We start from the raw sequence: 72,089 nt of genomic DNA on the forward strand, positions 1-72,089 counted from the left end.
TTCGTTCAAAAACTATTATGATGCAAAAGCAAATTCTCAGTTTGTATCTAAGTGCAGTTTGCGTCTAAGCGCAGATTGCGTTTAAGCGCAGTTTTGCGTCTAAGCGCAGTTTTGCGTCTAAACTCAGATTTACGTCTAAATGCAGATTTACGTCTAAACGCAGATTTACGTCTAAACGCAGATTTACGTCTAAACGCAGATTTACGTCTAAACGCAGTTTTACGTCTAAACGCAGTTTTACGTCTAAACGCAGATTTACGTCTAAACGCAGATTTACGTCTAAACGTAGTTTTACGTCTAGACGCAGATTTACGTCTAAACTTTGAAACTCGTTTGTATACTCGCAGAAGGCAGTATGCAGTTGAAATCAAGACGTAAACGTGAACTGAAATCTGATGATTGAGCGAGGAAAGCCGATTTACGTCTGAATGCAGTTTTACGTCTAAATGTTGAAACTCGTTCGTAAAATCGTAGAGGACAGATTGCAGTTATTAATAGGATTAAAATGTAAGCGTAAACTGCAAAGAAGCTCGTTCGTAAAGGCACGGAAAACAGTTCTGCAGAATCAAACGTAAACGTAAACTGTAATGTATGAAAATACGAATTTACGTCTGAATGCAGATTTGGAAGAACAGCACTTAGAACTTGTTCGTGAAAGCGCAGAGAGCAGTAGTGATGAGGGAGGTTTGCAGTAATGATAAAGTGCTCGAAAATAAACGCAAACCAGAGATTTAGAGTGGTTCGGTCAGCCTTGACCTACTCCACTTTTGGCTTCCTCCACCAATGAGGTTGCCGACGTCAACTAGGTGCCTTCCTTCAATGGGCGAAGGCCAAACTTCCCTCTTACAATTTCTCTCCTTTTGACAGGCTCAGGAGACAACCTTTACAGACCTTTCTCTCCTCACTTTACAATTGAAAACTTGAAGAACAGAAGGAGGAGACTTAAAGGCTTTACAACACTTTTGAGCTCTTAGAATCACAGAAAAGATCACGATTTCGGTATAGGTCTGTATCTTTTCAGTGCTGAATGGGTGGGGTATTTATAGGCCCCAACCCAATTCAAAATTCGAGCTCAAAACGATCAAATCAATCAAATCCCAGAATTCTGGGATCAGGCGGTTGCACCTCTCGACTGGAGAGGTGGCACCGCCTGGCAGAGCTCGAAGACTGAGCTCTGCCGATTGCTTCTCTCTGCCAGAGCTCGAAGACTGAGCTCGATGGTTGCATCACCTGGCAGAGCTCGAAGACTGAGCTTGGTGATTGCATCACCTGGCAGAGCTCGAAACTGAGCTCGGTGGTTGCATCACCTGGCAGAGCTCCAAGCTGAGCTCAGGCTGATCCACCTCTCTGCCAGAGCTCGAAGACTGAGCTCGGTGATTGCATCACCTGGCAGAGCTCGAGACTGAGCTCAGGCTGATGCACTTCTCTGCCAGAGCTCGAAGACTGAGCTCGGTGGTTGCATCGCCTGGCAGAGCTCGAAACTTGAGCTCTGGCGGTGCTACCTCTTGGCAGAGGAGGTTGCACCGCCCAGTCTAGCTCGAAGACTGAGCTCTAGGCGGTTGCACCTCTCGGCTGGGGCGGTTGCACCTCCCAGCCTCGCAGCCCTGGCGGTTGCACCTCCTGGCTGGGGCGGTTGCACCTCCCAACCCCACAGCCCAGGCGGTTGCACCTCCTGGCTGGGGCGGTTGCACCTCCTAGTGCAATCAGGGTCCGAATGGTTCACTCCATTCGGCCCACTCTGAATCTTTTCAGGGGCCCAATTGCCCCAAGATTAAGCTAATGGGATCACCTCCCATTTTCATGCTTAATCATCATGCTAACTACGATTAACTCTAAGACAACTTCTGCAGCTTTGCTCCGATGCGTCAATCGCTTCTTCCGGCGAGTTTCCTGCCAACTTCCGTCGATCAACCGATAACCCTCGGTGATCCTTCTGCGGACATCCGGCATACTCCTGGACTTTGCGACGATCCACTTGGCGAGTTCCGACGAGCTTCGCTTGGCAAGCTTCTGGACTTCTCGGATCTGTTCTCTCTGAACCTCCGACGACCGTCCGAACTTCCGTCGAACTCTCGAACTCCCAACGTGATCATGATCTTGACTCCGGCGCAACACCTGCTGCTTGTCTTACTCTCATCGTAGTTAATCCTGCACACTTAAAACAAAACTTCAATCGAGACAATTAATCCTAAGCAATTAACCAAGTTGTCCGACATGTCATTGGTCCCTCGACGCTTCGTCCGATTCTTCGGCGCATCGTCCTCTCGTGCAGCCTATTGCCCAATCGGCCAGTTGACTCCGCAACTCCGATATCCTTGGCACAATACCCACTCTTCTTGGCCCGATGCCCGAGTCCACGGCCCGAAGCCTTCTGTCGATACGTCGACCGATCCACTGGCCCGACGTCCAATCTTCTGACATGTTCCTTCGGCACAATATGATTTTCCTGCTTTAATTGTCTCATCCTGATCGAAGCATCCTGCGTCACTCAAAACGCATATATCAAGTAGTTTCATCATCAAAATACGAGATTCAACAGGTGCAACCTCTTCTGTCAAGAGGTAGCACCGCCAGAGCTCAAGTTTCGAGCTCTGCCAAGAGGTGCAACCACCGAGCTCGGTCTTCGAGCTCTGGCAGAGAGGTGCAACCTCTTTGGATAGGAGATGCATCGCCTGAGCTCGGTCTTCGAGCTCTGGCAGAGAGGTGCAACCACCTCTGGTAGAGAGGTGCATCAGCCTGAGCTCAGTTTCGAGCTCTACCAGGTGATGCAACCACCGAGCTCAAGTTTCGAGCTCTGCCAGGCGGTGCAACCACCGAGCTCAGTCTTCGAGCTCTGGCAGAGTGGTGCAATCGCCTGAGCTCAGTCTACGAGCTCTGCCAGGCGGTGCCACCTCTCCAGTTAAGAGGTGCAACCGCCTGATCCCAGAATTCTGGGATTTGATCGATTTGATCGTTTTGAGCTCCAAATTTGAATTGGGTTGGGGCCTATAAATACCCCACCCATTTAGCACTGAAAAGCAACAGATCCACACCGAATTCTTGATCTTTTCAGTGATTCTAAGAGCTCAAATTTGTGTAAAGTCCTAAAGTTCTCCTCCTTCTGTTCTTCAAGTCTTGAGTTGTAAAGTGAGGAGAGAAAGGATCTGTAAAGGTTGTCTCCTGAGCCTGTCAAAAGGAGAGAAACTGTAAAAGGGCAGTTAGCCTTCGCCCATTGAAGGAAGGCAGCTAGTTGACGTCGGTGACCTCGTCGGAGGAGGAAGCCAAAAGTGGAGTAGGTCAAGACTGACCGAACCACTCTAAATCTCTGGTTTGCTTTTACCTTGAGCACTTTATCATTACTGCAAACCTCCTACATTGCTACTGCCCTCTGCGCCTTTACAAACGAGTTTCTAAGCTCTGATCTTTCAGAATCTGCATTCAAACGTAAATCGTGTTTTCGTACGATCTTCACACTGCAGTTTACGCTTACATTCGGATTCCATTTATAACTGCAAATTGCTTTCTACGTAAAACGCTTTTCAAGGTTCAAAACTGCTTTTAGACGCAAAACTACATTTAGACGTAAAATTACGTTTAGACGTAAAACTGCGTTTAGACGCAAAACTGCGTTTAGACGTAAAACTACGTTTAGACGTAAAACTGCGTTTAGACGTAAAACTGCGTTTAGACGTAAAACTGCGTTTAGACGTAAAACTGCGTTTGGACGTAAAACTGAGTTTAGACACAAACTGTGATTAGACGCAAACTGTGCTTAGACGCAAACTGTGTTTAGACACAAACTGCGCTTAGACGCAAAACTGCGCTTAGACGCAAACTGCACTGTGATTCTGCTTTTATATCGAAATCGTTTTTTATCGGACGAACTCAGCTTTCGTTTTTAAATTACTGTAAGATTTCCGCTGCACTAATTCACCCCCCCCCCTCTTAGTGCTCTCGATCCTAACAATTGGTATCAGAGCAGGGTATTTCTCATTTCGGATTTACACCCGAGAGAAATGACTTTTCAAGAGGGCTGTTCGGTCTTTCGTCCACCGTTCTTTAACGGATTGGACTACACTTATTGGAAAACTCGAATGAGAGTTTTCTTAATTTCTCTAAATCTGGATTTATAGAATATAGTTGAAAACGGTTTTCAATTTCCCTCTAAACCGATGAACGAATGGTCGGTTTTAGAGAAGAAGTATTTTTCTTTAAACGCAAAGGCTATGAATGCCTTATTTTGCGCTTTGGACAAAAATGAGTTCAATCGGGTTTCTTTGTGCGAAACGGCTTTCGATATTTGGCGCACTCTTGAAATCACACACGAGGGAACTAGTAGAGTCAAAGACTCGAAAGTTAATATTTTACTGCATGATTTCGAGCTTTTTCATATGAAACCAAGCGAAACCGTTGTCGACATGTTCACCCGTTTTACGGATGTCGTCAATGGTTTAAAATCACTTGGTAAAAGCTTTTCGGATTTTGAACTCATTAACAAAGTTTTGCGCTCACTTTCTAAAACTTGGGATTCAAAAGTAACTGCTATTCAAGAATCAAAAAACCTAAACAACTTACCACTTGAAGAACTAATTGGTTCATTGATGACATATGAAATGGTGCACAATGCACATGATGAACATGTTGAACACAATCACCTTCCAAAGAACAGGAAGGATTTGGAACTCTGGACAAATGAATGCCACTTGAGCGATGACTCAAGTGATGAGGACAATGATGAACAAACCAACCTTCCAAAGAACAGGAAGGATTTGAGACATAGAACATTTGAAGACCACTCGAGCATAAGCTCAAGTGATGGTGAACATAAACTACAAATGAAACGAAAATTAAAAAGCAATCGAACTACTTGCTTTAAACACAAGAAGAAGAACAAAAATTGGGATGAATCGAGCTCCTCCGAAGAAGAGAAAGTCAACAAAAGCAAGGCGGCAAACTACGCCTTACTAGCCTACGACATTGAGGTAATTAAAATGCCTTTGGTTTATTTTGAAATTACTTGATGCTTTCATGATATATTTTTTTTTTTAGTTTAGAATTAATTTTCTTGAAAATTACATGTTTAAAAATAAAAATACAAAAATTATGATCATTTCGAAAATAATATTGCATATTTTATGATAATCAAACAAAATGATTTTGATCATGGTTAAGAAGTAATAATGTGTATCATAACATTGTTGAATGAAATCACGTTTGATTTAAAGTAATGCATAAAGATGTAATATGAAATGGTTATTAACAATTTTATGCATGTGATTTTAAGTTATCCATGATCATGAGCTTGTTTGATCTTCTTGACTTAATTTCAAGATCTATAGCAAAAATCATGTTTGAATATATGAAAGTGTTAATTTCATTTTCGGATTCACTTAACAATTGGTATTCTAACAATCGGATTTTCTCATACACTTATGAAAAATATTTTTCTAAAATGGATTTGATGAAATGATTCATGCTTATAAACTCCATCTTGAAATATGAATGATAGTGTTTTTGCTTGCAAAGATTTGTTTCACATTCATATCTCCTATGATTCGTGTGCAGACAAAGAATTTATAAATCATAACACAATGTGATTTCTTATGCAAAAATAAAGTGCTTTTGTGATTCTTTGCTAAAGAGAATAATTATTAAAATCATGATCTTGATAACATGAAGCTCTTTATAAATCAAGATCGTTCATTATGCTCCCTACATTTATCAAAAAGGAGTTCTTCAAATGAAATGCAATTCAATGAAGTGTCATATTGATATCTTGAAACTTGGAATATTTTAAAATGTGATCTTGATAAGAATGTTTCAAGTTGCTCTTTGTACTATATCTTTTCGAATGAATCATGAGCCTTGATATCATATATTTCATAATACAAGATTTCTTTGCCTTATGTCTTGAACTTTCATGCTTATCTTAATTTGGCATATAAAGACTAAGGCATGCTTAGATGAAAAGGAATCTCTTAAAAAATGCTTTTCCCATTTGATCGAGATTAATGATTTCATGATATTTTGTGAATCTCGAAATTAATTTTAATGACTAGATTATGAATTTCAAATTAATAATTTGATTTGAATAAGTTTTATCTAAATCATAATCTTGATCTTGCAAAATTGAAGTCACAAATAATATCTTGTGGTATTCATGAATTGATACTCACAATATGAAAGCATTGATATTCATGACTTGAATTGGATTGAAACATTGTATGCTTAATTTAATCATTCTCCTATGTTTCAAAAATTCCTTAAATGCCTTATGTGATGATTGAAAACTAATCTGCTTTATGATGAATTATGAATCATGACTTGATCTATGATATAAATGCCTTGAAATGATTGAAATATTTAACACTTTTATGCTCTATCCCCCTACTTTCTTCTTGTTTTCAATGATAAAATGGGGAGAAGTTTTGATCATGTATGGTAGGATATAATTTGACAAAATTGATACCATCATGATATGAAACATTTATGATGTACAATTATGCATGCAATACTTGTGCTTTCTAATTATGATGTGATGTATTGCATATGATGTAAATCATGATTTAAAATGCTATGAGTGCCAAGTTACACATTTTGAGAAGAAATTGTTATATTGAAATATTAATGTAATTATGAATGGTGATATGATATCATGCATGTAATACTTCAATTTATGATAATGATGCATGCAATGATAAAATATTCATGATGAAAAATTATCTTGACATTCATAACTTGATTATTCATCATTTGTCATGATTTTGAAATCGTTGTAAAAGGAAAAGAGAACTACAAAACTGTATTCTCTCTTTCTTTTTTTTTCAATGACAAAGGGGGAGATAGCTAGCTTGTACAAGTCAAGAAGATGCAAAAACTTGATTGCTAGCTTACCTATTTTAAGAAGCAAAGATTGCTAACTTGCTTATTTCAAGAAGAAAAATTGTCTTCTTGAACATCACTATCTTGAATATCTCAAGAAGCAAAACTTGCAATTTGCACATTGCAATAGGAAGCAAGAATCATGAGCTTACACAAGAAATTTATCTTGCATTTGCTTTCGAAATTTTTGCTAGCTTATATATTGTGAAACTTGTATATCATAAAAATTGCTAGCTTGTTGGTCTAAAGAGAAGCAAAAAGTTGCTATCTCAAAAGAAGCAAATGTGCTATCTTGCCTATCTCAAGAGGCAAAAATGCTAACTTGCGCATCTAGCAAAGTGAGCAAAATTTTCAAGAAGCAAGAGTTGCCTTCTTGAACATCTCTAATTTGCTAGCTTGCATGATATAGAACTTGCTATCTTGAACATTACCAAAAGTGCTATCTTATATGTTATAAAACTTGAATATCTAAAACTTGATAGCATGAATGTTCTAAGCATGATATAACACCTGCTAAATCTTCTAGCTCCAAGATTGCATGATGATAAAACTTGATATTATGATTTTCATGCAATAAGTTGAATCAATATCACAAACACTTGATTGTGATACTTCTCCTTTTTGTTGATGACAAAGGGGGAGAAGTATGTTGATGAAAGTATGTTGATGACATGACATGTGATGCATAAGTTTATGCATATGTTCATGTTGACGTGTTGCAAGTATTCATGATGAATATTGCAATGACTTGAATTCAGTTTGAATTCAAGGTTCTATCAATATGGCATATTGATAGGGGGAGTTTGTTTAAACTCCGGGAGTTAAGTTTAACTCCGTCATCAAGTGGTTGTCATCATCAAAAAGGGGGAGATTGTTGAATCTCGTATTTTGATGATGAAACTACTTGATATATGTTTATGATTTAATCTGCGTTTTGAGTGACGCAGGATGCTTCGATCAGGATGAGACAATTAAAGCAGGAAAATCATGTTGTGCCGAAGGAACATGTCAGAAGATTGGACGTCGGGCCGGTGGATCGGTCGGCGTATCGACAGAAGGCTTCGGGCCGTGGACTCGGGCATCGGGCCAAGAAGAGCGGGTATTGTGCCAAGGATATCGGAGTTGCGGAGTCAACTGGCCGATTGGGCAATAGGCTGCACGAGAGGACGATGCGCCGAAGAATCGGACGAAGCGTCGAGGGACCAATGACATGTCGGACAACTTGGTTAATTGCTTAGGATTAATTGTCTCGATTGAAGTTTTGTTTTGTTGTGCAGGATTAACTATGATAACAATGAAGACATAAAGCGAAACAAAGTGTCGGAGTCAAGCGCGAAGGATTTGTTGCGAGTTCGAGAGTTCGACGGAAGTCCGAAGGTTCGTCGGGAATGCTACCGGAACTAGCCGAGAATGAGTTGGGAGCTTGCCGAAGGCTTTTTCGGAAGCTCGCCGGAAGGTTCGTTGGAAGTTCGCGGAGCTCGCCGAGAAAGATCGGAGCTTGCCGACGAAGCTCGTTGAAACTCGCTAAGATCAAATCGTGAAGTCTAGGAGCTTGCCGGGAGTCCGCAGAATGGTTTCCGAGAATTCATCGGAAGACCGCCGGAAGTTTGCCGGAAGCTCGCCAGAAGAAGTCTTGACTTGCGGACTTTGTAATAACTTAGAAAATGTCTTTAAATTCATAGTTAGCACGTTAATTAGGGTTAGGATTAGGTGTTAATCCTATAACCCAAGTATGGGCCAATTAGGCCCAAGTTCGGACTGGTTTGGACCAAGTTTGGAGCCAAACCAAGTGAGCTGGAATAGTGAAAGAGGTGCCACCGCCAGGGTTGGAGGTAGCACCGCCCAGGCTATGTCTTCCAGCGAAGACTGGGCGGTGCAACCGCCCCAGCCAAGAGGTGCAACCGCCCAGGATATGTCTCCCAGCGAGACTGGGCGGTGCAACCGCCCCAGCCAAGAGGTGCAACCGCCCAGGGCTCAGTCTCCAAGCGAGACTGGGCGGTGCAACCTCCTCTGTCAAGAGGTAGCACCGCCAGAGCTCAAGTTTCGAGCTCTGCCAAGAGGTGCAACCACCGAGCTCGGTCTTCGAGCTCTGGCAGAGAGGTGCAACCTCTTTGGACAGGAGATGCATCGCCTGAGCTCGGTCTTCGAGCTCTGGCAGAGAGGTGCAACCACCTCTGGTAGAGAGGTGCATCAGCCTGAGCTCAGTTTCGAGCTCTACCAGGTGATGCAACCACCGAGCTCAAGTTTTGAGCTCTGCCAAGCGGTGCAACCACCGAGCTCAGTCTTCGAGCTCTGGCAGAGTGGTGCAATCGCCTGAGCTCAGTCTACGAGCTCTGCCAGGCGGTGCCACCTCTCCAGTCAAGAGGTGCAACCGCCTGATCCCAGAATTCTGGGATTTGATCGATTTGATCGTTTTGAGCTCCAAATTTGAATTGGGTTGGGGCCTATAAATACCCCACCCATTCAGCACTGAAAAGCAACAGATCCACACCGAATTCTTGATCTTTTCAGTGATTCTAAGAGCTCAAATTTGTGTAAAGTCCTAAAGTTCTCCTCCTTCTGTTCTTCAAGTCTTGAGTTGTAAAGTGAGGAGAGAAAGGATCTGTAAAGGTTGTCTCCTGAGCCTGTCAAAAGGAGAGAAACTGTAAAAGGGCAGTTAGCCTTCGCCCATTGAAGGAAGGCAGCTAGTTGACGTCGGTGACCTCGTCGGAGGAGGAAGCCAAAAGTGGAGTAGGTCAAGACTGACCGAACCACTCTAAATCTCTGGTTTGCTTTTACCTTGAGCACTTTATCATTACTGCAAACCTCCTACATTGCTACTGCCCTCTGCGCCTTTACAAACGAGTTTCTAAGCTCTGATCTTTCAGAATCTGCATTCAAACGTAAATCGTGTTTTCGTACGATCTTCACACTGCAGTTTACGCTTACATTCGGATTCCATTTATAACTGCAAATTGCTTTCTACGTAAAACGCTTTTCAAGGTTCAAAACTGCTTTTAGACGCAAAACTACATTTAGACGTAAAATTACGTTTAGACGTAAAACTGCGTTTAGACGCAAAACTGCGTTTAGACGTAAAACTACGTTTAGACGTAAAACTGCGTTTAGACGTAAAACTGCGTTTAGACGTAAAACTGCGTTTAGACGTAAAACTGCGTTTAGACGCAAAACTGCGTTTAGACGTAAAACTGCGTTTAGACGTAAAACTGCGTTTAGACGTAAAACTGCGTTTGGACGTAAAACTGAGTTTAGACGCAAACTGCGCTTAGACGCAAACTGTGCTTAGACGCAAACTGTGTTTAGACACAAACTGCGCTTAGACACAAAACTGCGCTTAGACGCAAACTGCACTATGATTCTGCTTTTATATCGAAATCGTTTTTTATCGGACGAACGCAGCTTTCGTTTTTAAATTACTGTAAGATTTCCGCTGCACTAATTCACCCCCCCCCCTCTTAGTGCTCTCGATCCTAACAGTCACTATATATAATATACAAATTCTCCCCAAGTATTCACAGTAAGAATCTACTGTAGATCTAATCTAACCTGAGATGAGAACACTACATAGATGATTGAGAACAATCTCTCTATGTTGTTCTTATCTTCTTCCCTTTCCTTCTCTTGTTTTTCTGTCATTTTCTCCTCTTTTTTTGAATCAAGTTGCTATTACAATTCTCTGCCCCTGCTACTATAGTTTTCTCTCTATTTTCACAACCACGACACCCCCCTTATTAGATCTAGGATTAGGGGAAAAGGGGGGTGGCTATGGGTTGAACTCATGAGCTGTTAACGCAACACCAACTTGGTTTCTCTCTCATGTCTCCGTGAAGGGATCACAACCCACTCAAAATTGCCTAAATCTAAAATTTGTTCCCTTAATTATGCACTTTTATTGTTTCGATAAAATTAACCGATGAACCAGATGTCATATCCAAGTTTTCAGGAACTAGAACATTATCGTATGAGAGAGAGAGAGAGAGAGAGAGAGAGAGCAACATGGTTTTACTTTCATCCACCCACTCTTGAGTCACACCTAGATGAAGCACCACTCTAGGATAGTCCATCGCCTAGTATCTCCAAAGTCCACCGACTTCACTGAAAATGGTGCACATTGTCTGGGTCCTAGGCCTCTGCCCCTACCAGTACAATCTCCGCTGCTCACCGCTTCCTGCCTAGCAACTTGACTGGCAACACTGTGGCATATTCTTCAAGAGTACCCGCCTCTGCGTCGTCTTACCCCATGCTAAGGCCTTCTGAACCCAACTTCGCCTTTGCAAGTTGAGTCACCTTAGTTCCTCCATCAAATGCTTCTCCGAGATAATGTGCATGTGCCCAGAAGCTCCCTCCATCTTTGGCACCATACAAGATGAGTCCGCTCCATCAGAATGAAGGACTCATGGGACAACATGATCCTGCTCGTACCTCTCCAAGAGTTCATGTCCTTGACCTCTGTCCAAGGAGAGCACTGTGCTTACGCTCCATGTTCCATCTTCTATGCTAGCTCCCTTCATGCGGCTTAGGTACTTCGTTAAGTTACACCTAAGTTGCTCCACTCCTCGTTTTGCATTGAGTTGATGGTGGCCCTCACGCCCACCATTCCATGGGTCAGCCGTCCCATTGAGTCTGATCTCCATATTGACTCCAAGTGTGTCTTTATTTGTGTTGCCTTAGGTCACTCCCCCATTTGATCTTACAATGCATCCACCATTGCATTCTCTCAAGCGAAATCATGCAACGACTCCTCGCCACTCACTCGATCCATTGAGCTTCGTGGAGTTGTTGTTTGTTGAGGTACTCCTCCTCAACATGTGCGGTCTGTTGCATATGATTCTCTCTCTGGAGTACCGAGACTTATCCCTCCTGGATATCTATCCCGTTGGAGCAACATCTCTCTTCGTTTCGGAGACCACTATCCCCTTCGGACTACTCCGATTTGCTGAACAAACTATGCATTGTTTTACCTCCTGTAAATGCACTTGTTAGATTATGACTCTATGTCAATACAGCCCCCGCTGCACCACTCAAGGCCTAGCAACATGCTAAACTTGCTGCACACTTCAGCCTCCTACGGACGTATCCTTCACATGCTGAAGATAAAGTTTCAATGCTCCATGGCGCCGAGTTTCAGTCACCTTGGGATGGCCGCGAACATTCTATCGTCCACATACAAGCCCGTGCATGAGCATCGAATTCTTCGAGTTAGCAATTCCCCTCACCTCTGTGAGCTTTGCACAACTCTTTTGGTCACTGAGCAACTCATTCCACCTTGCATGGTCTCATTCTTTACCAAGCACCTTGCTTGCCTTAAGCACCATCAAGTATAGTTGTCAACGTTAAGTCATAGCTCAAACTCAGCCATCCCAACCTATGTGCGCTCCACATTCTTCCAAGCTTGCCTGTTCTAATGGTGCCTCTTGCACGAAGGGTTGACCATTTCTCTGAATGTCAATCTCAGATGTCCGCTCCTCCGAGCGACTCCTTTTTCCTACATCTCCATGCCCGTTTTCCCCCAAACAATCGCGAGTGTGGTGACTGCCCTCAACGCAGCCCCACTAGGTCCCCCACGTTTGCATGCTAAGTGTTTCTATGAGTGCTTGTCCTGCTCTGATACCATCTGTCACAGATTTAGCTGGTTTTGCCTATGTCGTGCGGCACCCTTACGTGTTCGTCCGCAAAGGTTAGCCTCCCCGAAGCCTCCCATGGTCCCTTAGGACCCACAAAAGAGAAAATAGGTTAGAGAAAATGCCTCACTCGGGATCCACAAGCAAAATTTCTGAAAACACTTCATAGACAATGCAAATTACAAACAGACTTTACAAGCTCTGAATAGTTGCACAACAAAGGGTCAAAATGGTCCATTACAGACCAAAAATCTCTCACAAGTGTCCACATGACATAACCTTTATTTACAAGCCTAAAGTGGCCACCAAACCCAACTAAAATGGGACTATTAACCCTTCGGTTGTCCCTCTACATGCTGTGCAAAGCATGAACATACCAAAAGACACAGACATACATAAGCATTACGTCAAACATCCTGTTTAGAAGTTTTTCTGTGACAAATAGTTGCTGCCCTCTCTCGCCTTTTGTGTCAACGATTTTGACGTCAAAGGATTTTACTAAAATACAACACACATAGTTCAAAACCAATCTTTTGCATGAACAACCTGGCTTTGATACCACTGTTGAGAAATCTAGGGGCGACATCACATGCGTAGCGGAAGAACATTAAAACAAAATCCCCAATTTCCCAAATATATTTTTGTCATCATGTGAAGATTAATGCGTAAAAAATCTGGAAACTTAAAACTGCATATAAGATAGATTGTGTTACCTATGGAGATCGTATATCCCTGAATCCCTACAGATCTCTATGAGAGGGTGAAGGAGGTAAAGCGCTCTCCTCTCTAGCAGTGATCTACACGGTAGGGCTACAACGATGCTCCTCAAAACTCCAGGCTTGCTCTGAGGAGAAGAGGAGGAGAATAGAAGAGGCTACCAAAAAGCTCTAGCCTATGAACCATTGGTTCCCTCATATTTATATAGGTCCCCTATCAACATAACTATAATGGATCCAGCCTTATTGGGTATTGGATCTCCATTCAACTACCCAAGCCTCTTAGGTTAGTTGATATCTATCCAATAATCACTCATTGACTCTTATTGGATCTCATCCATAGGATCCAATAATTCAAGGACTTATTAGATATCCAATAAGATAAGGGCTCCAACGGATATCTTATATCTGAATCTCTACTCACGCAATGCCTACCATATATGTGTGACCCTCTAGGCTCAATATTGAGCTAACCGTGAGTCAGACCTATTAGAACTCCTTCTGACTCAATGAATTATTATCTCTGTAATAATTCACTCGGCTCATCGACTATGAACATACTAGACCTCTATGCTATAGTCCCCAAACGATACAGGGGAATCCAATTAATTGGACTTGTCTGTCCTCAATTATCGTGTACCTATAGTCCCTCATCCATATAATATCCCAAAGACCATATACCAGGCATTGTACTATCAGACCTATATGGTTTCTAATCGAGTCTTGCTCTAATCGGATTCTCCTAGATAACTCTTTCTCTCTCAATCCGAATGACCTTGACCATGGATTTGTCTGAGCAAGAAGATATGAGATATTTCTCTCATGACACCGAGAGTGGATGATCCTCTATCAACACTCAATAGTCCTTATAAGGTTGGCTACCACTCCTAGTGACCAACTGTGCTAGATCTGATACCTCCAAACCTATAAGTCCGGTATCAAATAGTGGAGTACTCATATAGGACATCCTTAATATCTCAAGTCTAAGGACCAAATACACCACTAGGACTACGAAATCGCTATCTGACAATAAAGCATCATTAATCATCTAGTATTCCATAAGCGGATCAATCAGTAAACTCATTCTCTAATGAGCACGTGCATTGTATCCCTAGTGTCTCCACACGAGTAGTTATGAGACCAGCTGCATCCATCATATAGATAGATATATAGTATACTAGTCTATCCAGTTATCTCGATGTCCCTCTCGAGTAACCTATGACCGGGATTATTTAGGGTCTATGTTTAAAGGTAAATCGATCTCATTATCATGATTTCATCACGATCCGATTCTCATTGCACAGATCCATGGACATCACAATATATTCAAGCAATAAATAATATAAAATGATAAAATTCTAAATAATAATAATAAGTAAAAAAGATTGTGTATCAAGTCACATGTGTCATCACTTACGTGATTGACTTGTAGGGCACCTATGACTAGCACTAAGTGTCATGTCCTTTCTATTTTTTAGAAGGTTGTTCTCAAGTTCATCATATGCTATATACGTCATTTCATAGGTCATCAAGGACTCGATAAGTCTTTCAAGCGAAAATTTATTTAGATCCTTTACTTCTTGTATTGTCGTTACTTTAGAATCTCAACTTTTTGGAACGGATTTTAATATCTTGTTGATAAGTTCAAAATTAGAAAAACATTTATTATGTGTTTTTAAACTATTAATGATATCTGTAAAATAGGTATACATGTCTCCAATGGTCTTGTTTGGTTTCATGTGAAACACCTCATAGCTATAAACTAAAAGATTATTTATTGACTCTTTAACCCTACTTGTGCCTTCGTGTGTGACTTTGTGCCAAATATCATGTGTAGTTTCACATATAGAAACCCGATTAAATTCGTCTTCTTTTCTAAATCATTTCATTCGTTCATTGGTTCGGAAGACTTCATAAAATCACTTTTAACAATGTTTCATAACTCGAAATTTATAGAAAGCAAGTTCTAGTTTTCCAATACATGTAATTTGTCCTATTGAACATAGGAGGACGAGTGATAGAAAAACCCTCTTGATTATCGGTAAAAATTATTTCTCTTGGTTGTTAAACCAAATGAGAAAAACTTGACTTTGATACCAATTGTTATGGTCAAAATTGACACTAAGGAGGGTGGGGGGGATGAATTAATGCTTACAATAAAAATTATGTTGATTCGAAAAACTTTAATGATTTGAAAAGCTTGATTTGATGAAATCCGTATCAGAAATGATATCGAAAGTGTGCTTCAATTGAAGTAAATGTAATAAGCAATTAAAATAGAAAATAATAGTAATAAAGAGCAGAAAGAGAGTATACACCAAATTTATAGTGGTTCAGTCATCGTGACCTACATCGACTCCCGATTCCTAGGCCACTAACATCTATGGATCTTCCTTCAATAGGTGAATATTAACTATCCATTTACAACTCTTTCTCCTTTTTACAAGTTTAGGACACAACCTTTACAAACCTCAGACCCCTCTTAGAATGGTCACAAAGTTAAAGGAGGGGGAGGACACTTAGTACTTTTTTAAAATTTTACAACTCAAAATCTCAAGATTTTTGTTCACACTTTCAGTATCTTTCATGCAAGAAAAAGTGGGGTATTTATAGGCCCTAATAAGTTCAAAAATGGAGTCAAAAAGTATCTTATCCCTGATTTCTAGGATACTAACGATACTATCATCATTATTGGGTGGTACCACTACTTGTAGACTAACATTAAATAGAACCACCGCTCAGTCTGGGTAGTATGATCGCCTAACAAAGCTTCGGAAACTAAGTTCTAGTGGTACTATCGCTTGATAGCATTAACTACCGACGGTACCACCTTTCAGACCACTTGGGAGGCCAAGCCTTAAGCGGTTCCATTGCCCAGTCTAAACGGTGCCATCGCCTAATGTGGCTTCAAGTGGCTGAATGGGCCATCCAACCAGCCCAATTCAATCCTGTTTTGGGCCTAGTTAGCCCCTAATTGAGTTAGTAGGATTTCTCCCAAAACTAACTCAAATTAAAGTCCTAGTTATGATAGTTAAATCTAAAACAATTATGATATAAGCAATTTAAGTTGTTCGACACATAAATTGTTCAACCAAACTCTCAGTGAATTTTCGATGAACTCTTGGTGATCTTTTGGCAAACTCTTAATAAATTTTCGACAAGCTTTCGGTGAACTCTCAATGAGCTTTCATTGCATCATCTGATCCTTTGGTGTATCCCCCGATTCATCCAGCCCGATGCCCGATCATTGACTCTGACCCAACATTCGATTCTTCTTTAATTATTTTACCTTTCTCACAATCGTAATTAGTCCTACATCACTTGTCTCAATACATGGATTAGATCATTAATTTATCAATTGATTTCATTATCAAAATCCGAGATTCAACGATTGTTATGAAATTATATACAATTAGTCATTTTGTGGAAACTATAGTTTATTTGGACTTAAGCCAATTATTGAAAATCAAATAGGTTATTTGGACTAAAGCCAATTATTGTTATTAAGAGATTAAAAAATAATTTTAACACGCTATCAATAATATTATATGATAATTTAGAAGAATATGAGTATATGGCTTGTAGCTATAGTATATCGTAGTCTTCCAATCATTGATGAAATTAATAAGGCACACATAGACATAAAAATCATGTCTAATATCATTCAATGATATTATATCATGCTTTTGATTAATGGTTCATGATATTCAAAGAAATTGATACCGATTGTGTTTATCTTTTTGTCTCTTTCAATATACGTATCAACCATATTTTAAAGCTGAACATCTTTATAGATTCATTATGTGTGTATTCAACAAAAGAAATCTACTATTAGAGTTGTGGAAAAAGTCTATACACATGAAATTCTTAGAAAATTTATGCATAGAAAAATGTAATTGTAGATTTTTATTCTTATGTTGAAAATTTAGATCCGGCAAGAATACATTTGAGAACTAGAAATGTATTTATATAAGTTTGAAACACAATTAAAAGCAAAGCATGCATTTATAGTTGGTGTTATGGAGTATTTATGATAAGGCTTGTGAAGATCTATGTAAGAAATTAGAACTACAAATTTCATAACAAAGTTAGTATTATTGTTGTTATTGTATGTGTAGCAAGTCATTTCATTGAACACAAGAAGAGTTTAATAATTCTTGGAAATCAAATGGTACATTTGGGTCTAAGCCTATTAAATCATGTCTAATATCATTCAACGGTATTATATTATGTTTCTTTATTAAGGGTTGATGAGTTTCATATAAAATTTAGTGTTATTGCTGCTAATATATAAGTAGCTAGTCAAAATATGCAACTTTTAACAATAATTGAAAATAAAAATGATAATAGGGACCTAAGCAAGTAATAAAGAATCCATTTGTCTATATGAATGATATATAGTTACCATAATCCATTTGCATTGTACAAGTATTTAACAAAGTTAAAAGCAAAGCATGATTTTATAGTTAATGGTATGGAGTAGATGTGATAAAGCTTGCAAAGATTTATTTAAGAAATCAATACTACAATGTCCATATCAAATTTAGTATAATAGATGTTAATTTATAAATAAGTAGTTACTTTATGTTACTCGACAAGATCTTTAATAATAATTAAAAATCAAACAAATTATTTAGACCTAAGACAACTATTGGTGTTAGGACATTTGAAAAATATTTTAAATTATCAATAATATTATATGATACTCTAGGAGAATATAAGTGCATGGTTTACAACTACATCAAAGTTTTCACATCATTGATGAAAATAATAAGTCATAGAAAGACATGAAAATCATGTCTAATATCATTCAATCATATTATTTTTTGCTTTTGATTAAGGATTCATCAGTTTCATACAGAATTTATTGTTATTACTGTCAATTAATTTATAAGTAGTTAATCATTTTATGCAACCCAAGAAAACTATTAACAATAATTGGAAATCAAATGTACATTGGCAGCCTAAGCATGTATAAAAGAATCCATTCACCAATATGAATAATATATATCTACAGGAATCCATTTGCATGTAACAAATTTAAAGCAAAGATCCATTTGCATTCGTCTATTTGTGATATTGTTTGTCAAGATTCATACAAGAAATTAGAACTATAAAGTTTGGTGTTATTGTTGTTAATTTATAAATAGCTATCATTTTATGCAACCCGAGAAAACCTTTAATAATCATTAGAAATCAAATGAATCATTTTGGCCTATGCCAATCATTGGTATTAAGACATCAAAATAATATTTTTGATAAGCTATCAATCTTTTTATAGTTTATGCTAGGGAATATTTTTTATAAAACATGTCCAGAACTATCTAAGAAATTTACTACAAATATCATATCAAATTTAGGGTTATTGGTGTTAATTTATAAGTAGTTAGCCATTTTAGGCAACCTAATCAGACCTTTAATAGTCATTGGAAATCAAATAGATCATTTGGATTTAAAGATATATCTAAAAAATATTTTAGATAAGCTATCAATTGCTAAAGGAGAATAGAAGTATATGGTTTATAACTATAGTACCTCGTAGTCTTTATATCTTTATTAAAGAATAATATGTCACCTATATACATGAATATCATATCTAATATGAATCAATCAATGATATCATATCTATCTGTTGTAGTATCATTATCATATTTATATATAGTAAGATTTATATACAATTATTTACAACCTTTTCTTTATAATAATATATTAGTATCCTTATGTTCAAAATTGATATTTATGTATATGAATGATATATAATTACAATGATCCAATTGAGTATGTAGCAAACTTAAAAACAAAGGATGATTTTATAGTTAATGATATAGAGTAATTGTGATAAAGCTTGTCTATATCAAAAATCAGTACTACAAAGATAAGATAATATTATAATAAATATTAATTTATAAGAATAGTCATTTTATGTAACCTGAGAATGTCTTTAATAAAGTAGAAATCAAATAGAATATTTAGACCCAAACCAATTATTAATCTTATGATAACTAAAAGTTATTTTAAGTAAGCTATTAATAATATTATATGATGCTTTAGAGAATATGAGTACATGGTTTATAGCTACAGTATATCATAGCGTTCATATCATTGATGAAAATCATATCTAATATGATTCAATAATATTATGCTTTTGATTAAGGGTTCATGAGTTTGACATAAAATTTAGTAGTGTTGTTAATTTATAAGTAGTAATTCATTTTATGTAAGTCGAGGAGACCTTTAATAATCATTGGAAATCAAATGGATAATTGAGACCTAAGTATGTAATTTGGTCGATATGAATTATACATAGATACTAGAATCCATTTTAAGTAACGTATGTTTTTATAGTTTATGATGTGAATAATTTATGACAAATATGGTCAATATCCATCAAAGAAATTAGTACTATAAAGATCATAACAAGTTTAGCATTATAGACATTAATTTATAAGTAGTTATTCATGTTATGAAACGACCTTTAACAATCATTGAAAATCAAACGGACTATTTAGACATAAGCCAATAATAGGTTTTAAGATAAACAAAACATTTACTTAATAAGTTATCAATTATATTATATGATATTTTAGGAGAATAAGAACACATGGTTTTTACCTGCACTACCTTGTAGTGTTCACATGATTGATGAAAAATAATAAATCACACATAGACATGAAAATCATGTCCAATATCATACAATGATATTATATAATATTTTTTATTAAGATCTATTAGTAAAAAGGAGATCTATGTTAAAGGAATTAGTAATATATCAGGAGAATTTTATACAAGAGGTCGTGGATATACTTTATGATAATAGAATCCATGGATAACAAACGAGGAGGGATGATTATGTTAAAGTTTACATGTCATCTTCAGATATAATTAAAGACAAAGAGGGAAGATTTTATGAGACAAAGACACAAAAATCTAAAGTATTCAACATTTTTTCAAAGTTAAGCATATTGTTAAAAAGTTCTTTTAATAATCTATTATTTTATTTTATTCTGATAATAGTGGTAAATTTTAAAAACTTTGTTATTTTTTTTAAACTAATGGAATATCTCATTTTCTCACCCCTCCATATACTCTTGAACATAATGGGATCACAGAATATCATCATCAACATATCGTTCAAATTTGTCTCACGCTCCTTAAGCTTCCTTACCTCTTCAATTTTGGTATCATGAATTCGTTACATTAACTTATTTTATTAATCACATATCCACTATAGTTCTAAACATGGTTTCACTATTTGAAAAACTATCTAGATTCACTCCTAACTATAGTAAATTACATGTTTTGGGGTGTCTATGTTATCTATGGTTAAAACATTACACCTATAACAAATTGGAAGCTCGATCAAAAACTGTATCTTTCTTAGATATTCCACTAATCAAAGTGCTTTTAAATATTTTGATCTATCAACCAAAAGAATTTTTATTTCTTGTCACATTGATTTTGTGGAATCTACTTTTCCTTATAAATTAGTTGATTCTTTTTTACTTAGACTAACTTATAATAACTTTATTAATTGGATTCTCCAAATTCAGTAGCTATCTCATATTATCACATCTATTCAAGTTGAAACCTCAACCCCACCCATCAATCTAAATACTTTAAATACTTAGATCCTACCATGTCCTTCCTGTGCATGATAAATAATAAGTTATCTCATCCATCCAGTTGATTCATGATTTCATGCAACAAGAGAATTCATAGTAAAATTTGGTTTTAGTACCACCTACTTTAAATTCTTCTCGTCCAATACATCTTAGATATGTCATTGACTCTATACAATTCATCCAATGGTTACTAGAAACAAAAATTAACTCTTTAAACTAAATAAATGCTACTTTATTTTCATAAAATAATATCAAAATTTTATTTCTAAGCCTTATACTATTAAAATTTTTGAATGACAAATAGTAATATTTGAATAATATAATGTTTTGTTATGGAATAGTACATGAGACTTAGTCTTATCTCATCTAAGTAAAAACCTTGTAGTGTGCAAATGGATTTTTCATATTAGACGAAATCCTGACGGATCCATCAAAAAGTATAAAGCAAGACTTGTTACAAAGAGATTTCATCAACGTCCAAGCATTGAGTACCATGATACATTTAGTTTAGTTGTGAAGCCAACAACAATTTATATTATTTTATATTTTATTTTGTCTGAGACTTCAATAGTTGGACATGAATAGTATATTTCTTCATGGTTATATTTCCAAGGATGTATTTATGAAGTAATCTTTAGGCTTTATTGATCAAAATCTTCCTCAACATGTCTATAAGTTGTGCAAGGCTTTTTATAGTCTCAAGCAGGCCCCTTGAGCTTGGCATCATGAACTTCGAATATATTAGTCTTAGTTGAATTTTATAATTATCAATTTGATAATTTATTATTTATTCTTATGAAGGCATAATCGTCTTTTTACTAGTTGATGTGGATGACTTAATTATTATTAGTAATAAACCAGTAATATTTAATAAGTTTATTCAACAACTTAAAAATAAGTTTTCTATTAAAGATCTTGGGTCCCTCGACTATTTTCTTGATATTCAAGTAATCCACACAATAAATAATTTATTTCTTTCTCAACAAAAATATATTTATGACCTTCTTGATCGCATCAAAATGTTTAAAGTCAATATTGTTACTATATTAAAAAACAGTTTGAAACCTCATATTATCATGTCTATTCAAGTTGAAACCTCAACCCCACCCATCAATCCAAATACTTTATCTACTTAGATCCTACTAGGTCCTTCCTCGATGGTGAACAATAAGTTATCTCATCCATCCAGTTGATTAATGAGAATATCACGCAACAAGAGAATTCATAGAAAAATTTGGTTTTAGTACCTCCTACTTTAAATTCTTCTTGTCCAATACATCCTAAAGATGTCATTGACTCTATACAAATTCATCCAATAGTTACTATATCCAAAAATTAACTCTTTAAACTAAATAAATGTTTTTTTTTATTTTTATAAAATAATACTAAAAATTTCTTTCGAAGCCTTCTACTATTAATATTTTCGAATGACAAACTGGAATGTTTGAAGAATATAATGTTTTGTTATGGAATGGTACATGGGACTTAGCCTTATCTCATCTAAGTCAAAACCTTGTAGGGTACAAACGAATTTTTCATATTAGATGAAATCCTGACAAATCCAGCAATAAGTATAAAGCAAGACTTGTTACAAAGGGATTTCATCAACGTCCACGCATTGAGTACCATGACACATTTAGCCTAGTTGTAAAGCCAACAATAATTCATATTATTTTATCTAACAACTGGAGACTTCTTGGACATGAATAATATATTTCTTCATGGTTATATTTTAGGATGTATTTATGAAGTAACCTTTAGGCTTTATTGATCAAAATCTTCCTTAACATGTTAATAAGTTGTGCATGGCTCTTTATAGTCTCAAGCAGGCCCCTTGTGCTTGGCATCATGAACTTTGAATATATCTAGTCTTAGTTGAATTTCATAATTCTCAATTTGATAATTTATTATTCATTTATTCTTATGAAGGCATAATCATCTTTTTACTAGTTTATGTAGATAACTTAATTATTACTAGTAATAAACTAGTAATAATTAATCAGTTTATTCAACAACTTAAAACCAAGTTTTCTATCAAAAATCTTGGGTCTCTCGACTATTTTCTTGGTATTCAAGTAATCCACATAATAAATAATTTATTTCTTTCTCAACAAAAATATATTTATGACCTTCTTGATCGCTCCAAAATGTTTAAAGCCAATACTGTTACTACAATAAACAAGTTGAAACCTCATATTATCATGTATATTCAAGTTAAAACCTCAACCCCACCCATCAATCCAAATACTTTATCTATTTAGATCCTATTAGGTTCTTCGTCGATGGTGCATGATAAACAATAAGTTATCTCATCCATCTAGTTGATTAATGAGAATATCACGCACCAAGAGAATTCATAGCAAAATTTGGTTTTAGTACCCCTTGCTTTAAATTCTTCTCGTCCAATAAATCCTAGAGATGTCATTGACTCTATACAAATTGGTTACTAGATCCAAAAATTAACTCTTTAAACTAAATAAATTCTTCTTTATTTTCGTAAAATAATACCAAAAATTTCTTTCTAAGCCTTCCACTATTAAAATTTTCGAATGACAAGCTATAATGTTCGAAGAATATAATGTTTTATTATGGAATAGTACATGGGACTTAGTCTTATCTCGTCTAAGTCAAAACCTTGTAGGGTGCAAACGGATTTTTCATATTAGACAAAATCCTGACGGATCCATCAATAAGTATAAAGCAAGACTTGTTACAAAGGGATTTCATCAACGTACAAGCATTGAGTACCATGACACATTTAGCCTAGTTATGAAGCCAACAACAATTCATATTATTTTATGTTTTATTTTATCTAACAGCGGGAGACTTCGATAGTTGGACATGAATAATATATTTCTACATGATTATATTTCTGAGGATGTATTTATGAAGTAACCTTTAAGCTTTATTGATCAAAATCTTCCTCAACATGTCTATAAGTTGTGCAAGACTTTTTATAGTCTCAAGCAGGCCCCTTGTGTTTGGCTTCATGAACTTCGAATATATCTAGTCTTAGTTAAATTTTATAATTCTTAATTTGATAATTTATTATTTATTTATTCTTATGAAGGCATAATCATCTTTTTACTAGTTTATGTGGATGACTTAATTATTACTAGTAATAAACTAGTAATAATTAATCAGTTTATTCAACAACTTGAAAATAAGTTTTCTATCTAAGATTTTGGATCTCTCGACTATTTTCTTGCTATTCAAGTAATCCATGCGATAAATAATTTATTTCTTTCTCAACAGAAATATATTCATGACCTTTTTTATCACACCAAAATGTTTGAAGCTAATACTATTACTACACTAATTTCTATAAGTGTTCCTCTTACCTTATCTGATAGTGTTAATCTTAGTGATGCTACCGAGTATCATCAAGTTACTAGTTGTCTATAGTATTTGACATTTACTCATCTGAATATTACATATGCAATGAATAAATTATCTCAATTTATGCAAGGCCCACTTTCAATCATTGGACAACTATTAAATATCTTCTTCGATACTTAAAGAGTACTATTGATTATGGCTTATTTCTTTGAAAATGTTCTCCTCTATTACTTTATGCATTTTCGGATGTTGATTGGGTAGGTAATAAGAATTATAAGATATCTATTAGTGCTTATATCATATTTCTTGTCATGATTTATTTTTCTCAATAATATATTTCCTAATATGTCCTTGCAATATAGTGCTCCTATCAAAGACACCAATCTTGGACAGAGAAGGAGTTGGTAGCGAGATAAAGGCTTGATAAGAGCATATATAAGTTGATTAGAAAATAAGACATGAGAGACATATAGTTCATTATTGTGAACCTTATCATGAATAAAATGAAAGTCGATAGCTATATGCTTTACTTGAGAGTGAAATACAAGATTAGTATATAGATATATTACTTTGATATTATCACAATATACAGATGGAGATCAAAGATTGTAACAAATAGTTTATATAGCAATGATCGAATCTAATAAAGTTTAGCGGTTATAGAAGTAATCGCCCAATATTCAGCCTTCGTAAAACAATATTTTGATATTATGTTATGATGATTCTAAATCATAAAATTCATGATAACATATTATCATGATTATATCAATAAAGATCATGATCTCAACATGATCTTCTAAATCATGAAATGATTTAGTAAATATTTTATATTTATTATTGATCGAGAAAATGATGTAAGTACTATATTTTTTAATTTCTCTTTGTGTATATAAATTCATATTTACTATCAATAAAATTTAGCCAATCATTTCTTCTCACAAAGATTCTTGAGGTTAAACCTTCCATTCTGATGAAAATGGCTTGCTTTATTATTCTAAAATCAGATGACAAGTTCGTAAGGACTCAAGGAACAAGCCTTAATTTGACCTTCAATTTGCAATAAAAAAAGTTAAAAGCAAAGCATGTTTTTATAGTTAATGATATGGATTATTTATGATAAAACTCATCAAGATCTATCTAAAAATTATGTACTACATCATATCAAATTTAGCGCTATAGATATTAATTTGTAATTAGTTAGTCATTTTATGCAACCAAAAAGTCCATTAATAATCATTATAAATCAAATGAATCATTTAAACCTAACCTATTTATTGGGATTAAAACATCCAAAGAATATTTTAGATAATTTATACCTAACTTTTTAACTATGCTAGAAGCATTATCTTGCACCGATATGCCCCCCAAAGCAAAAGCATCTAAAGAGCCCGGTTCATCCCCTTAGGCAAAAGTATTTCGAGCACCCTAAATAAATGGTTACTTGACCAAAATTGTAGTCATGCGCTTGAGACACCTCTCTTAAACCCTAATTTAGTTTTCTTTGATCCAAAGCTTCTCACACCCTATGTGCCCCTTCGTGTCTCAAACCACTTGATGTCATTTTCTTGGCCCAAGATCTCACCAAAGGACCCAAAAATTCGTTGCTCAGACCTTTCTTCTAACAAAAGCTAGTGTCAAGTCATCAAAAGTACTATGCTTCATTTTCGGAAATCACTAGCAAAATCATCTATTAGAAACTTAATATGTGGCAACCAATATGATGAGTGACGACAAAATCGGTTATTCCAAATTCACCATATCAACAATTATCACAACAAAAAAATTCTCTAATAAGAATTGATTTAAAGAAAATATTTCGAATCATAAATTATAATTATAAAAATCACCTATTAGAATTTTACCACATGCACACATGAAGATTGATAATAAAATTGGATGCACGAGTCTACCATATATCGTAGTCGAAAGTATTCTCCAAGGAATAATTCAAATAATATCTCTTAATTATTTATGATTAAGGACTCTCGAGTATAAATCGATCCTTTTGTTTCTCCCTATGTCTATCTTCTTCTCCTCTCGCTTTCACTGTCTCCATCTAGATTTACTTAGGTGCCGAAGAGATCTAAGTCGAGAGTGAATCCGATGATGATTTTCTAAGATACATGTGTGGATTGATTTTATTACACTTGTACTCCCTCTACTCTCCCATCAGTTTTGGGACTTAATGGCTTCAACCGAATAAAAAATATTTTCATACATATTTTCATACACTTGTACTCCCTGTACTCGGGATTCAATCTTAGCTCTTGTGCCATAGGTCAAGTCATCTATATGGCTTCAACCGAATAAAAAATCATATAGTCATATAAAAACTTTACGTAGCTATATGACCTGTGTAAAAAATATGTATGTTTGAACTTTACGTCGCATAAAACTTTATGTAGTCACAAATAAGCATCGTTAATATAACATTAACTATAATGTGAAATAACCCAACTGGTAGGTCTGTTTTGATGAAATCTATAATGTTGCTGCATCAAATACTGAACACCGCTTTCTGAAAAGTTGATTGTGGTAATGGCATCAGTGAGTCAGAGGATTCGCACCGTTTCAGATGCATGTTTGCTGCCCTTCTCAAAATATTTGGATCGTATTTAACTCGACCTGGTTCGACTCGGTTCTCTGTACCGAGTTGATGAGTTCAGGTACCGTAAACATAAAGCGTCACATCCTGATCTCACTCTGACCATGTTTATTTTTCCCAAGAAACGAGAGAAACAGAGACAGAGAGAGAGAGAGAGAGAGAGAGAGAGAGACAGAGAGAGCGGACGACGCGTGTTCCCTGGAAGAGGTGCATGCCTCTCTCTTCCTCTCGTCTCCCCTTCTCTTTTCCCACTTCATTTCTCTGATCGTGTTTGATGTTTCTTCTTCTGTCGCCGGCTTCTTCTCCTCCCCTTCATGTTCTCAGAGCCAAAACAGCGACAAAGTACGGATAAGGTGTTGCAAGGAGACGAAGATTCTGGTATAGTGAAGGAGCCATGAAAGGTGGTGGCGGCGGCAAGCACAAGGATGCCTGGAGTAATGGCAATAGCAAGCCTTCTGTGTCCCTTCTTTCTTCCAGGGATGCCAAGCCATGGTCATCCTCCTCCTCCATCCCAAGGCTGATGATCTTTCTCGTCCTCTCCATTATCGTGATCTACCTCGTCTACCCTCTCCACGTCTTGCTCTCCAGCCCCCCTTGCCCCACCTCCTCCACCACCACCGACTCCCTCATCCACCTCTCCTCCCCCAATCAAACCAAGAGAGACGCTAGCAGAATCGATACCATCGCCAAATCGCCCCCGCCTCCTTCTCCTCCGCCTCCACGGCCCACCTCTGCGGCTGCTCTGACGGAGACGGCAACTGGGCTGCAGCACATCGTGTTCGGCATCGCGGCGTCCGCCAAGCTGTGGGAGCGCCGCAAGGAATACATCAGGCTCTGGTGGCGGCCCCGGCAGATGCGTGGCTTCGTTTGGCTCGACAAGCCCGTCAAGGAATTCAACTCGTCCTACACCCGCGACCTACCGCCCCTAAAGATATCCGGCGACACGTCCCGGTTCCCTTACACCCACAGGCGCGGCGACCGCTCCGCCATCCGCATCTCCCGCATCGTCTCCGAGACTTTCCGCCTCCGTCTCCCTGGCGTCCGGTGGTTCGTCATGGGCGACGACGACACTGTTTTTATCGCCGACAACCTCGCCCGCTTCCTCTCCCGCTTCGACCATCGCCAGCCCTACTACATCGGGTCTCCTTCCGAGTCCCACCTACAGAACATCTACTTCTCCTACGGCATGGCCTACGGCGGCGGCGGGTTCGCCATCAGCGCCCCCCTCGCCGCCGCCCTCTCCCGTGTCCAGGACCGCTGCCTTCGCCGCTATCCGGCCCTCTACGGCAGCGATGACCGCATCCAAGCCTGCATGGCCGAGCTCGGCGTGCCCCTCACCCGACACCCGGGGTTCCACCAGTACGACGTCTACGGCGACCTGCTCGGCCTTCTCACCGCCCATCCCGTGGCTCCGCTCCTCTCCTTCCACCACCTCGACGTCGTCCAGCCCATCTTCCCACGCGTCCGCTCCCGCGCCGCCGCCCTCCGCCGGCTCTTCGAGGGCCCCGTCCGCCTCGATCCCGCCGGGGTGATGCAGCAGTCCATCTGCTACGAGACCCAGCGGCCGTGGACAGTGTCCGTGGCCTGGGGCTTCGCGGTGCTGGTGGCGCGGGGGGTGACGTCGCCGCGGGAGATGGAGATGCCGGCACGGACGTTCCTCAACTGGTACCGCCGCGCCGACTACACGGCCTACGCCTTCAACACACGCCCCGTGGCTCGCCACCCGTGCCAACGGCCCTTCGTTTACTACCTCTCGGCCACCCGATACGACGCCGCCCGACGGACTACCGTCACGGTGTACGAGCGCCATCGCGACTCGCGCCCGACGTGCCGGTGGCGGATGCCCGACCCCGGCGCGCTCGTGGACCGCATCCTCGTCTATAAGAAGCCCGACCCGGGCCTCTGGGACCGAGTAAGCAGTTCTTTATGGTGGTTCTTCAGATCAGAATCCAAGGATGAGCTATGGTGTGACATGTTTATAGATTCGCAATCTAATGTATTCTGATCATGTTCTTTTTGGCAGTCTCCAAGGAGGAACTGCTGCAGGGTGAAGGCCTCGCCCAAGGAGGGGAAGAGGGGAGACAGGACGATGGCAATCGAGGTTGGGGTGTGCCAAGAAGGCGAGGTCACTGAGATCTTGGATTCCTAGCTCTGTCCCTGTCGCTTCCATTCTGCTGCCTCTGTAGCAGAGGTCACGACGTCTTCTGTGTAGCTATTCTTTATAATTTTCTGCATCCTCTGTTCCTTGTTTGTGTAGGCGTAGTCACAGGCGACGCAAAAGGGAGTCGATTGGACAAACTCTTTGTTCCGCTCTTTATGACTGTTCTACAAGAACATTATTAACGTTATCTTTGTTCAAGGAATAGCTCCAAGGAGTCATCTTCCCCACGTAGTTCACGTGCTGTGATGCTACGAAGTTGTTCTTCCCATGTACGAAAAGGGGGAAAACAACAGATACAATGTAGGAACCGAGCATTGCGTATTGGTGCGTCTCGTGGTTTTGGGAACCCAATAAAGTTGCGGGGAGCGTCACGGAGGATCTGCGAGAGAGAGAGAGAGAGACGCGTCAGACCTTGATGTTTTGATGGTAGTTGCGGTGTTTGGATTGACCGATCGAATCACGCCTAAAAAGCTTTCACTGATGTGTGTGGCTTTTCAGCATCAGAGAATGTCACATCATACCACAAAATTAGAACACTGGAATTGGGGTGGGGTTCATAACTGGTCTCCCGGAGCAGGAGCACCATTATGTTCTCCTTCAGAGAAGTTGATACTAGCATCAGCAGTTCGTTGTTGTCTTCTTTCGTCTCGCAACGAAGCAATCCGGGTAATACGGATCCACCTGTCACGGGACGCCGGGATACATGGCTTCAAGGGGAAGGTCTTGAAACAGAGAAGCCGGAACGCGACACGTCCGCGCGTCCACCCGCGTCTTGCCGCCCACCGCGCAGCGCGGCTTCGATGAATCGTCAAGAACAGTGCGAGTTTTAGTGCAGGAATTGATGCTTAGACACGGAGATCTCATCGAACACAAGCGACGTGCAGTGAAAACAAAAGGGAAAGATAACCGAGTGTGGTGCGCAGAGTCTCCCTGACCACAAGCTCTTTTTACTCGGAGTCGACAACCTTTATGGGTGAGAGAGGATAAAGACACTTGCGAAGCATGCGAGGCAACATCGACAGCTATCTCCCCCAGTATGCATCATGTACGTACTACTGTACAAAGCCAAAAAAACCTTTCAGTCTCCACTGGCACAAGTATCAATATACTGGAATTTAATCTCTAAGCTTATTTCCAAATGTTTTCATACCCTTTTTGCAAAAATGTATTGGAAAAGGAGACGATCCATGGATTCAGATTCCATGTAATGAATAAGTATCCAGCAAAACATAATATAACTGAATCTTCCAACCATACCATGATCCTACGACAACAAATACTAATAAGGTCGCTTTGGCAGTACCCCTACCTAAAGCATTCTCCTTTCAGAACTCTGTATCTTCGTTAGCGTAGCATTGATATAGCATATTTTAGCCCCCAGATGAGTCATCATCGATGTCACACGTCACGTCTCAACCAATATTAAAATCCAACGTCGCACGCCATCAGAACCTCATGACGCACGACAAGACAGGCTCCGTACCGAGACACTATGCGACACGACTATCCCGAGGGCTCGGGGCGGTGTCGTCTGACACCGCTCAGGCATCCCCCAAGACGCCAGCTCGCTAGAAAAGCCATCCTATCCCACAAGAGTCAATGACCACACCGAATCGAGGCGCAACCAATCCTCATACAATAGTATATAAACCCCTGGCCGACGCCCTGTCACGGCCTTAGTTGGAATTGCATAAGGCGTGAGGCACCCTTGCAGCAAAGACGCGAACTTAACTTGCGTTGCCTATGTCGCGAGGCACCCTTGCAGCAAAGACGCGAACTTAGCTTACGTTGCCTAAGTCGTGCTTCGCCCTTGCGATTTGCATCTACAAAGATCAGCCCACTTGCAATCTCTCACAGGTCCCAAAGGACCTGTAAAAAGAGAAAGTTGATTAGTTCGAAGAACGAGCGACGGACAAGTCCCGACGGCTCGCGAAAAGGGGAAGCTTTACAAGCAATTCAGCGAGCACCTTGCGTGCACAAGAGAAAAGAGGGAGAGGAAGAAAACAAGGACTTTAGAAGGTTGAACGAATAGTTGCAAGTCTACAAACAATTGCTCACCGAGTGTCGGGCGCGACAACAAGTTCCTGTCAAGGGAACGTGCGAACTTGCAAAAGATTATTCAATGCCCCACACTATACCGAAGCCCCATCTAGCCTTGTGCCACCCGAGTGGTTCCAAGGGGCTGAGATGGCTAACGTTTTGTGAGCGGAAGTGGACTACAGAAAACAGCCCGTGGCACACAAAAACGGAGCTGTTTTGGGTTGTTTTAGGATTGTTTTGCACGGTTTAGTAAGCGGTCGCTTTGTAGCGCTGTAACTTATTCGAACTTACATTTTTATAAGCAGAATGACTCAAAACCAAGACAAAACATGCTACCAAGCAGCTGTACATGTAGATGAGAGTGACGAACGGTTCGTTGAATGGAGTTGTTACGGGTGCGCGACGATCGTTCATGACATTCGGAGCCCACTTAAACTATCGACGCCCTCGTCGACGCTTGTTGGTAGTTGTTGATAATTGTTTCTTCATGTCGCAGGGCATCTTCGGGCTCCCAATTGGCTTCAGTTTGGGGAAGTTTTCGCCACTTCACTAAGTACTCGGTCTGCTCAACTCCATTGGGTAACTTTATCTTACGATCCGCTAAAATGGTTTCAACTCGCTTCTCGTCGGAGACTCTGGTGAGGGGTAGTCGAGTTGGAATACTTCAGAAAGTATTTTGTGGATCCGAGTGGTAGGCTTTTACGTTGCTGGCATGAAGAACATTATGAATTTTGAACCACGTTGGCAGTTGCAACTTGTAGGAGACGTTGCCTACCCTACTGATAATTGGGAAGGGCCCTTCATACTTGCGCACCAATCCTTTGTGGACTTTGTTCCTAAAGAATTGGGGTGATGCTGGTTGGAGCTTTACCAACACCAAATCGCCGACCTTGAACTCTTACGGTTGCCTTCCCAAGTCTGCCTACTTCTTTATCCTTTTTGCCGCCTTCTCCAAGTAAGCCCGCACAATATCTGCATTTCGGTGCCACTCGTTTGCGAAGTGGTAGGCTGACGGACTACTTCTAGTATACCCGATTGCCATGGTGTGAGGAGTTGATAGTTGTTGTCCTATAATGATCTCGAAGGGGCTCTTGTTGGATGCAGAGCTCCGCTGTAAGTTGTAGGAGAATTGGGCAATGTCCAACAACTTCACCCAATCTCGTTGGTTAACACTCACGTAGTGCCGAAGATATTGCTCCAAGAGTGAGTTTATCCTCTCGGTTTGGCCATTCGTCTAGGGGTGGAGGCTTGTGGAGAAGTATAACTTGGATCCCAACAATTTGAATAGCTCGGTCCAGAATCGTCCCAAGAACCGAGCATCTCGATCACTAATGATATTGTGCAGGACTCCCCAATACTTCACCACATCCTTCATCATCAGCTTGGCCGCCTCCTCTGTTGAATAGTATAGGAGAGCAACAATGAAAGTTGTATACTTTGAAAATCGATTGACTACCACTAGTATCGATCCAAGTCTCCCTACTAGTGGCAAACTTGATATGAAGTCCAAGGAAATGCTCTCTCACGGCCTTTTTGGTATGGGCAACGACTCCAAAAGTCCCACCGGCTCCACTTGTACGACATTCACGCGCTCCACTTTCCGACTCAATGCATCGGCCATGACATTTGCCTTTCTAGGCTTATACTCCATTGTCATATCAAATTCAGCCAGGAAGTCCTATCATCATGCTTTCTTTAGGGAAAGTTTCTTTTGCGTTTGGAAATATCTCAGAGCGAAAAGTCTATCCTTAGCACAAATCGCGATCCGAGAAGGTAGTGTCGCTAAACTCGTAGACAATGGATCACCGCTGTCATCTCCTTCTCGTGCACTGGATACCACCGCTCGGTCTCGTTAAGCTTGCGGCTCTCATAGGCCATCGGATGACCCTCCTACATAAGTACTCCTCCAATAGCGAAGTCTGAAGCATATGTATGGACTTCCAAAGGCTCTCTAGAGTCTGGTAATTTGAGCATTGGTTCTTCCAGAACAGCAACCTTCAGATCTTGGAATGCTATTTCACATTTGTCAGACCACTTCCAAGGCTGCTCCTCCTTCAGCAACTCCGTCAGTGGAGTTGCACGATTCGAATACCCCGCTATGAAGCGTCGATAGTAGTTGACGAAACTAAGGAACGATCTCAACTCTAGTACCTTTTTTCGAGTTCGCCATTTTGCAACCACTTGCACTTTTGATTTATCCATTCGAATGGAACCATCACCGATTCGATGCCCCAAGAATAAGATCTTCATTTGGGCAAAGTAGTATTTCTCCCTTTTTATGAACAAAGTGATCTCCCTGAGAACCTTGAAAATTATCTGAAGGTGCTTGACATGCTTCTCGAGCGTTTGATTGTAGACGATGATATCGTTCAAATAGACGACCACGAACTTATCCAAATACTCCTTGAATAGCTGATTCATGAGAGTGCAGAACATGACCGGAGCGTTGGTTAAGCCAAAAGGTATCACCAAGAACTCAAACGCTCCATACCTAGTCACACAAGTAGTCTTCGCTTCATCGCCTTCAGCAATGCGCACCTGCCAATACCCCGACCTAAGGTCGAGTTTTGAGAAATACTTGACTTTGTCCAATTGGTCGAACAAGTCCGCAATGAGCGGGAGGGGATACTTGTTCTTCACTATCACTTTGTTGAGGGCTCGGTAATCGATGCATAGTCGGAGGCTCCCATCTTATTTCTTTTAGAAGAGAACTGGAGCTCCGAATGGTGCTTTAGAGCTATGAATGAGACCATTGCTTAGCAGTTCATCTAACTGCTTCATGAGTTCTGTCAACTCTAGCAGGGGCATGAGGTAGGGTGGTCTCACTAGAGGCTTCACTCTTGGCTCCAGCTCGATATTGTGATCCACGCCTCGGCGTAGAGGAAGAGTCTTTGGCAACTCGGGTGACATAACGTCATTGAACTGTTTCAAGTCGTTCGCCATCGCAATAGGTTCTTGAATGGTCTTCTCGTCGAGTGGATCTAGCTTCATAACAGCCACGAATGTTAATTCACCTTTTCGTACCCCTTTCTTCAGTTGCAATGCCGATATATGTTGGGGTTCCTTGGTTCCTCTTTGAGAGACGGGAACCACGCAGGGGTCATCACCTCCCATCATACACAGGGAGTTTAGGAACAGCATTGGCACCAACTTCGCCATGTGTATGAACTTCATTCCAAGAATCACTTGGAAGTCGTCCAATGGCACCACCATCATGTTGGTATTCCCGCTCCATGTTTCGATCTTGATGGGAACTCCCTTCGCCAACCCGGAGATTTGCTTGGCCTCCGAGTTCATCGCCTTCATCCGACTTGGGCTCTTCTCCTAGATCAACCCAAGTCGCTTTGCTTCTCGATCGGCAATGAAGTTGTGGGTAGCACCCGTGTCCACCATTGCACGGGTTGTTTGGCCATTTAGCTTGATGTCTACGTACATCAGCTCACCACTTCCTGCTTTTTGTAGCTTTGTCTTCATGTTCTCCCCCACTTGACCCCGCATGGCGTTCAACAAACGCATTGCTCCTATCCGGGGTTCTTGCGACTCCTCATCGTCGCTGCTAGATTCAGAATTGCTCGAACTAAGAGTGACAGCTTTGCTTTTGTCCGATCGGGGGGGTTGGATGGAAGTTGTTAAAGCATTGAGTGCCTGTTTTTGTGGGCACTCTCTCACCATGTGCGGCCTCGGCATAAGAAGCATCCGCTAGGTTTCAGGGCCTTGCCTTTCGGGCTTGGCCCTTTGTGGGAACTCTTCTTCTTTTGTTCACCCCCAAGCTCCTTCCCTCGAGAATATTTTAGAGGGTGATTGCTTGAAGATTGTTTCCTTCTTCCCGGGTCCTCGGAGGAAATGAAGTCGGTGAGCCTTTATGCGGCAGCAATTGCCCTGATCAAATCGGCGACATTCCTTCAATGTAGTTCTTGTTACACCCATGGCTTTAAACCATCAAGGAAGCTGAATAGCTTATCCTTCTCAGGCATGTCTTGGATGTCCAACATTAGTGCAGAAAATTACTTCATGTAGTCTCGGATGGAAGTATTTTGGCGGAGTTGTCTCAACTTTCTTCTTGCGACGAACTCGATGTTCTCCAGTAGGAGTTGAGTTCTCAACTCCCGCTTCAATTCCTCCCATGTGTCAACTCGACACCGACCTTATTAGATCTCCTCCCAATGGGTTCTCCACCAAAGTTTTGCATCTCCGTTCAGATACATGGTTGCTATGGAAACTTTGGTTTCTTTAGAATCAGGCCTTGTAGCTCGAAAGTATTGTTCCATGTCGAATAGAAAATTCTCAAGTTCTTTGGCATCTCTAGCCCCTTCATAACTATGAGGCTCGAGTGCCCTCAAGTTTTGTGGTGGCATAACGCGGGTGTTGCTTCCTCCCATATTTAGCTCTCTTGTGAGCATGGTCACCCTCGAAGTGAGTTCCGCTACAACTTCTTGTAAGTGTTGTACGGAGTCTTTGGTGTCATCTGACAATCGGTTGACTAGGGCCTCAACCTTATCGATCCTAGACTCTGCTTCTTCTTGCGAGCTCTCTACCCCAACAAGCCTTTGTTGGCCATGGTAGAGTTCCTCCAAGCTCGCTTCAAGAACATCCAAGCGGGTTTCCGCTATTGTGAGTCTCTCCTTGTGACTTTTTTTCCCGGTTGGCACTCCAGATTGCACCTCCTCCGCTCACGGAGAGTAGCCAACTTTTCGCTCATCATATTCGCTGTCGCGCTCCTCTTAAGCAACTCCAACAGCATGAGAGCAAGTGTACACATGCAACCCACCTGCGGCTGCTTAGGGCAAGGGTCCAGCTTGCCTCATCTTGCTTGATTCGCCACGATGCTTTGCCATGGTGAAGTTGCGAAGTTCCTTCACTGCTCGCTCGAAGTGCTTGCCCACTCTGATACCACAATGTCATGGCCTTAGCTAGAATTGCCTAAGGCGTGAGGCACCCTTGCGGCAAAGACGCGAACTTAGCTTGCATTGCCTAAGTCGTGCTTCGCCCTTGCGATTTGCATCCACAAAGATCAGCCCACTTGCAATCTCTCGTAGGTCCCGAAGGACCTATAAAAAGAGAAAGTTGATTAGTTCGAAGAATGAGCGACGGATAAGTCCCGACGTCTCGCAAAAAGGGAAAGCTTTACAAGCAATTCAGTGAACACCTTGCATGTACAAGAGAAAAGAGGGAGAGGGGGAAAACAATGACTTTAGAAGGTTGAACAAATAGCTGTAAGTCCACAAACAGTTGCTCACCAGGTGCCGGGCGCGACAACAAGTTCCCGTCAAGGTAACGTGCGAACTTGCGAAAGATTGTTTAACGCTCGACACTATACCGAAGCCCCTTCTAGCCTTGTGCCACCTAGGTGGTTCCAAGGGGCTGAGATGGCTGATGTTTTGTGAGTGGAAGCGGACTACAGAAAACAACTCGTGGCATACGAAAATAGAGCTGTTTTGGACTGTTTTGGGGCTGTTTTGCTCGGTTCGGTGAGCGGTCACTTTGTAGCACTGCAACTTGTTCAAACTTACATTTTTACAAGCAAAATTGACTCAAAACTAAGACAAAACATGCTGCCAAGCAGCTGTACATATAGATGAGAGCGACAAATGGTTCGTTGAACAGAGTTGTTGCGGGTGCGCGACGACCGTTCGTGATAGCCCAGCCAGAGGAGGAGAAAAAAAGTCAATATCAAATACTCCATTGACTTGCTCGTCGGAGGGGCCAAAGTCGGGAAGCACCCGACGAAGGCCATTTTGCAGGAAGGCGAACACCCCCGAACGTCGAGTGCCTCAATCCAGGAATTGCCATCTAGTACACAAGGACGCGCTGCCATTCATCCCGGAGTCGGAGAGACGCATCCCACCACAAATGGCACCCAGGTCAGCAAACTGAGAAGCTCGAATCAACATCCTCTCATAAAAGCCCAGTCGACTCCGCCAGCCCGACTCTTGTTTGAGTTGCTTCGAAACAGCCACTCCCGACCGGCGAACGTCTCGACCCAAGAGACACCTTCCATCGCACAAAGGAGAGCAGTGAGCCGGCATGGATCCCAATCAACGTCGGCCAACATTCCTTCCCGAGGGCACAGCCACCTCATCATCCTACCCACCCCACAAGAAGCTCCCGACATTGACCCACGGACCTAACCGTGCTGACTCATTAGCCACGATACTTTTGTTCACTAACATTTAGCACTAGAAGGAGGGTCATGTCGTAGGAGCAGTTGACAGGAGTTCTCCCCGAGAGAGAACCACCGACTGACCTCCCTTCTGTCGAGCCAAAAAGTCAGGCCCTCCCCGCCCTCGGAGATGGGGTGATCCCAGCCTCGATGCCAGATCGCTACTGGCGTCTGTTCAACGACCTGAGATTGTCACCCCCAAGGCTCACCACAAGGCCCTCGATCGTGACACTTGAGGCATTCCTTAGCCTGACCAAGCAAGTGCAGGGCATGGCAGGCATGATGCAGACACTCACTCCAATTATTCCCCAAATCATGTGACTAGCGACGCCCCCGACCGACCTGACCCGGAAGCCCCCGAGCGGGGAGCAGGTCAGGATTAGATAAGCCCGTGAACAAGCGACGGACCCGAGAGGTCCTCTTGGGCAGAACATACCCACACCCTGCCGAGCCACGCTACCTTATCTCGAGCATGACACCATACGTCTGACTCGGTGGACGACTCACTTAGGGCCCAACTATCCCGTGTCAACCAATGCCTGGACGTATTCCAGCGCGAGTTTCAAAAATCGCAGAGCGAGTCCAATGAAGGCGGCTTGGGCGGGTCCCCTTTCACTTAGGAAGTACAGGACAAGCCAATACCCCTCTGTTGGGAAATCTTAGGGGCGACATCACATGCGCAGCGGAAGAACAAGAAAACAAAACTCCCCGATTCCCAAAGAGATGTTCATCGTCATGCAAAGATTGGTGCGCAAAATCTGCGAAACTGAAAAGCTACGTATAAAGTAGATTGTGTTACATAGGGAGATCGTATATCCCTATTTCCTTGCAGATCTTTAGGAGCGGGTGAAGGAGGTCAAGCGTCCTCCTCTCTAGCGGTGATCCACACAGTAGGGTTGCGACGACGCTGCTAGTCATAGGTGCCCAGCAAGCCAATCACGTGAGTAATGGTACATGTGACTTGATACAGAATCTTTTTGCTTATTATATTTTGGCGTATATCACTTTATAACTATTGCATATGTACATATATATATTGTGATTTCCTTAGATTTGTGCAATGGGAATTGGATCGTGATGAGATCACGATAATGAGATCGATTCACCTTTAAACACATATCCTAAATAATCCCGGTCATAGGTTACTCGAGAGGGACATCGTGATAACCAGATAGACTGGTGTGTTGTATACCCGTCCATATGATGGATGCAGCTGGTCTCATAGCTGCTCGTGTAGGGACACTAGGGATACAGTACAGGTGCTCATTGGAGAATGAGTTCACTGATTGATCCGCTTACGGAATGCTGGATGGTTGATGATGCCTTATTGTCAAACAGCGATTCCGTAGTCCTAGTGGTGTATCTGGTCCTTAGACTTGAGACACCAAGGATGTCCTGTATGAGTGCTCCACTCTTTGATACCAGACTTATAGGTTTGGCTGTCCCAGATCTAGTACAGCTGGTCATTGGGAGTGGTAGTCGACCTTACGAGGGCTATTGAGTGTTGACAGAGGATCATCCACTCTCAGCGTCATGAGAGGAATATCCCATGTGTTCTTGCTCAGACAAATCCCTGGTCAGGGTCATTCGGGTTGAGAGAGAAAGAGTTCTTCGGGAGAATCCGATTAGAGCGAGACTTGAGTAGAAACCGTATGGGTCTGACAGCACCATGCTCGATATACGGTCTCTGGGATATTAGATGGATGAGGGACTATAGGTACATGGTAACTGAGGACAGACAGGTCCAATGGATTGGATTCCCCTGTATCGTCTGGGGACTACGGCGTAGTGGCCTAGTACGTCCGTAGTCGATGAGTCGAGTGAATTATTACAGAGATAATAATTCACTGAGTTAGAAGGAGTTCTGACAGGTATGACTCACGGCCAGCTCGATATTGGGCATAGAGGGTCACACACATATGGTAGGCATTGCGATGAGTAGAGGTTCGGATATGAGATATCCAACGGAGCCCTTGTCTTATTGGATGCAGATCCAATACCCACTAGGGAATGACCCATTAGGGTTTGACACGGGATCTCTATAAATAGGAGGAATTCACAGCCTCATAGGCTAGAGTCTTTGCTTGCCTTTCCTATTCTCCTCTCCCTCTCCACCTCAGAGTAGGCATGGAGTTTTGAGGAGCGTCTAAAAGTAGTTTACGTCTAAAACACAGTTTTATGTCTAAACACAGTTTGCGTAGTTTGCGTCTAAACACAGTTTTGCGTCTAAACTCAGTTTACGTCTAAACGCAGTTTGCGTCTAAACGCAATTTTACGTCTAAACGTAGTTTTACATTTAAAAGAAGTTTACGTCTAAAACACAGTTTGCGCAGTTTACGTTTAAACGCAGTTTTACGTCTAAACGCAGTTTTACGTCTAAGCGCAGATTGCGTCTAAGCGCAGTTTGCGTCTAAACACAGTTTGCGTCTAAGCGCAGTTTAAGCAGAAGTATAAAGACAATGTGCTGCTATTGTACAGCTCAAAAAGTAATCTGCAAAAAGCAGATTTACGTCTAAACGCAGATTTACGTCTAAACGCAGATTTACGTCTTAAACGCAGATTTACGTCTGAACTTTGAAACTCGTTTGTATACTCGCAGAAGGCAGTATGTAGTTGAAATCAAGACGTAAACGCAAACTGAAATCTGATGATTGTGCGAGGAAAGCCGATTTACGTCTAAATGCAGTTTTACGTCTAAATGTTGAAACTCGTTCGTAAAATTGCAGAAGACAGTTTGCAGTTATAAATAGAATCAAAATGTAAATGTAAACTGCAAGGAAACTCGTTCTTAAAAGCGCAGAAGATAGTTCACAGTTATAAACAGATTCAAGACGTAAATGTAAGCTGCAATGTAAAGATCGTACGAAAACACCTATTGACGTCTGAATCCAGATTCGGAAAGATTAGAACTTAGAAACTTGTTCGTAAAGGCGCAGAGAGCAGTAGTTATGTAGGAGGTTTGCAGTAATGATAAGGTACTCGAAATAAAAGCAAACCAGAGATTTAGAGTGGTTCGGTCAGTCTTGACCTACTCCACTTTTGGCTTCCTCCTCCGACGAGGTCACCAACGTCAACTAGCTGCCTTCCTTCAATGGGCGAAGGCCAACTGCCTTTTTACAGTTTCACTCCTTTTGATGGGCTCAGGAGACAACCCTTACAGATCCTTTCTCTCCTCTCTTTACAACTCAAGACTTGAAGAATAGAAAGAGGAGAACTTTTGGACTTTACACAAATTTAAGCTCTTAGAATCACAGAAAAGATCAAGAATTCGGTGTGGATCTCTTCCTCTTTCTGTGCTGAATGGGTGGGGTATTTATAGGCCCCAACCCAGTTCAAATTTGGAGCTCAAAACGATCAAATCCCGGAATTTCAGGATCAGGCGGTTGCACCTCCTGACTGGAGAGGTTGCACCGCCTGGCAGAGCTCGAAGACTGAGCCTCTGGGCGGTGCCACCTCTGTCAGAGGCGGTTGCACCTCTCTGCCAGAGCTCGAAGACCGAGCTCAGGCGGTGCTACCTCTCTGTCAGGGAGGTTGCACCGCCCAGTCTAGCTCGAAGACTGAGCTCAGGCGGTTGCACCGCCTGACTGGAGAGGTTGCACCGCCTAGCAGGGCTCGAAACTTGAGCTCTGGGCGGTTGCACCTCTTGGCTGGGGCGGTTGCACCGCCCAGTCTCGCTGGGAGACATAGCCTGGGCGGTGCCACCTCCAACCCTGGCGGTGCCACCTCTTTTACTATTTCAGCTCACTTGGTTTGGCTCCAAACTTGGTCCAAACCAGTCCGAACTTGGGCCTAATTGGCCCCTACTTGGGTTATAGAATTAACACCTAATCCTAACCCTAATTAAAGTGCTAACTATGAATTTAAAGATATTTTCTAAGCTATTACAAAGTCCGTAAGTCAAGACTTCTTCTGGCGAGCTTCCGGCAAACTTCCGGCGGTCTTCCGATGAACTCTCGGAAACCATTCTGTGGACTCTCGGCAAGCTCCTAGACTTCACGATTTGATCTTAGCGAGTTCCAATGAGCTTCTTTGGCAAGCTCCGATCTTTCTCGGTGAGCTCCGGTAGCATTCCCGACGAACCTTCGGACTTCCGTCGAACTCTCGAACTCGCAACAAATCCTTCGCGCTTGACTCCGACACTTTGTTTCACTTTATGTCTTTCATCGTTATCATAGTTAATCCTGCACAACAAAAACAAAACTTCGATCGAGACAATTAATCCTAAGCAATTAACCAAGTTGTCCGACATGTCATTGGTCCCTCGACGCTTCGTCCGATTCTTCGGCGCATCGTCCTCTCCTGCAGCCTATTGCCCAATCGGCCAGTTGACCCCGCAACTCCGATATCCTTGGCACAATACCCGCTCTTCTTGGCCCGATGCCCGAGTCCATGGCCCGAAGCCTTCTGTCGATACGTTGACCGATCCACCGGCCCGACGTCCAATCTTCTGACATGTTCCTTCGGCACAACATGATTTTCCTGCTTTAATTGTCTCATCCTGATCGAAGCATCCTGCGTCACTCAAAAAGCAGATTAAATCATAAACATATATCAAGTAGTTTCATCATCAAAATACGAGATTCAACAATGGTGATTCGGAGGCCGAACAGGACGGGAATCACAAGGAGTTGTGATCGGCAAGAGTTGCCTACCTTTTAGGCTTAGTGTGATTGGTCGAGTCCCTCGAGGTTACACTAAGACGCTGATTGGATCCTGATCCCCACTAGAAGTTTGCCGGAGACTTACGTTTCACATGCTGAGGGTGTCGCGTGACTCGTTAGTAAAATAGTGGGAGCATATTAAGATAGAAGTCCATATCTTGATAGTTTATTTCTTGCAAAATCTGCATGTTATTCATTTCTGCTACATCTTTATTTTCAGAAAATGTCGCTTTCAAATCCCTTACGTGGCATACTTGATGTCAACCGCCTCACTGGTCCAAATTATACGGATTGGCTCTGTAACTTGAGAATTGTTCTCACAGCGGAGAAAATCGTGTACGTCCTTGATACAGTGATGCCTACGCCCGAAGAAGGGGCAAGCGAGGATGAGATCGCTCGCTACGTGAAGTACATTGATGACTCCACTCTTGCTCAGTGCTATATGTTGGGCTCTATGACTCCAGAGTTACAGAGACAACATGAAAAGATGGATGCCAGATCCATTCTCCTACATGTCCGCAAATTGTTTGAGGAACAGGGAAGGACTCAACGATATGAGATATCCAAGAGCATTTTTCGCGCTAGGATGATTGAGGGGACACCGGTTCAGAACCATATCCTAAAGATGATTGAGTGGATAGAGAAACTCACAGGTCTAGGAATGGTCCTAGAGGATAACTTATGTGTGGACATTGTGCTTCAGTCCCTACCAGATTCCTTTTTACAGTTCATAATGAATTTTAATATGAACAAGCTTGAGGTGACTCTCCCAGAGCTCCTCAATATGTTGAGGGAGTTAGAGAGTACTATTAAGAAAGAGAAGACAGTTCTCTACACTAGTGAGACCAGAAAGAAAAGGAAAGCAGAAAGGTCCCTTAAGAAGGGAAAGGGCAAGGGCAAACAAGGTAAAGCAAAGGTTGCTAAGAAAGACCCAGCAAAGGACAAAGGCCAGTGCTTCCACTGTGGTAAAGATGGGCATTGGAAGAGAAACTGCAAAGAGTACATTGCAGAAAGGGCGAAACAAAAGCTTGATGAAGCTTCAGGTACATTCATGATCAGTCTCCATTTGTCAGACTCTTATGATAACACATGGGTATTGGATACCGGTAGTGCTTATCATATATGCAATTCGTTGCAGGTTCTGGCAAGGCCTAGGAGACTAGAGAGAGGCGAGATGGACCTCAAGATGGGTAATGGAGCAAAAGTTGCTGTATTAGCTATTGGCGAGGTCGCCCTACATCTGCCTAGTGGAGCTTTTATTGCATTAGATGCATGTTATTTTGTTCCTTCTATTATCAAAAACATTATCTCCATTTCATGTTTAACAGTTAGTGGATATAAATTTGTTTTTGAGAACAATGGTTGTTCGATATTATTAGATGATAAGATCATCACGAAAGGAACATTGCATAATGGTTTATTTATGTTAGACACCACTCCACATATCATGAATGTAAATGTGTCCAAAAGGAAACGAGATGAGTTGAACAGTGCATACCTGTGGCATTGTAGGCTAGGTCACATCCATGAAAGAAGGATTCAAAAGTTGCTAAATGATGGATATCTAGATCCATTCGACTATGTGTCATATGCAACTTGTGAGCCTTGCATTCGTGGAAAATTGACCAAATCTCCATTTAGTAGAACTGGAGAGAGAGCCAATGAGTTGTTGGAACTCATACATAGTGATGTATGTGGACCCATGTCAACTCATGCCATTGGAGGTTACTCCTACTTCATTACATTTACTGATGATTTCTCAAGGTATGGATATGTGTACTTAATGAAGTACAAGTCCGAGGCCTTTGAGAAATTCAAAGAGTATAAGAATGAGGTGGAGAACCAGACTGGAAAGAGTATCAAAACTCTTCGATCAGATCGAGGAGGTGAATACTTAAGTACAGAGTTTACTCAGTTCTTCAAGGACCATGGGATATTATCCCAATGGACACCTCCTTATACACCTCAGCTCAATGGTGTCTCTGAAAGGAGAAATCGTACATTATTAGATATGGTACGGTCCATGATGAGTTTCGCTGACCTACCCATCTCATTATGGGGATATGCCCTAGAAACCGCAGCTTACCTTCTGAACAGAGTTCCAACTAAGTCGGTAGTGTCTACACCATATGAGATATGGAAAGGGAAGAAGCCTGATCTTAAGGTTGTTAAGATTTGGGGCTGCCCTGCCCATGTTAGAAGACACAACCCCGATAAGTTAGAATCAAGGACAGAGCGATGCAAATTTGTGGAATACCCCAAAGAAACTTGTGGGTATTATTTCTATCATCTCGAGGACCAAAATGTCTTTGTAGCTAAGAGAGCAGTGTTCCTTGAGAAGGAACACATTCTTGGCGGAGATAGTGGGAGAATGATAGAGTTGAGCGAGGTTGGAGAACCAAGCTCAAGCACCACTCTACAGCCCGAGTTTGTTCAGGTACCTAATACACAAGTTTCAACTTTACGCAGGTCTGATAGAGTATCCCATCCTCCTGAAGGATATGTGGGACATATTAGAGGAGAGGATGTTGAGGATATTGATCCTCAGACCTACGAGGAGGCTATTATGAGTCTAGACTCCGGGAAGTGGAAAGAAGCCATGAATTCTGAGATGGATTCTATGTACTCCAATAAGGTTTGGAACCTAGTTGATGCGCCCGAAGGTATTGTACCCATCGGTTGCAAGTGGATCTTTAAGAAAAAGATCGGAGTAGATGGAAAGGTAGAGACCTATAAAGCAAGGCTAGTGGCTAAGGGGTATCATCAAAGGCAAGGTGTTGACTACGATGAAACTTTCTCACCCGTAGCAATGCTAAAATCCATCAGAATTCTATTGGCTATTGCAGCACACTATGATTATGAGATCTGGCATATGGATGTGAAAACCGCATTCCTCAACGGGAACCTCGAGGAGGAGGTGTATATGATGCAACCTGAGGGATTCGTGTCCAAGAACTGCCCAGATAAGGTGTGTAGGTTGCTTAGATCCATTTATGGACTAAAGCAAGCTTCCCGAAGTTGGAACATAAGATTTGATGAGGCAATCAGATCTTATGACTTCGTTAAGAACGAAGATGAGCCTTGTGTATACAGAAAGGTAAGTGGGAGCGCTATCACCTTTTTTGGTGTTATATGTGGATGACATCCTCATCATTGGGAATGATGTAGGAATGCTATCCATAGTAAAGACTTGGTTATCTAGACACTTCTCCATGAAGGACTTAGGGGAAGCATCCTATATCTTGGGGATTAGAATCTATAGAGATAGATCCAAGAGGATGCTTGGCTTGTCCCAGTCCAAGTACATAGAAACCATTATCAAAAGGTTTGGCATGGAAAATTCCAAGAGAGGTCTCATACCGATGAGACATGGGATATCGCTTTCTACGAGTATGTCCCCAAAGACTCCAGAAGAAAGGGCGAACATGGATATGATACCTTATGCCTCAGCAATAGGGTCTATCATGTATGCCATGCTATGTACTAGGCCTAATATAGCGCATGCTCTGAGTGTCACGAGCAGGTATCAGGCGGATCCATGCTTGGAGCATTGGAAAGCAGTAAAGTGTATCCTTAAGTACTTGAGAAGGACTAAGGATCTTTTACTAGTATATAGAGGTAATAGCCTTAAGGTTGAAGGCTACACTGACTCAAGTTTTCAGTCTGATGTCGATGATAGCAAGTCGAATTCAGGGTATGTGTACACCTTGAATGGAGGAGCAGTGTGCTGGAAGAGTTCCAAGCAAGATACCACTGCTGACTCGACCATAGAGGCGGAGTACATTGCTGCATCAGATGCAGCAAAAGAGGGAGTCTGGGTGAAGATGTTCATCACAGATTTGGGAGTCGTTCCGAATAGCGAGAAGTCGACTTCCTTATATTGCGACAACTATGGGGCGATTACTCAAATAAGGGAACCCGAGTCTCATCAGAAGTGTTCTGAGGAGGTTCCAGCTTATCAGAGAGATCGTAACCCGAGGAGATGTAGCAGTGGAAAGAGTTCCATCCGAAGATAACATTGCAGATCCACTGACAAAGCTGTTGTCTCATTTTATCTTTGAGCGTCACAGGGGTCTGATGGGGATCAGACAAATAGGTGATTGGCTTTAGGTCAAGTGGGAGATTGCTAGTCATAGGTGCCCAGCAAGCTAATCACGTGAGTGATGGTACATGTGACTTGATACAGAATCTTTTTGCTTATTATATTTTGGCGTATATCACTTTATAACTATTGCATATGTGCATATATATATTGTGATTTCCTTGGATTTGTGCAATGGGAATCAGATCGTGATGAGATCACGATAATGAGATCGATTCACCTTTAAACACATATCCTAAATAATCTCGGTCATAGGTTACTCGAGAGGGACATCGTGATAACCGGAAAGACTAGTGTGTTGTATACCCGTCCATATGATGGATGCGGCTGGTCTCATAGCTGCTCGTGTAGGGACACTAGGGATATAGTACAGGTGCTCATTGGAGAATGAGTTCACTGATTGATCCGCTTACGGAATGCTGGATGGTTGATGATGCCTTATTGTCAGACAACAATTCCATAGTCCTAGTGGTGTATCTGGTCCTTAGACTTGAGACACCAAGGATGTCCTTGTTAGGATCGAGAGCACTAAGAGGGGGGGGGTGAATTAGTGCAGCGGAAATCTTACAGCGATTAAAAACCAAAAGCTGCGTTCGTTCAAAAACTATTATGATGCAAAAGCAAATTCTCAGTTTGTATCTAAGTGCAGTTTGCGTCTAAGCGCAGATTGCGTCTAAGCGCAGTTTTGCGTCTAAGCGCAGTTTACGTCTAAACTCAGATTTACGTCTAAACACAGTTTTACGTCTAAACGTAGATTTACGTCTAAACGCAGATTTACGTCTAAACACAGATTTACGTCTAAACGCAGTTTTACGTCTAAACGCAGATTTACGTCTAAACTCAGATTTACGTCTTAAACTCAAATTTACGTCTAGACGCAGATTTACGTCTAAACTTTGAAACTTGTTTGTATACTCCCAGAAGGTAGTATGCAGTGGAAATCAAGACGTAAACGTGAACTGAGATCTGATGATTGAGCGAGGAAAGCCGATTTACGTCTGAGTGCAGTTTTACGTCTAAATGTTGAAACTCGTTCGTAAAATTGTAGAGGACAGTTTGCAATTATCAATAGGATCAAAATGTAAGTGTAAACTGCAAAGAAGCTCGTTCGTAAAAGCACGGAAGACAGTTCTGCAGAATCAAACGTAAACGTAAACTGTGATGTATGAAAATACGAATTTACGTCTGAATGCAGATTCGGAAGAACAACACTTAGAACTTGTTCGTGAAAGCGCAGAGAGCAGTAGTAATGGAGGAGGTTTGCAGTAATGATAAAGTGCTCGAAAATAAACGCAAACCAGAGATTTAGAGTGGTTCGGTCAGCCTTGACCTACTCCACTTTTGGCTTCCTCCACCGACGAGGTTGCCGACGTCAACTAGGGGCCTTCCTTCAATAGGCGAAGGCCAAACTGCCCTTTTACAATTTCTCTCCTTTTGACAGGCTCAGGAGACAACCTTTACAGACCTTTCTCTCCTCACTTTACAACTGAAAACTTGAAGAACAGAAGGAGGAGACTTAAAGGCTTTACAACACTTTTGAGCTCTTAGAATCACAGAAAAGATCAAGATTTCGGTGTAGGTCTGTATCTTTTCAGTGCTGAATGGGTGGGGTATTTATAGGCCCCAACCCAATTCAAAATTCGAGCTCAAAATGATCAAATCGATCAAATCCCAGAATTCTGGGATCAGGCGGTTGCACCTCTTGACTGGAGAGGTGGCACCGCCTGGCAGAGCTCGAAGACTGAGCTCAGGCGATTGCTCCTCTCTGCCAGAGCTCGAAGACTGAGCTCGATGGTTGCATCACCTGGCAGAGCTCGAAGACTGAGCTCGGTGGTTGCATCACCTGGCAGAGCTCGAAATCTGAGCTCGGTGGTTGCATCACCTGGCAGAGCTCGAAACTGAGCTCAGGCTGATGCACCTCTCTGCCAGAGCTCGAAGACTGAGCTCTGGGTGGTTGCACCTCTTGGCTGGGGCGGTTGCACCTCCCAGCCTCGCAGCCCTGGCGGTTGCACCTCCTGGCTGGGGCGGTTGCACCGCCCAACCTCACAGCCCTGGCGGTTGCACCTCCTGGCTGGGGCGGTTGCACCGCCCAACCTCACAGCCCTGGCGGTTGCACCTCCTGGCTGTGGCGGTTGCACCTCCTGGTGCAATCAGGGTCCGAATGGTTCGCTCCATTCGGCCCAATTTGAATCTTTTCAGGGGCCCAATTGCCCCAAGATTAAGCTCATGGGATCACCTCCCATTTTCATGCTTAATCATCATGCTAACTACGATTAACTCTAAGACAACTTCTGCAGCTTTGCTCCGATGCGTCAATCGCTTCTTCCGGCGAGTTTCCGGCCAACTTCCGTCGATCATCCGATAAACCCTCGGTGATCCTTCTGCGGACATCCGGCATACTCCTGGACTTTGCGACGATCCACTTGGCGAGTTCCGACGAGCTTCGCTTGGCAAGCTTCTGGACTTCTCGGATCTGTTCTCGCTGAACCTCCGACGACCGTCTGAACTTCCGTCGAACTCTCGAACTCCCAACGTGATCATGATCTTGACTCCGGCGCAACACCTGCTGCTTGTCTTACTCTCATCGTAGTTAATCCTGCACAACAAAACAAAACTTCGATCGAGACAATTAATCCTAAGCAATTAACCAAGTTGTCCGACATGTCATTGGTCCCTCGATGCTTCGTCCGATTCTTCGGCGCATCGTCCTCTTCTGCAGCCTATTGCCCAATCGGTCAGTCGACTCCGCAACTCCGATATCCTTGGCACAATACCCGCTCTTCTTGGCCCGATGCCCGAGTCCACGGCCCGAAGCCTTCTGTCGATACGTCGACCGATCCACCGGCCCGACGTCCAATCTTCTGACATGTTCCTTCGGCACAACATGATTATCATGCTTTAATTGTCTCATCCTGATCGAAGCATCCTACGTCACTCAAAACGCAGATTAAATCATAAACATATATCAAGTAGTTTCATCATCAAAATACGAGATTCAACAATCTCCCCCTTTTTGATGATGACAACCACTTGATGACGGAGTTAAACTTAACTCCCGGAGTTTAAACAAACTCCCCCTATCAATATGCCATATTGATAGAACCTTGAATTCAAACTGAATTCAAGTCATTGCAATATTCATCATGAATACTTGCAACACATCAACATGAACTTATGCATAAACTTATGCATCACATGTCATGTCATCAACATACTTCTCCCCCTTTGTCATCAACAAAAAGGAGAAGTACTACAATCAAGTGTTTGTGTGTGATATTGGTTCTACTCTTTGCATGAAAAACATAGTATCAAGTTTTATCATCATGCAATCTTGGAGCTAGAAGATTTAGCAGGTGTTATGTCATGCTTAGGACATTCATGCTATCAAGTTTTAGATTTTCAAGTTTTATAACATATAAGATAGCACTTTTGGTAATGTTCAAGATAGCAAGTTCTATATCATGCAAGCTAGCAAACTAGAGATGTTCAAGAAAGCAACTCTTGCTTCTTGATATATGCAAATTTGTCAAGTTTTGCTAGATGTGCAAGTTAGCATTTTTGCCTCTTGAGATAGGCAAGATAGCACATTTGCTTCTTTTGAGATAGCAGCTTTTCGCTTCTCTTTAGACTACGAGCTAGCAATTTTTACGATGTATAAGTTTCACAATATACAAGCTAGCAAAAAACTTCGAAAGCAAATGCAAGATAACTTTCTTGTGTAGGCTCATGATTATTGCTTCCTATTGTAATGTGCAAGTTGCAAGTCTTGCTTCTTGAGATATTCAAGATGGTGATGTTCAAGAAGACAACTTTTGCTTCTTGAAATAAGCAAGTTAGCAATCTTTGCTACTTACGATAGGCAAGCTGGCAATCAAGTTTTTGCATCTTCTTGACTTGTGCAAACTAGCTATCTCCCCCTTTGTCATTGTCAACAAGGGAAAAACCCTTTACATCAATTTCTAAATCATGACAAAGGTAAGTAATCATTCTTATTTGTGCATCATTATAGTTTCAATGCACAAATTCATTAACATTACATAAAAAATTTTATGCATGATACCGAAAAATCAATCATCATCATGAGCATATCAAACATGATATTCAAGCATTCATGATATATCATTTTGGCAACATGATCATAGATATTCAAACGATGGTATCTAGAATTCATTACATCCTATTATGCATGATCATTAACTCCTCATTTGTATTTCATGCATTATTTCATTTCATCTCATAAGGAATATCAAGAAGAGTTATTGGATGATGAGATAAATATTTTATGAATACACAGAATATCATAAGTGTTTCATGTATTCATATTATCACATGAAGCATATTATCATTTTTGAGATTCATAACATGAATAACGTTATTACTATTTCATCAAAATCAGTTTCGAGATTCACATAATATCATGAAATCATTAATCTCGATAAAATGGGAAAAACATTTTCTTTTTAAGTGATTCTTTTAACACATCATAAAAAAGAAAAACTCATTCATAATTCAAGTGATTTACAAGATATCATAAATGAATTTATCACTTGTATTTCACCAAAATCGAGAACTCTAGAGTTAGAAAATGATCGAAGCATTTAATCTGATTGAAGAATGATTCATATTTAAAGTGTAGCATTTGTCAAATCTGAAATCATCAAGTATAACTTTAATATTTTCATTGCAACATTGAGCAAGGTTTCATTGAACATAATTTTGAATGATTCTTATAAATGCCTAAAACTTCTTTAGTTTTAATTTATGATTGACTTTATAATAGCATGCTCAAATCTTTATTCTTATGTCAAAACCATACATTACATTTAATAAACAAAGACAATGAAAAATATCAAGCCTTCCAGACAAAAGCCATGTATCGTCATTGAAAAGCAATATGAAAATCATCAAAATATACATTCTTGCTTCTCAAGCACATAAATAAGATTAATCTCACTAGGTGTAAAATCATTAGATTTCTATCTTGCATTAACATAAGACATGCAATTTTCATTATCATTTTCAAGATTACAAGCATGATCATATTTTTGCATTTTCATTGTTAAATTATTAAAAATATAATTTTCAAGAAAATTTAAAGAAAAAGAAAAATGCATCATGAAAAGCATCATGTAATTTCGAAGTAAATTAGGTGGATTTCGATTACCTCATCATTGTAGGCTGTTAAGGCGTAGTTTGCCGCCTTGCTTTTGTTGACTTTCTCTTCTTCGGAGGAGCTCGATTCATCCCAATTTTTGTTCTTCTTCTTGCGTTTAAAGCAAGTAGTTTGATTCTTTTTGCTTTTTAATTTTCGTTTCATCTGTAGTTTAAGTTCACCATCACTTGAGCTTAGGCTCGAGTGGCCTTCAAATGTTCTATGTCCCAAATCCTTCCTGTTCTTTGGAAGGTTGTTTTGTTCATCATTGTCCTCATCACTTGAGTCATCGCTCAAGTGGCATTCATTTGTCCAGAGTTCAACATGTTCATCATGTGCATTGTACACCATTTCATATGTCATCAATGAACCAATTAGTTCTTCAAGTGGTAAGTTGTTTATGTTTTTAGCTTCTTGTATTGCAGTTACTTTTGAATCCCACTTCTTAGAAAGAGAACGCAAAATCTTGTTTACGAGTTCAAAGTCCGAAAAACATTTTCCAAGAGCTCTTAAACTATTGACGACATCCGTGAAACGGGTGTACATGTCGCCTATAGTCTCGCTTGGTTGCATTCGAAAAAGCTCGAAATCATGCAATAAAAAGTTAACTTTCGAGTCTTTGACACTACTAGTTCCCTCGTGCGTGATTTCAAGTGTTCGCCAAATGTCAAAAGCTGTTTCGCACGTAGAAATCCGATTGAACTCATTTTTGTCCAAAGCGCAAAATAAGGCATTCATAGCCTTTGCGTTTAAAGAGAAATACTTCTTCTCCAAATCCGACCATTCGTTCGTCGGTTTAGAGGGAAGTTGAAAGCTGTTTTCAACGATATTCCATAAATCCAGATTTAGAGAAATCAAGAAAACTCTCATTCGAGTTTTCCAATAAGTATAGTCCAATCCGTTAAAGAACGGTGGACGAAAGACCGAAAAGCCTTCTTGAAGAGCCATTTCTCTCGGGTGTAAATCCGAAATGAGAAATACCCCGCTCTGATACCAATTGTTAGGATCGAGAGCACTAAGAGGGGGGGGTGAATTAGTGCAGCGGAAATCTTACAGCGATTAAAAACCAAAAGCTGCGTTCGTTCAAAAACTATTATGATGCAAAAGCAAATTCTCAGTTTGTATCTAAGTGCAGTTTGCGTCTAAGCGCAGATTGCGTCTAAGCGCAGTTTTGCGTCTAAGCGCAGTTTACGTCTAAACTCAGATTTACGTCTAAACGCAGTTTTACGTCTAAACGCAGATTTACGTCTAAACGTAGATTTACGTCTAAACGCAGATTTACGTCTAAACGCAGTTTTACGTCTAAACGCAGATTTACGTCTAAACTCAGATTTACGTCTTAAACTCAAATTTACGTCTAAACGCAGATTTACGTCTAAACGCAGTTTTACGTCTAGACGCAGATTTACGTCTAAACTTTGAAACTTGTTTGTATACTCCCAGAAGGCAGTATGCAGTGGAAATCAAGACGTAAACGTGAACTGAGATCTGATGATTGAGCGAGGAAAGCCGATTTACGTCTGAATGCAGTTTTACGTCTAAATGTTGAAACTCGTTCGTAAAATTATAGAGGACAGTTTGCAGTTATCAATAGGATCAAAATGTAAGTGTAAACTGCAAAGAAGCTCGTTCGTAAAAGCACGGAAGACAGTTCTGCAGAATCAAACGTAAACGTAAACTGTGATGTATGAAAATACGAATTTACGTCTGAATGCAGATTCGGAAGAACAGCACTTAGAACTTGTTCGTGAAAGCGCAAAGAGCAGTAGTAATGGAGGAGGTTTGCAGTAATGATAAAGTGCTCGAAAATAAACGCAAACCAGAGATTTAGAGTGGTTCGGTCAGCCTTGACCTACTCCACTTTTGGCTTCCTCCACCGACGAGGTTGCCGACGTCAACTAGGGGCCTTCCTTCAATAGGCGAAGGCCAAACTGCCCTTTTACAATTTCTCTCCTTTTGACAGGCTCAGGAGACAACCTTTACAGACCTTTCTCTCCTCACTTTACAACTGAAAACTTGAAGAACAGAAGGAGGAGACTTAAAGGCTTTACAACACTTTTGAGCTCTTAGAATCACAGAAAAGATCAAGATTTCGGTGTAGGTCTGTATCTTTTCAGTGCTGAATGGGTGGGGTATTTATAGGCCCCAACCCAATTCAAAATTCGAGCTCAAAACGATCAAATCGATCAAATCCCAGAATTCTGGGATCAGGCGGTTGCACCTCTTGACTGGAGAGGTGGCACCGCCTGGCAGAGCTCGAAGACTGAGCTCAGGCGATTGCTCCTCTCTGCCAGAGCTCGAAGACTGAGCTCGATGGTTGCATCACCTGGCAGAGCTCGAAGACTGAGCTCGGTGGTTGCATCACCTGGCAGAGCTCGAAATCTGAGCTCGGTGGTTGCATCACCTGGCAGAGCTCGAAACTGAGCTCAGGCTGATGCACCTCTCTGCCAGAGCTCGAAGACTGAGCTCGGTGGTTGCATCACCTGGCAGAGCTCGAGACTGAGCTCAGGCTGATGCACCTCTCTGCCTGAGCTCGAAGACTGAGCTCGGTGGTTGCATCGCCTGGCAGAGCTCGAAACATGAGCTCTGGCGGTGCTACCTCTTGACAGAGGAGGTTGCACCGCCCAGTCTAGCTCGAAGACTGAGCTCTGGGCGGTTGCACCTCTTGGCTGGGGCGGTTGCACCTCCCAACCTCACAGCCCTGGCGGTTGCACCTCCTGGCTGGGGCGGTTGCACCGCCCAACCTCACAGCCCTGGCGGTTGCACCTCCTGGCTGTGGCGGTTGCACCTCCTGGTGCAATCAGGGTCCGAATGGTTCGCTCCATTCGGCCCAATTTGAATCTTTTCAGGGGCCCAATTGCCCCAAGATTAAGCTCATGGGATCACCTCCCATTTTCATGCTTAATCATCATGCTAACTACGATTAACTCTAAGACAACTTCTGCAGCTTTGCTCCGATGCGTCAATCGCTTCTTCCGGCGAGTTTCCGGCCAACTTCCGTCGATCATCCGATAAACCCTCGGTGATCCTTCTGCGGACATCCGGCATACTCCTGGACTTTGCGACGATCCACTTGGCGAGTTCCGACGAGCTTCGCTTGGCAAGCTTCTGGACTTCTCGGATCTGTTCTCGCTGAACCTCCGACGACCGTCCGAACTTCCGTCGAACTCTCGAACTCCCAACGTGATCATGATCTTGACTCCGGCGCAACACCTGCTGCTTGTCTTACTCTCATCGTAGTTAATCCTGCACAACAAAACAAAACTTCGATCGAGACAATTAATCCTAAGCAATTAACCAAGTTGTCCGACATGTCATTGGTCCCTCGACGCTTCGTCCGATTCTTCGGCGCATCGTCCTCTTCTGCAGCCTATTGCCCAATCGGCCAGTCGACTCCGCAACTCCGATATCCTTGGCACAATACCCGCTCTTCTTGGCCCGATGCCCGAGTCCACGGCCCGAAGCCTTCTGTCGATACGTCGACCGATCCACCGGCCCGACGTCCAATCTTCTGACATGTTCCTTCGGCACAACATGATTATCATGCTTGAATTGTCTCATCCTGATCGAAGCATCCTGCGTCACTCAAAACGCAGATTAAATCATAAACATATATCAAGTAGTTTCATCATCAAAATACGAGATTCAACAGTCCTGTATGAGTGCTCCACTCTTTGATACCAGACTTATAGGTTTGGCTATCCCAGATCTAGTACAACTGGTCATTGGGAGTGGTAGTCGACCTTACGAGGGCTATTGAGTGTCGACAGAGGATCATCCACTCTCGGCGTCATGAGAGGAATATCCCATGTGTTCTTGCTCAGACAAATCCCTAGCAAGGGTCATTCGGGTTGAGAGAGAAAGAGTTCTCCGGGAGAATCCGATTAGAGCGAGACTTGAATAGAAACCGTATGGGTCTGACAGCACCATGCTCGATATACGATATTTGGGATATTAGATTGATGAGGGACTATAGGTACATGGTAATTGAGGACAGACAGGTCCAATGGATTGGATTCCCCTATATCGTCTGGGGACTACGACGTAGTGGCCTAGTACGTCCGTAGTCGATGAGTCGAGTGAATTATTACAGAGATAATAATTCACTGAGTTAGAAGGAGTTCTGACAGGTATGACTCACGGCCAGCTCGATATTGGGCCTAGAGGGTCACACACATATGGTAGGCATTGCGATGAGTAGAGGTTCGGATATGAGATATCCGACGGAGCCCTTGTCTTATTGGATGCAGATTCAATACCCACTAGGGAATGACCCATTAGGGTTTGACACGGGATCTCTATAAATAGGAGGGATTCACAGCCTCATAGGCTAGAGTCTTTGCTTGCCTTTCCTATTCTCCTCTCCCTCTCCACCTTAGAGTAGGCCTGGAGTTTTGAGTAGCGTCGTCGCAACCCTGCTGTGTGGATCACCGCTAGAGAGGAGGACGCTTGACCTCCTTCACCCTCTCCTAAGGATCTGCAAGGAAACAGGGATATATGATCTCCCTAGGTAACACAATCTCTATACGCAGTTTTGTGTTTTGCGGATTTTTTGTGCACCGATCTTCGCACGACGACGAACATCTTTTTGGGAATCGGGGATTTTTGTTTTCTTGTTCTTCCGCTGCGCATATGATGTCGCCCCCCATGATTTCCCAACAGGCGCTCCTCAAAACTCTAGGCCTGCTCTGAGGTGGAGAGGGGGAGGAGAATAGGAGAGGCAAGCAAAGGCTTTAGCCTATGAGGCTTTGAATCCCTCCTATTTATAGAGGTCCTCTATCAAACCCTAATGGATTCTCCCCTAGTGGGTATTGGATCTGCATCCAATAAGACAAGGGCTCCATCGGATATCTCATATCCGAACCTCTACTCATCGCAATGCCTACTATATGTGTGTGACCCTCTAGGCCCAATATCGAGCTGGCCGTGAGTTATACCTATCAAAACTCCTTCTAACTCAGTGAATTATTATCTCTATAATAATTCACTCGACTCATCGACTACGGACGTACTAGGCCACTATGCCGTAGTCCCCAAACGATACAGGGGAATCCAATCCATTGGACCTGTCTGTCCTCAGTTACCATGTATCTATAGTCCCTCATTCATCTAATATCCCAGAGACTGTATATCGAGCATGGTGCTGTCAGACTCATACGGTTTCTACTCGAGTCTCGCTCTAATCGGATTCTCCCGGAGAACTCTTTCTCTCTCAACTCGAATGACCCTGGCCAGGGATTTGTCTGAGCAAGAACACATGGGATATTCCTTTCATGATGCCGAGAGTGGATGATCCTCTATCGACACTCAATAGCCCTCATAAGGTCGAGTACCACTCCCAATGACTAGTTGTACTAGATCTGGGACAGCCAAACCTATAAGTCTGGTATCAAAGAGTGGAGCACTCATACAGGACATCCTTGGTGTCTCAAGTCTAAGGACCAGATACACCACTAGGACTACGGAATCGCTGTCTGACAATAAGGCATCATCAACCATCTAACATTTCGTAAGCGGATCAATCAGTGAACTCATTCTCTAATGAGCACCTATACTGTATCCCTAGTGTCCCTACACGAGCAGTTATGAGACCAACTGCATCCATCATATGGACGGGTATACAACACACCAGTCTATCCGGTTATCACGATGTCCCTCTCGAGTAACCTGTGACTGGGATTATTTAGGATCTGTGTTTAAAGGTGAATCGATCTCATTATCATGATCTCATCACGATCTGATTCTCATTGCACAAATCCAAGGACATCACAATATATATATATATATATATATATATATATATATATATATATATATATATATATATATATATATATATATATATATATATATATATATGCATATATGCAATAGTTATAAAGTGATATATGCCAAAATATAACAAACAACAAGATTCTGTATCAAGTCACACGTGCCATCACTCATGTGATTGGCTTGCTGGGCACCTATGACTAGCACCCTCAACTTCAGGCTGCCGACATTGGAGACATATGATGGCGGCTCTGATCCCCTGGAGCACGTCTCCACATTTCGGGCCCAAATGGCCCTCTACGGCACCTCTGATGCATTGATGTGCCAGGCATTTCCAACCACTCTAAAGGGGCCGACACGAACATGGTTCAGCCGGCTACGCCAATCCTCAGTCTCATCATTCGACCAACTTGCCAGGGAGTTCAAGAAAAACTTCCTCGCCAGCGCGCGACCTAGGTCTTCCATGACCACCCTACTCGTGCTATCCCAGTGCGAAGACGAGTTGCTCTCTCAGTTCATGGCACATTTTGCCAACGAGATCTGGGGTTTTTCAGACATTTACCCCTCTCTAATCTTGTAGGCCTTTCTGATGGGTTTGAAGCCTTCGAGGTTCTTCCGGTCGCTGATCGAGAAGCCACCAACACCATCTCCAAAATGCTCTAACGCGCCAACCAGTACGTCGCCGCCGAGGCATTGGTGGCGGGAAGGTGCATGGAAGGGAAGAAGCCAAGGGCGGAACTGTCCCCGGGAACGACCTCAGCAGCCTCGGCGACACCCCGCTACGGGCTCGGCCGGCAAGAGCTACCGCTCTCGAGGCCCCCGCCTCTCCCCCTAAATACGTCCCGCACCGAGATCTTCCTCCAAATCAAGGAGATAGGTCTCTTGCAACAATCTCATCCTATGAAGGCCACTCACAAAATTCGGTCTAAATATTGCAGGTTCCATCGGGACTACGGTCATGACACGAAGGACTGTCGTGACCTCCAAAATCAAATAGAGGCGCTGATCCTGAGAGGCCACCTCAGACGTTTTCTCAAATCCCCGGAGGTGACTCCACGCCCCAAGGGACCCATCGAGAGACAAATCGACGTCATCTCCGGGGGACCAGCGGCCGGTGGCAGCAGCTCTGTGGCAAGAAAGGCCTACGCCCGCAGCACTGTCGAGAAACGTCCCCAGCCCGAGCTTGAGCCTGAAATCACCTTCGGGGCTTAGGAGGCCGAGCGCTCCCACCATGACGATGCTCTAGTGATCTCCATCTAGATTGCCAATGCCTGAGTTAAGAGGGTGATGGTTGACACCGGGAGCTCCGCTGACGTTCTTTAAGAAGCTCGGCTTGACCAAGGGAGACCTTACCCCTATGACATCAGCCTTCACAGGATTCACAAGGGATTCCGTCTCCCCGCTCGGGACCATGGTCCTCCCCGTCACCATTGGGGAGGAGCCGAGGGCGAAGACGATAATGACCACCTTCATGGTAGTCGATTAGCCCTCGGCCTACAACGTCATCCTCGGTCGCCCAACACTCAATAAGATGAAGGCAATGATTTCCACCTACCATAGGACCATCAAGTTTTCGACCTCAGCAGGCATCGGGGAGGCCTGAAGTGACCCAGGAGAGTCAAGGCGATACTACCTCACCGCGGTTACTCTCCCAAGAAAGCTACGCCCAACTCTGATTCCTGATCCCCGTGAAGAACCCGTACCACAAATGCTGCTAGAGCCTCCCGAGCCACTCATTGAGGTACCTCTGAAGAGGAGCCGTCCAGACCAGACCGTCAAGGTCAGAGCCACACTCCCCGAAACAGACCAGCTCCACCTCATTGACTTCCTAAGGAAGAACGCCGACATATTTGTGTGGTCCCCCAAGGAGATGCTCGGGATCAACCCAAAAGTGGCCCAACACTGGCTCAACATCGACCCCAAGGCACGACCGGTAAGACAAAGACTAAGGAGGTTCGCCCCTGATTGATAAAAGGCGATCGGGGATGAGGTCAATCACCTTATAAAGGCCAGATTCATTACTAAGGTTAAATACCCCCGGTGGTTGTCAAATGTAGTCCTCATTAAAAAATCTAATGGAAGCTAAAGGATGTATTTTGATTACACCGATCTCAACCGGGCATGCCCCAAGGACTGTTATCCGCTCCCCAGGATAGACTAGTTAGTCGAGGCCACTGCGGGCCATGAACACCTTACATTCATGGATGCATTCTCGGGCTACAACCAAATCCGGATGGCAACCCCGGACCAAGAAGACACTGCCTTCATCACCAACCGAGGGGTGTATTGTTACAAGGTGATGCCATTCGGCCTAAAGAACGCCGGAGCGACTTACTAAAGGATGGTCGACAAACTTTTCAAGCACCAGCTCAGGAGGAATATGGAGGTGTATGTAGACGACATGATTGTAAAGAAGAGCAAGGTCGCAAGCACATATCTGGCCGACCTAGCGGAAACTTTCCAAATGCTTAGGCGGTTCAACATGCGTTTGAACCCTGTGAATTGTGTCTTCGGAGTCAGCTCGGGGAGGTTCCTTGGCTTCGTCATTCACCAGTGAGGGATAGATGTCAACCCAGAGAATGTACGGGCCGTTACTGAGATGTGTTCCCCCCCGCTCGGCCAAAGAGGTGCAGTGACTTACCGGGAGGCTGGTAGAGCTCAGCAGGTTCGTATCGCGTTCAGGCGACAAGTGCCTCCCCTTCTTTCGAGCTCTACAACGGGCTGACAACTTTACATGGACCTCGGAGTGCGAGGAAGCCTTCAAAAAGTTGAAGGCGTGCCTCACCCACTTGCCCCAACTCACCTCGTCCAAGCCGGGCGAAACCCTCGGTCTCTACTTGGTGGCCTCGGCACAAGCCGTCAGCTCGGTGTTAGTTCGGGAGATACCACCAATATAGCTACCCGTACATTATGTCAGCCATATCCTCGGGGGGCCCGAGGCACGGTACTCCCCGATCGAGAAGCTAGCTCTCGCTCTTATCAAGACGGCCCGAAATCTATGGCCCTACTTTCAAGCCCATACGATCAAAGTGATCACCGACCAACCATTACGATAGATCCTCTCCAACTTTGACACATCAGGTCACATGCTACGATGGTCAGTCGAGCTTAGCGATTTCGACATTCAGTACTCCCCCAGGACTGCCATCAAGGCTCAAGCACTGGCTGATTTCATTTCTGAGCTAACCCTTGAGGACCATGCTGTGGGGCGAGAGAATAATCAGAACACGTGGACCCTGCATGTAGACGGCTCGTCCACTTCCGAAGCGGTCGAGGTCGAGCTCATCCTCAAAGACCCTTCGGGGGAAACCTATGAGAGGTCACTCCAATTGCAATTCTGAGCCACTAACAATGAGCCTGAGTATGAAGCGCTGCTCCATGACCTACGCTTCGCTCTGGAGATGTTGGGAAATCATAGGGGGGCGACATCATATGCGCAGCGGAAGAACAAGAAAACAAAAATCCCCGATTCCCAAAAAGATGTTCGTCGTCGTGCGAAGATTGGTGCGCAAAAATCCGCAAAACACAAAACTGCGTATATTGATTGTGTTACCTAGGGAGATCGTATATCCCTGTTTCCTTGCAGATCCTTAGGAGAGGGTGAAGGAGGTCAAGCGTCCTCCTCTCTAGCGGTGATCCACACAGCAGGGTTGCGACGATCGCTCCTCAAAACTCCAGGCCTACTCTGAGGGGGAGAGGGAGAGGAGAATAGGAAGGGCAAGCAAAGACTCTAGCCTATGAGGCTGTGAATCCCTCCTATTTATAGAGATCCCGTGTCAAAACCCTAATGGGTCCTTTCCCTAGTGGGTATTGGATCTGCATCCAATAAGACAAGGGCTCCGTCGGATATCTCATATCCGAACCTCTACTCATCGCAATGCCTACCATATGTGTGTGACCCTCTAGGCCCAATATCGAGCTGGCCGTGAGTCATACCTGTCAGAACTCCTTCTAACTCAGTGAATTATTATCTCTGTAATAATTCACTCGACTCATCGACTACGGAAGTACTAGGCCACTACGCCGTAGTCCCCAAACGATACAGGGGAATCCAATCCATTGGACCTGTCTGTCCTCAGTTACCATGTACCTATAGTCCCTCATCCATCTAATATCCCAGAGACCATATATCGAGCATGGTGCTGTCAGACCCATACGGTTTCTACTCGAGTCTCGCTCTAATCGGATTCTCCCGGAGAACTCTTTCTCTCTCAACCCGAATGACCCTGGCCAGGGATTTGTCTTAGCAAGAACACATGGGATATTCCTCTCATGATACCGAGAGTGGATGATCCTCTATCGACACTCAATAGCCCTCGTAAGGTCGACTACCACTCCCAATGACCAGCTGTACTAGATCTGGGAACAGCCAAACCTATAAGTCTGGTATCAAAGAGTGGAGCACTCATACAGGACATCCTTGGTGTCTCAAGTCTAAGAACCAGATACACCACTAGGACTACGGAATCGTTGTCTGACAATAAGGCATCATCAACCATCCAGCATTCCGTAAGCGGATCAATCAGTGAACTCATTCTCCAATGAGCACCTGTACTGTATCCCTAGTGTCCCTACACGAGCAGCTATGAGACCAGCTGCATCCATCATATGGACGGGTATACAGCACACCAGTCTATCCGGTTATCACGATGTCCCTCTCGAGTAACCTATGACCGGGATTATTTAGGATATGTGTTTAAAGGTGAATCGATCTCATTATCGTGATCTCATCACGATCTGATTCCCATTGCACAAATCCAAGGACATCACAATATATATGCATTTATGCAATAGTTATAAAGTGATATACGCCAAAATATAATAAGCAAAAAGATTCTGTATCAAGTCACACGTGCCATCACTCACGTGATTGGCTTGCTGGGCACTTATGACTAGCAATCTCCCACTTGACCTAAAGCCAATCACCTATGTGTCTGATCCCTATCAGACCCCTGTGACGCTCAAAGACAAAATGAGACAACGGCTTTGTCAGTGGATCTGCAATGTTATCTTCGGATGGAACTCTTTCCACTGCTACATCTCCTCGGGTTACGATCTCTCTTATAAGCTGGAACCTCCTCAGAACACTTCTGATAAGACCCGGGTTCCCTTATTTGAGTAATCACCCCATAGTTGTCGCAATATAAGGAAGTCGACTCCTCACTATCCGGCACGACTCCCAAATCTGTGATGAACTTCTTCAACCAGACTCCCTCCTTTGCTGCATCTAATGCAGCAATGTACTCCGCCTCTATGGTTGAGTCAGCAGTAGTATCTTGCTTGGAACTCTTCCAGCACACTGCTCCTCCATTCAAGGTGTACACATACCCTGAATTCGACTTGCTATCATCGACATCAGACTGAAAACTTGAGTCAGTGTAGCCTTCAACCTTAAGGCTATTACCTCCATATACTAGTAAAAGATCCTTAGTCCTTCTCAAGTACTTAAGGATACACTTTACTGCTTTCCAGTGCTCCAAGCCTGGATCCGCCTGATACCTGCTCGTGACACTCAGAGCATGCGCTATATCAGGCCTAGTACATAGCATGGCATACATGATAGACCCTATTGCTGAGGCATAAGGTATCATATCCATGTTCGCCCTTTCTTCTGGAGTCTTTGGGGACATACTCGTAGAAAGCGATATCCCATGTCTCATCGGTATGAGACCTCTTTTGGAATTTTCCATGCCAAACCTTTTGACAATAGTTTCTATGTACCTGGACTGGGACAAGCCAAGCATCCTTTTGGATCTATCTCTATAGATTCTAATCCCCAAGATATAAGATGCTTCTCCTAAGTCCTTCATGGAGAAGTGTCTAGATAACCAAGCCTTTACTGTGGATAGCATTCCTATGTCATTCCCAATGATGAGGATGTCATCCACATATAACACCAAAAAGCTAATAGCGCTCCCACTTACCTTTCTGTATACACAAGGCTCATCTTCGTTCTTAACGAAGTCATAAGATCTGATTGCCTCATCAAATCTTATGTTCCAACTTCGGGAAGCTTGCTTTAGTCCATAAATGGATCTAAGCAACCTACACACCTTATCTGGGCAGTTCTTGGACACGAATCCCTCAGGTTGCATCATATACACCTCCTCCTCCAGGTTCCCGTTGAGGAATGCGGTTTTCACATCCATCTGCCAGATCTCATAATCATAGTGTGCTGCAATAGCCAATAGAATTCTGATGGATTTTAGCATTGCTACGGGTGAGAAAGTTTCGTCGTAGTCAACACCTTGCCTTTGACGATACCCCTTAGCCACTAGCCTTGCTTTATAGGTCTCTACCTTTCCATCTACTCCGATCTTTTTCTTAAAGATCCACTTGCAACCGATGGGTACAATACCTTCGGGTGCATCAACTAGGTTCCAAACCTTATTGGAGTACATAGAATCCATCTCAGAATTCATGGCTTCTTTCCACTTCCCGGAGTCTATACTCATAATAGACTCCTCGTAGGTCTGAGGATCAATATCCTCTACATCCTCTGCTCTAATATGTCCCACATATCTCTCAGGAGGATGGGATACTCTATCAGACCTGCGTAAAGTTGAAACTTGTGTATTAGATACCTGAACAGACTTGGGCTGTAGAGTGGTGCTTGAGCTTGGTTCTCCAACCTCGCTCAATTCTATCATTCTCCCACTGTCTCCGTCAAGAATGCGTTCCTTCTCAAGGAACACTGCTCTCTTAGCTACAAAGACCTTTTGGTCCTCGAGATGATAGAAGTAATACCCACAAGTTTCCTTGGGGTATCCCACAAATTTACATCGCCCTGTCCTTGATTCTAACTTATCGGGGTTGTGTCTTTTAACATGGGCAGAGCAGCCCCAAATCTTAACTACTTTAAGATCAGGCTTCTTCCCTTTCCATATCTCATATGGTGTAGACACTACCGACTTAGTTGGAACTCTGTTCAGAAGGTAAGCTGCGGTTTCTAGGGCATATCCCCAGAATGAGATGGGTAGGTCAGCGAAACTCATCATGGACCGTACCATATCTAATAATGTACGATTTCTCCTTTCAGAGACACCATTGAGCTGAGGTGTATAAGGAGGTGTCCATTGGGATAATATCCCATGGTCCTTGAGGAAGTGAGTAAACTCTGTACTTAAGTACTCACCTCCTCGATCTGATCGAAGAGTTTTGATACTCTTTCCAGTCTGGTTCTCCACCTCATTCTTATACTCTCTGAATTTCTCAAAGGCCTCGGACTTGTACTTCATTAAGTACACATATCCATACCTTGAGAAATCATCAGTAAATGTAATGAAGTAGGAGTAACCTCCAATGGCATGAGTTGACATGGGTCCACATACATCACTATGTATGAGTTCCAACAACTCAGTGGCTCTCTCTCCAGTTCCACTAAATGGAGAGTTGGTCAGTTTTCCACGAATGCAAGGCTCACAAGTTGCATATGACACATAGTCGAATGGATCTAGATATCCATCATTTAGCAACTTTTGAATCCTTCTTTCATGGATGTGACCTAGCCTACAATGCCACAGGTATGCACTGTTCAACTCATCTCGTTTCCTTTTGGACACATTTATATTCATGATATGTGGAGTGGTGTCTAACATAAATAAACCATTATGCAATGTTCCTTTCGTGATGATCTTATCATCTAATAATATCGAACAACCATTGTTCTCAAAAACAAATTTATATCCACTAACTGTTAAACATGAAATGGAGATAATGTTTTTGATAATAGAAGGAACAAAATAACATGCATCTAATGCAATAAAAGCTCCACTAGGCAGATGTAGGGCGACCTCGCCAACAGCTAATACAGCAACTTTTGCTCCATTACCCATCTTGAGGTCCATCTCGCCTCTCTCTAGTCTCCTAGGCCTTGCCAGAACCTGCAACGAATTGCATATATGATAAGCACTACCGGTATCTAATACCCATGTGTTATCATAAGAGTCTGACAAATGGAGACTGATCATGAATGTACCTGAAGCTTCATCAAGCTTTTGTTTCGCCCTTTCTGCAAGGTACTCTTTGCAGTTTCTCTTCCAGTGCCCATCTTTACCACAGTGGAAGCACTGGCCTTTGTCCTTTGTTGGGTCTTTCTTAGCAACCTTTGCTTTACCTTGTTTGCCCTTGCCCTTTCCCTTCTTAAGGGACCTTTCTGCTTTCCTTTTCTTTCTGGTCTCACCAGTGTAGAGAACTGGCTTCTCTTTCTTAATAGTACTCTCTCCCTCCCTCAACATATTGAGGAGCTCTGGGAGAGTCACCTCAAGCTTGTTCATATTAAAGTTCATTATGAACTGTGAAAAGGAATCTGGTAGGGACTGAAGCACAATGTCCACACACAAGTTATCCTCTAGGACCATTCCTAGACCTGTGAGTTTCTCTATCCACTCAATCATCTTTAGGACATGGTTCTGAACCGGTGTCCCCTCAGTCATCCTAGCGCGGAAAAGGCTCTTGGATATCTCATATCGTTGAGTCCTTCCCTGTTCCTCAAACAATTTACGGACATGTAGGAGAATGGATCTGGCATCCATCTTTTCATGTTGTCTCTGTAACTCTGGAGTCATAGAGCCCAACATATAGCACTGAGCAAGAGTGGAGTCATCAATGTACTTCACGTAGCGAGCGATCTCATCCTCGCTTGCCCCTTCTTCGGGCGTAGGCATCACTGTATCAAGGACGTACACGATTTTCTCCGCTGTGAGAACAATTCTCAAGTTACGGAGCCAATCCGTATAATTTGGACCAGTGAGGCGGTTGACATCAAGTATGCCACGTAAGGGATTTGAAAGCGACATTTTCTGAAAATAAAGATGTAGCAGAAATGAATAACATGCAGATTTTGCAAGAAATAAACTATCAAGATATGGACTTCTATCTTAATATGCTCCCACTATTTTACTAACGAGTCACGCGACACCCTCAGCACGTGAAACGGAAGTCTCCGGCAGACTTCTAGTGGGGATCAGGATCCAATCAGCGTCTTAGTGTAACCTCGAGGGACTCGACCAATCACACTAAGCCTAAAAGGTAGACAACTCTTGCCGATCACAACTCCTTGTGATTCCCGTCCTGTTCGGCCTCCGAATCACCATGGCCTCGAGGGACTCGACCAACCATGATGCTCGGTTAAGTCAACACCTTCGTTACAAGATGAGTCTGATTTGATGATATACCCTCGAGGGACTCGACCAAGCATATCATGCCCTCAGGTCACCGGTGACATCTCTATGTCGTAAGCAAGATAGCGAATTGCGATATAGGTGAGTCTCGAGGGACTCGACCAACTCAACCTACACCGGGATTTGGTTCCTACTCATAACGATGGAAGGCCACGTGGGTCAATCTAATTGCCTCATGTTTACCGACTTAATATTATCGAGAGATGTTTCTATGATTTGGTCTCCTAATATGACATGTCACACATATGCATATTTAATATATATCTACATCGCATGCAAATATATATACATATCTAGTATGTGTATAAGCAATCACATCAGATGATCATGGACCACAACCTAATATGATTAGGCCCGAGCCAGTAGGCCTAATCACTCACATCAAGATCTATGTGTGCAACGGTGCATCTCCATGCCTTGTGATCGTCCATCTCATCCTCGTCGGTTCCGTCGACATCTTGATGCATCTCCATGCATCACGATCGTCCGTCTCGTGGGTCCCACTATGGCATCCACGCTCCCACTGCGCCTCCTCATGTGATTACAACTTAATCATAGGCACGCAGGCCCGACAATAAACGAGAAATATAATGGAGGTTCGCAGACCTCAATAATAATAATCACAAGTACACACATCACACGGTCCATGATCATCCGTCCACACATCATACATCACATGTATAAATAATCATCATCATGTAGGACTACTAGATAATAATAAAAATAATAATCAACTAAACCTTTTAATTAATTAATATTTTCTGAAATCAGGGATATATAGGGAATTTCTCAATTCCTAAGGGTATTTTCGTAATTTGGACAAAAGACAGAAACTGGAATTTCTCAAATTCCGAGGGGCAAAACTGTCTTTTGCGCAGAAAACCCTAATACCCTTTCCCCCTTTCGCTGCTGCCGCCGCCGCCACCCTGCCGGCGGCGGCCTGTGCGTCGGGGCGAGGGCACTGCCCTCGCCTGCAGGCGGCACGCCCACTGGCGGCGATGCCGCTGCGGGTGGGCGCCCTCTTCGGGCGCCGCTGCCTCCGCAGGCGGTGCTGTACCGCCGAGCGGCCGCCCCTGTGGGGGGGGGGTTTCGCCCGCGGGAGCAGCGGCGGCAGGCGCCGCTGCCCTGCGGCGCCTCTGCCCGCGCTGCTGCCCCGCGGCCCCTCTGCCCGCGGGCTCAGTGTCCGCAGGCGCTTCTACCGAGCGGGCTGCCAGCCCCGCCGGCCGCAAGCCTACTGCAAGCAGACCGCCGGCCGGCTGCTGCAGGCACAGCGCTTGCGCATGCGCCGGCGCTGTGCTGCATGGCTGCGGCTGCGGCTGGCTGCAGGCATGCAGATCGAGGGCAGCAACTGTTGCTGCCCTTCCTTGCTTTTGCGTCAACGATTTTGACGTCAATATTCTTCCTAAACACAACACACGCAGTTCAAAAACCAATCATTCGCACGAACAACCTGGCTCTGATACCACTGTTGGGAAATCATAGGGGGGCGACATCATATGCGCAGCGGAAGAACAAGAAAACAAAAATCCCCGATTCCCAAAAAGATGTTCGTCGTCGTGCGAAGATTGGTGCGCAAAAATCCGCAAAACACAAAACTGCGTATATTGATTGTGTTACCTAGGGAGATCGTATATCCCTGTTTCCTTGCAGATCCTTAGGAGAGGGTGAAGGAGGTCAAGCGTCCTCCTCTCTAGCGGTGATCCACACAGCAGGGTTGCGACGATCGCTCCTCAAAACTCCAGGCCTACTCTGAGGGGGAGAGGGAGAGGAGAATAGGAAGGGCAAGCAAAGACTCTAGCCTATGAGGCTGTGAATCCCTCCTATTTATAGAGATCCCGTGTCAAAACCCTAATGGGTCCTTTCCCTAGTGGGTATTGGATCTGCATCCAATAAGACAAGGGCTCCGTCGGATATCTCATATCCGAACCTCTACTCATCGCAATGCCTACCATATGTGTGTGACCCTCTAGGCCCAATATCGAGCTGGCCGTGAGTCATACCTGTCAGAACTCCTTCTAACTCAGTGAATTATTATCTCTGTAATAATTCACTCGACTCATCGACTACGGAAGTACTAGGCCACTACGCCGTAGTCCCCAGACGATACAGGGGAATCCAATCCATTGGACCTGTCTGTCCTCAGTTACCATGTACCTATAGTCCCTCATCCATCTAATATCCCAGAGACCGTATATCGAGCATGGTGCTGTCAGACCCATACGGTTTCTACTCGAGTCTCGCTCTAATCGGATTCTCCCGGAGAACTCTTTCTCTCTCAACCCGAATGACCCTGGCCAGGGATTTGTCTGAGCAAGAACACATGGGATATTCCTCTCATGATACCGAGAGTGGATGATCCTCTATCGACACTCAATAGCCCTCGTAAGGTCGACTACCACTCCCAATGACCAGCTATACTAGATCTGGGAACAGCCAAACCTATAAGTCTGGTATCAAAGAGTGGAGCACTCATACAGGACATCCTTGGTGTCTCAAGTCTAAGAACCAGATACACCACTAGGACTACGGAATCGTTGTCTGACAATAAGGCATCATCAACCATCCAGCATTCCGTAAGCGGATCAATCAGTGAACTCATTCTCCAATGAGCACCTGTACTGTATCCCTAGTGTCCCTACACGAGCAGCTATGAGACCAGCTGCATCCATCATATGGACGGGTATACAGCACACCAGTCTATCCGGTTATCACGATGTCCCTCTCGAGTAACCTATGACCGGGATTATTTAGGATATGTGTTTAAAGGTGAATCGATCTCATTATCGTGATCTCATCACGATCCGATTCCCATTGCACAAATCCAAGGACATCACAATATATATGCATTTATGCAATAGTTATAAAGTGATATACGCCAAAATATAATAAGCAAAAAGATTCTGTATCAAGTCACACGTGCCATCACTCACGTGATTGGCTTGCTGGGCACTTATGACTAGCAGGAGATGCATGTAGATGACCTTAAAATCTTCAGCAACTCCCAACTGGTAACGGGACATGTCAATGGAAGCTATGAAGCCCGAGACCCAACGATGGTGTCATACCTAATGGAGGCAAAGCGACTCGCCCACCGATTCAACCGCCTTTCAGTCACCAGAATACCTCAGACGCAGAACATGTGGGCCGATGTGTTGGCCAGATCAGCCTCCACCCGCGGCCCAAGGTCGACCCTAGCCATCGAGTCCATAGTAATCTTGACAATAGCGACTCATGAGGTCACCGAAATGAGTTCATCGCCGAGCTGGATGGAGGAGATCCTCCAATATAAAGCGGGTGGAGAGGAGCTCGACGACCCGGTGGCTGCGAGATGGTTAAGGCGAACTCAAGCCTAGTATTACATCATCAATGGAAAGTTATATCGAAGGGCCTTCTCTCAACCCCTCCTACGCTGCCTCGCGCCATCAAAAGCCGAGGTGGTCCTCGCCAAGCTTTATGAGGGGATTTGCGGGGAGCACATCGGGGGACAAACCTTGGCTTTCAAAACCCTCCGGCAAGGATACTATTGGCCAACCATGCGCCAAGATGCCATGTCATATGTACAGCAGTGCCCATAATGCCAGTGGCACGCCTGATTACCGCACCAACCAGCCATTCCCCTTACTCCGATGGACGTGGCCTGGCCCTTTGCCCAATGGGGGCTCAACCTCCTTGGACCCTTCCCTCCAGCATCGGGTCAATGGCGCTTTCTCATAGTCGGGGTCGACTACTTCATGAAGTGGGTGGAAGTCAAACCCTTGGCCTCCATTACCGAGAAGCAAGTCCAGAGCTTCATGTGGAAGAATATCATCACCCGGTTCGGGATCCCGAAGGCTATCATCGCCGACAACGGAACTCGATTCAACAACATTAAGTTCAAGGCCTATTGCCAGTCGTACGGGATCCCGTTGAAGTTTAGCTCGGTCGCACTCCCCCAAACCAACGATCAAACTGAGGTGATGAATCGGACGATCCTGGAAGGCCTCAAGAGGAGAATCTCAGGCGCACATGGTGCTTGGGTGGATGAGCTTCCTAGCGTCTTGTGGGCAATGCGAACGACTCCCAAAACTATCTCGGGGGAGTCTCTGTTCAACCTGGCGTTCGGGACCGAGGCGGTCCTGCCAACCGAAATGTTATTCCCAACCCTACGCACCTCCAATTATCAGCAAGGAGACTTTGAGGAGGGGCTCCGAGCAAACTTGGATCTCCTTGAGGAAGGGAGAGCCAAGGCACATCTGCGTATCTTGTCATATAAGAAGGTCGTAGCTTGGATTTACAACTGACGGGTTCGCTCGCGCTTGATCAAGATCAGGGACCTCGTCCTCCAAAGAGCAGAAGTGAGCAACCCGACCCGAGCAAGGGGAAAGCTCTCACCCAACTGGGAAGGCCCCTATCGAGTCTATGACATGGTCCTAGAGGGGACCTACCAACTCGAGAGTATGGAGGGAAGTCCCCTGTCGAGAACATGGAATACGACAAACCTGAAGAAATTCTACCCATAAAGGAGGCTGGTCGGGATGCAGAAAAGATATACGGGGCCCGTGCACCCACAGTTGGGGAAATAGCAAGTTAGAATTACAAAATAAAAGTGCTTCTTAATGATAGAGGAGATACACATGGCGGTCGGGCAGCACAGCCCCAAGCCCGACCGGAGCAAAAGACAAAAGAGAGGGGGCGCAGCCCCTAGCTCGAGGGAGGAGTCACGGGCCCATCATCGAAGGGGACGTTCGCCGGCATGTCAACATCCTGATCCATCAGGTTGTCGACAAACGGGTCCGACTCCAGCTCCAAGTCTGGGTACTTCACCCAGAAGTGAGCGCAGGCCACCCGGTAACCATACTCGTACATGACTCGGCCCGACCTCACCAAGCCACGCTCGAACCCAAGGGATGCTTTATACCCGACGATCGCCTCCTCAACCCTTTTGGGCAACCCCAGTCGCTCCTCCTTCAAGGCCTCCTCGGTAGCCCAAGTCGTCGCCCTAGCAGACTCGACGGCCTGGGAGAGGGTCAACAGCTCGTCATCCAGTGAACGGATGTGTGACCGGCTTTCTTCCAGCTCGGTCTTCAAACGAGCCACCTCCTCAGCCAGTGCCGTGGCGCGCTCTTTGGCTGCGGCAATGGCCTCTGGACCCCCCTTGGCTCGCAGCTCCAGGTTCTCCAGCTGGAGGGCGACGTCGATCTCCAATTGGCACCCGATCACTCGCCCGGTGTTGAGGACCCGGTCGATCAACGCCATACCGTAGTGATGGCTCTGCATGAGGATCGATGTTAGCACCCAAGAAAGAGGGGATCGGGTAGGGGAAGGAAGTCATTACTTACCTAGATGAGCGACTTAGCCACCCGCTCCGCCAGCACTTTAGAAGTGGAGCTGTAGAGGTCCTTGGCCAGCCCTGGGTGCAATGCCCCTCGGACGAACTCCTGGGCGATTAGCCCATCACCCCAGAGACGGCTGTCAGCCTTGAGAGTCGGCCACCGAGTGGCGTAGGGGGCCCCGAGCTCCCTGGCCAGAAGATCGGTCATACGTTGGGCTTGGTATTGCCCACCCTCGGCCCAGGAATGGATGCGGCATAGTTCCCATACCAGCAAAGGGCACATCGCCAACCTCTTGGAAGGGTCGTTGTTGGATGACCCGGTCGACCCTTTCCCCTTCACACTCCTTGAGCCCTCCCCCTAGGCATTAGCCCTGGGCGATTCCAAGGAGGCGCTCGAACGGGTGGCCCGGCTCGTAGGCATCTTCCGAGCCACCGTCTTCGTCTTCTTAAGAGGGCGCTCCGATGCCGGTGATGTCAGCGCCCTCTTCGGCGTGCCCTCCAGTGGGACAACCCCGCCTCCAAAGCCCTCCCCATCCCGAGATGAGGGCTCGATGGCCTTAGTGCTAGCCGTCTTCTTCATTGATCTCAGATCCACCATTTTTGCAAAATAGGCAGCGGTCAGATGGTTTGGGACAAGCGAACAATCCATTATATACGAATGGCCATACCCCCGGTGGCGGGGCTCAGCTCCGCTTCGACCATCCACTCCTCTGTCATTTCCTTAATTGCCCGAGAAAAGGACAGGATACCCCTTAGACGATCCACGGTCGCTGCGTCTCCAGTA

General features: G+C 43.3%; 1 protein-coding gene across 1 annotated transcript; it reads left to right on the forward strand.

The window, feature by feature from the left end:
- The first annotated feature begins 26,980 nt into the window (after positions 1-26,980).
- On the forward strand, positions 26,981-29,152 carry LOC135673824 (uncharacterized). The gene is made up of 2 exons (XM_065183157.1): positions 26,981-28,676; positions 28,788-29,152. Exons 1-2 carry the CDS (start codon positions 27,159-27,161, stop codon positions 28,911-28,913), a joined length of 1,644 nt encoding a protein of 547 aa, XP_065039229.1. The 5' UTR covers positions 26,981-27,158; the 3' UTR covers positions 28,914-29,152.
- The last annotated feature ends 42,937 nt before the right edge of the window (positions 29,153-72,089 follow it).

This window comes from Musa acuminata, chromosome BXJ1-5, assembly GCF_036884655.1.
Source record: "Musa acuminata AAA Group cultivar baxijiao chromosome BXJ1-5, Cavendish_Baxijiao_AAA, whole genome shotgun sequence".
NCBI classification, from domain to species: Eukaryota; Viridiplantae; Streptophyta; class Magnoliopsida; order Zingiberales; family Musaceae; genus Musa; species Musa acuminata.

What these genes read in the sequence shown, in the direction of transcription:
- LOC135673824 (XM_065183157.1), top strand. Translation starts at nt 27,159, where the DNA reads ATGAAAGGTGGTGGCGGCGGCAAGCACAAGGATGCCTGGAGTAATGGC. An exon ending in ACCCGGGCCTCTGGGACCGA is followed by an intron (nt 28,677 to 28,787) that starts GTAAGCAGTTCT and finishes TCTTTTTGGCAG; the next exon opens with TCTCCAAGGAGGAACTGCTG.